This window comes from Nycticebus coucang, chromosome 21 (genome assembly GCF_027406575.1).
Source record: "Nycticebus coucang isolate mNycCou1 chromosome 21, mNycCou1.pri, whole genome shotgun sequence".
In the NCBI taxonomy this organism is placed as follows: domain Eukaryota; kingdom Metazoa; phylum Chordata; class Mammalia; order Primates; family Lorisidae; genus Nycticebus; species Nycticebus coucang.
The window spans coordinates 297,683-369,771 of NC_069800.1; the positions used below are offsets into that span (position 1 = coordinate 297,683).

General features: G+C 37.9%; 2 pseudogenes; both read left to right on the forward strand.

Moving 5' to 3' along the window:
* Positions 1–12,800: 12,800 nt before the first annotated feature.
* Positions 12,801–17,288, forward strand: LOC128574153 (fructose-1,6-bisphosphatase 1-like; annotated as a pseudogene).
* Positions 17,289–19,836: 2,548 nt separating this feature from the next.
* LOC128574154 (casein kinase I-like) lies at positions 19,837–48,508 on the forward strand (annotated as a pseudogene).
* Positions 48,509–72,089: the final 23,581 nt, after the last annotated feature.

Consider the following 72,089-nt stretch of genomic DNA (forward strand, 5'->3'; position numbering starts at 1 on the left):
ACAAACAATGGGTATAAAATCCATCCAAGTGGATGTGAGTCACCTCCCCCAAGAGAACAGCTCACAGTATACTTTCTACAAACAAGCAAGCAGAGTTCAAACATCCTCCCATTTTATACCATGGGAGAAACCCTCTAAAAACCAGACCTCCTTCCCCTACTACAGTGCCATGGCACTCTCCTGCAAGGCATAAAACTATTTAAAACTGGACATATTCTCTACCTGCAATTCTGAACTTTCAGCACTCCCCTCCACTCTTAACCCCTGGTCTGGAAGCCTGTCCCCCATGGAGTCCAGATTTGGGGGCATTTTCTCAATAGGTGTACACAGGGTGTGAACTGTTGCATGTCTGTGCTGATTCTGCAGTATGGGGGTAAGGAGAAGATGGTGGACTGAAGGAACCATATGGGAGAGGGAGAGGTGGTGCCCCACAGCAGAGAGCAACAGTGGCAGCAGTGGGAACAATAGGGCTCACACACTTGGGGATATTTTGGAGAGATACTCCCTGTCTCTCTGAGAAACCAGAGAAAGTCAGGAATATTCTCCAGTGGCAGACACTGGTGGAACAGATCTGGGACAGTAACACAGGCCCGTGAGTAAAGGGTATGCCTGAGATGGTACCTGCCTGGGTGGGGCACGGCAGGGATGGAGAATAGAAGATGTCCGTGCAGAGATAGCATACTCCCACGGTGGAGCTGAGCCAGAGGACTGCTTTAGTGAGCATAAGAAGCGCCCACCCTCAGGGGATCAAAGCTGAGACAAAGGCAGGCAGGCAGAGGCTGGAACTCAGAGCCGAATGTGAGCTCTAAAAACACCTGCCCAAACACAGACTGCAGCAGAGACAGACACACCAGCTCTGGGCAACAGCACAGACTGGGGCTGAGTGTCAGTTTCTTTGAACTCAAACAGTTCCTGGTTTGCAGAGGAATATAGCGAGGACAGAATCACAAATTCTGTGAAAATATAAGTGTCAGCAACATCAAACGGAGTGGGGATAAAACTGAGTGAACTGCCCTAGCTTCCATTAACCACCTAAGATTGTCAGCCCTCAGCTCCCCCTGCCAGATGGTGGCAGAGTGTGGAGGCCTGGCCAAGGAGACATAGATTTCCCTGTGACTCAGGCAGTTGCAAATCCCTGGAGGAACATCTGCTCATTGGAGGGAACTGGGTCACAGCCTTGCAGGGTTACCAGTGACTGGATGTAACAGAGGTGCAAGGTGGGAAAGGAGACATCAACCTTCCCAGACTAATTCATTTGCTGGGGGTGGAGGGGCTTCTGACTCCATGGAGCACCAGAACGAGTCATGTTTGAGCTGCCAGCAGGCCCCTGCTATCTAGTTGCTGGAGACCTTTTGAACTCTCCCACTTGATACCGGGTGCTGACTAGGACAATTGATTTGGATCTCTTAGACTGGACCAATCACCCGCGGACTATCCCAAGTGGTCCCCTGGGTGTGTGGTTGTGGGAAGGTTTAATTTTCCTATTCCAGTTGTTGCCCATGGAGGGCTGGGTGGCTTAATTGCTGGCATCTCCCCACTGCTGAGACTTCAACCCAGAGTAACTGATTCACTAGGGTAGGACAGAGACCAGCTGAAGACAAGACAGAGCCACTTAGCCCCACCCCACCAAGTAAGTCCCCAGTGTCTTAGGACGTAGCACTGTACAGGTCCTTTGCAAAGCTCTAGGGCAAAAAGTACAGACGCCAGGCCCAGCTCTTGGGAAACGAGCTGGTTAATCACTACTCCTAGAGTGCCCCACCCCAACTTCACCTTATCTGCTCATCTAGCCACGTAGTATAAAATAATCATGGGGTGGAATCAGTGGAAAAACTCTGGTAACATGAATAACCAGAGTTGATCAATCCCCCAAGGAACAATATGGCAGACACAACTGAAGATCCCATTCATAAATAAATAGCTGAGATGTCAGAAATCAAATTCAGAATTTGGATTTACAATAAAATTAATAGTATGGAGGTAAAGTTCAAGGAGCATTTCAAAAGTTGTCTCAAGAATTCAAAGACAAAATCACCAAAGATTTTGATACATTGAGACAAGAATTTTCAGCCCTCAAAGATAAAAGAAATACAGTAGAATCCCTCAGATTCTAACAACAGAATGGAACAAGCAGAGGAAAGAATTTCTAACATTGAAGACAAGGCTTTTGAATGCTCCCAAACACTCAAAGAGAAAGAGAAATGAGAGCAAAAAGAGCTCTGAGATAATTCAAAGAAAACTAATATTTGCCTTATAGGAATCCCTGAAGGTGATGAAGTTGCTTTGCAAGGCATAGAGGCTCTTCTTCATGAGATTATGAAGGAGAACATTCCAGACATGCCAAGAGATTCTGAAATTCAGATAGCAGACAGTTTTGGAACTGCAGCACAACTCAACCCGAATAAGACATCCCCCAGGCGCATCATAATTAACTTCACTAAAGTTAATATGAAGGGGAAAATTCTGAAGAAGCCAGATGTAAGAAAACCATAACCTAGATGGGGAAGAATATTAGAATGACTGCAGATCTTTCTGCTGAAACCTTTCTTTTTTTTTTTTTTTTTTGTAGAGACAGAGTCTCACTATACTGCCCTTGGGTAGAGTGCCGTGGCATCACACGGCTCACAGCAACCTCTAACTCCTGGGCTTACGCGATTCTCTTGCCTCAGCCTCCCAAGCAGCTGGGACTACAGGAGCCCGCCACAACGCCCGGCTATTTTTTGTTGCAGTTTGGCCAGGGCTGGGTTTGAACCCGCCACCCTCGGCATATGGGGCCGGCGCCCCACTCACTGAGCCACAGGCGCTGCCCGCTGCTGAAACCTTTCAAGCCAGAAGAGGGTGGTCATCAACTTTTAATCTCCTAAAACAAAATAACTTTCAACCCAAGATCCTGTATCCAACTAAACTGAGTTTCATTTATGATGGAGAAATTAAATACTTTAATGACATTCACATGTTGAAGAAATTTGCCATAACTAACCAGGTCTCTGGAATATTCTTAGACCTATCCTCCATAATGACCAGTGCAATCCTCCATCACAAAAGTAAATTCACTCAACATCATTTGATCAAATTCCAACGTCCACAGTTGCCAAAAGATTAAAAATGTCCACTGGACTTTCAAAAAACTCAATACCCAAAAATTTACCAGGCTTATCAATATTCTCCATTAATGTGAATGGCTTAAATTGTCCACTAAAGAGGCACAGGTTGGCTGACTGGATACAAAAACTCAAGCCATATATCTGCTGCATACAAGAGTCTCATCTTACCCTAAAAGATAAATATGAACTCAGAGTGAAGGGATGGTCATCTATATTTCACGCAAATGGAAGTCAGAAAAAAACAGGTGTCACAATTTTATTCACAGATACAATAGGCTTTAAACCAACAAAAGTAAGGAAAGATAAGAATGGGCACTTCATATTTGTTAAGGGTAAAAATCAACATGATGAGATTTCAATTATTAACATTTATGCACCCCACCAGAAGGCGACTCAATTTGTAAGAGTGACTCTAACAGACATGAGCAACTTGATTTCCTCCAGCTCCATAATAGTTGGAGATTTTAACACTCCTTTTGGCAGTGTTTGATAGATCCTCCAATAAGAAGCTAAGCAAAAAAATTTTAGGCTTAAACTTAACCATTCAACATTTTGACTTAACAGACATCTACCGAACATTTCATCCTAACAAAACTAAATACACATTCTTCTCATCAGTGCATGGAACATACTCCAAAATTGATCACATCTTAGATCACAAGTCTAAACTCAGCAAATTTAAAACAATAGAAATTATTTCTTGCATGTTCTTGGACCATCATGGAATAAAAGATGAACTCAGTAACAATAGGAATCTGCATACTCATACAAAAACATGGAATCTAAATAACCTTATGCTAAATGATCACTGGGTCATAGACGAGATTAAAAAGGAAATTACCAAATTTTTGGAACAAAATGATATTTAAGCCATGGATTATCCAAATCTCTGGGATAGTGCAAAGGCAGTCCTAAGAGGGAAATTTATAGCACTGCAAGCCTTCCTCAAGAGAACAGAAAGAGAGAAAGTTTGAAACTTTTTTTTTTTTTTATTAAATCATAGCTGTGTACATTAGTATGATCATGGGGCACCTTACACTTTGTTCATAGACTGTTTGACACATTTTCATCACACTGGATTAATGGGATTACACCTGCGGTGCATCTTACAAGGGTATATGTGAATCTTAGTAAATGTGGAATGTAAAGGTCTTAGAAAGTTTAAAACTTAATGGGACATCTCAAGCAACTGGAAAAGGAAGAACATTCCAATCCCAAACCCAGCAGAAGAAAAGAAATAACCAAAATTAGAGCAGAATTAATTGAAATTGAAAACAAAGGATTATACAACAGGTCAATAAAACAAAAAGTTGTTTTTTTGAAAAGGTCAATAAAATAGATAAACTGTTGGCTAACCTTCCCAGGGAAAAAAGAGTAAAATCTCTAATTTCATCAATCCGAAATGGTAAAGACAAAATAACAACAGACTCCTCAGAAATTTATCCTTAATGAATAGTATAAGAAACTTTATTCTCAGAAATATGAAAATCTGAAGGAAATTGACCAATACTTGGAAGCATGCCACCTCCTAAGACTTAGCCAGAATCAAGTGGAAATGTTGAACAGGCCTATATCAAATTCCTAAATAGCATCAACTATACAATATCTCCATAAAAAGAAAAGCCCTGGACCACAGGACTTCACATCAGAATTCTACAAAACCTTTAAAGAGGAACTATTACCTTTATTACTCAACATTTTCCAAAATATAGAAAAAGAAGGAATACTACCCAACACATTCTATGAAGCAAACATCACCTTCATCCCCAAACCAGGAAAACACGCAGCAAGGAAAGAAAATTATAGACCAATATCACTAATGAATACTGATGCAAAAATATTCAATAAGATCCTAACAAACAGAATCCAGCAACATGCCAAACAAATTATAAAACATGACCAACTGGTCTCAAGGCTGGTTATCCCAGGGTCTCAAGGTTGGTTCAATATACACAAATATATAAATATAATTCAGCACATAAACAAATTAAAAAACAAAGACCATATTATTCTCTCAATTGATGCAGAAAAAGCTTTTGATAATATCCAGCATCCCTTCATTATCAGAACACTTAAGAAAATTAGTATAGAAGGGACATTTCTTAAATTCATAGAGGCCATCAATAGCAAACCCACAGCCAATATCATATTGAATGGAGTTAAATTGAAATCATCTGATCACTCACATCAGCAACCAGGCAAGGTTTCCCATTGTATCCACTGCTTTTTAACATTGTAATGGAAGTCTTAGCCATGGCAATTAGGGGAGAAACGGTCATCAAGTTTATCCATATAGGGTCAGCAGAGATCAAACTTTCACTCGTTGCAGATGATATGATTGTATATCTTGACAACACCAGGGATTCTACTACAAAACTCTTAGAACTGATCAGGGAATATAGCAACATCTCAGGTTACAAAATCAACATTCATAAATCGGTAGCCTTTATATAAACCAACAATAGTCAAGCTGAAAAAATAGTCAAGGACTCTATTTCGTTCGCAGTAGTGCCAAAGAAGAAGAAATATTTGGGAGTTTATCTAACAAAGGATGTGAAAGATCTCTATAAAGGGAACTATGAAACACTAAGAAAAGAAATAGTTGAAAATGTTAAATGGAAATACATGCCATGCTCATGGCTGGGAAGAATCAACATTGTTAATGTGTCCATACTACCCAAAGCAATATACAATTTTAATGTAATCCCTATTAAAGTTCCACTGTCATACTTTAAAGACCTAGAAAAAATAATACTCCTTTTTATATGGAATCAGAAAAAAATCTCGAATAGCCAAAACATTACTCAGCAATAAAAATAAAGCAGGAGGAATCATGCTACCAGGCCTCAGACTATGTTATAAGTCAATAGTGATCAAAACAGCATGGTACTGGCACAAAAACAGAGAGGTGGATGTATGGAACAGAATAGAGAACCAAGAGATGAACCCAGCTACTTACCATTATTTGATCTTTGACAAGCCAATTAAAAACATTCAGTGGGGAAAAAATTCCCTATTTAACAAATGGTGCTGGGTGAACTGGCTGGGAACCTGTAGAAGTCTGAAACTGGACCCACACCTTTCACCATTAACTAAGATAGACTTTCATTGTCTTAAAGATTTAAACTTAAGACATAAAACTATAAAAATACTAGAAGAAAATGCAGGGAAAACTCTTGAAGAAATCTGCCTGGGTGAATATTTTATGAGGAGGACCCCCTGGGCAATTGAAGCAGCATCAAAAATACACTACTGGGATCTGATGAAACTAAAAAACTTATGCACAGCCAAGAACTGAGTAAATAAAGCAAGCAGACAGCCCTAAGAATTGCAGAAGATATTTGCAGGTTATGTCTCCAACAAAGGTTCAATAACCAGAATCCACAGAGAACTCAAACGTAGTAGCAAGAAAAGAACAAGTAATTCCATCGCAGGCTGGGCAAGGGACTTGAAGAGAAACTTCTCTGAAGAAGACAGGTGCATGGCCTACAGACATATGAAAAAATGCTCATCATCCTAAACTACTTTGAGATACCATCTAACTCCAGTAAGATTAGCCCATATCACAAAATCCCAAGACCAGAGATGTTGGCGTGGATGTGGAGAAAAGGGAACACTTCTACACTGCTGATGGGAAAGCAAACTAAAATGTTCCTCTTGGAAATATGTTTGGAGAACACTTAGAGATCTAAAAATAGACCTGCCATTTGATCCTACAATTCCTCTTCTAAGACCAAAAATCATATTATAACAAAGATATTTGTACACGAATATTTATTGCAGCCCAATTCATAGCTGCTAAGTCATGGAAGAAGCTCAAGTGCCCATCAACCCATGAATGGATTAATAAATTGTGTATATATATATATATATATATATATATATATATATATATATATATATACCATGGAATACTATGCAGCCTTAAAGAAAGATGGAGACTTTACCTCTTACATGTTTACATGGATGGAGCTGGAACATATTATTCTTAGCAAAGTACCTCAAGAATGGAAAAAAAAAGTATCCAATGTACTCAGCCCTACTTTGAAACCAATGTATAGCTTTCTTATGAAAGGTATGACCCAATTATAGCCTAAGAAGGAGGCTAAAAGGGAGAGGGATGGAAGGGGAGGGGAGAGGCGGGTGGAGGGAAGGTAATTGGTGGGACCACACCTATGGTGCATCTTACAAGGGTACATGTGAATATGTTAACCAGTTTGATGAAAATATTTCAAATTGTATATAAAACCAGCACATTGTACCTCATGATTGCATTCATGTACACAGCTATGATTTATTTAAAAAAATATTATGATTTGACAATATCAACAACATAGAAAATTATGACTTATTTATCTGTATCCATTATCCTCATCTATACCTCCAGTTCTAAGTGTTGTTTTCTCTGTTTAATGATCTTTTGGTGTGTATATAAACATATATATTCATTCATTCTGTATGTCACCTTATATCTTTCACGACAGTACAAATAAATATGACCCATGTTTCTTGCACTTTCCTCTAGCTTCCTACTTTTACTCTCTTAGTGTATATTTTGTATCTTGATATAATGTTTGCAAAGTACACATAGTGTATACTCTCTATCTTATTGCAATATTTTAAAGTTGTATTTCTGACTGGGCACAGTAGCTCACACCTGTAATCCTCTGGGAGGCTGGAGCAGAAGGATTGTTTGTGTTCAGGAGTTTGAAACCAGTCTAGCAAAGTGAGACTGCATTTTAACTAAAAATAGAAAAATTAGCTGTGCGTGGTGGTGCGTGCATTTTAATACCAGCTACTCAGGAGGCTGAAGCTAGAGCATCACTTCAGCCTAGGAGTTTGAGGTTGCTGTGAGGTAGGCGGATGCCATGGCACTCTGATCTGGGCAAAAAACTGAGACTCTGCTTCAAAAAATGAATAAAAATAAAAATAATTATTTTTAAAAGTTGTATTTTTTTTCTTTGCTTGGGGTAAATATATGGTCTGTTTTGATCCCCTTGATGGATCTTCCAACAATAACTGCCTGGTGTCCATTGGAACCATTTTTGGCAACAATAGAAAGGTAAAATGTGATGTATCAAGCACCTGGTTTTGGATCAAAGGAAAAGTTGAGGTTCAACATTCAGTCCTATTTCACTGTGGTGGAGCAGCCAGAATGTGTATCATGTGAGGCTTGAATAGATTTTGTATGTCACGTCCTGAGTTTTTGTTTTCATTTTTTTTTTTTTTTTCATAGAGACCTGGTCTTGCTGTTTGGCTCAGGCTGGAGCTCAGTGCCACAATCATAGTTCATATGACCTTGAATTCCTGGGCTCAAGAGTTATTCACAAGTAGTGAGGACTACATTCATGTACCACCACTCTCAGCTAACTTTTTTTAATTTTTGTAGAGACAGAGTCTGGTTATATTGCCCAGGCTGTTCTCAAACTCCTAGCGTCAAGGGATCCTCTTGCCTCAGCTTCTCAGTGTGCTGAGATTATAGGTATGACCCACTAGACCAGCCTGCAAGTTCTGAGTTTTTCAGGCTTAATTGCAGAATAAAGATCCATTAGGTCATTAAGAGAGAATATAACAGTGAAACATGGGTGGGAGGAGAGAAAGCCTCTTGAAACTGTGTGAGAGCTGAACCGAGTCCTGTTCAGACTTGACTCTGTCTTTTCTCTTTCTCTGCAAGTTAAAGTCTTTCCGGTCCCTGGAATGGTCTCCTCTCCTTACAGGCCCTTCCCCTGAGTCTACCCTGTTCCTCTCAGCCATTGGCTGATTTTATGCTACACTGTCATGGTTGAATAGTTATTCTAGAGACTCTATGGCCCATAAAACCTAAAACACTATCTGTCCATTGTGGGAAAAGTTTGCTGAGCCCTGCTCTGAGTCATAGAAAGCAGGAGGTGAACCTAGACCCTACCTTGGGCCTTCTCACTGCAGGAGCTGAGTTGTCTCCAGAGTTTCTCTTTCCTTTTTGTTTTTAAGTTTGTGTGTGTGTGCATGTGTGTGTGTGTGTGTATGTGTGTGTGTGTGAGAGAGAGAGAGAGAGAGAGCGCGAGCGAGCATGCTCGATTAAGAAGACAGGTGAAAAGCCAAATAAATACCTGTGAACCCATCACAAAACATAATAAATCTAAAATATGTCCTCTTAGTATCAGCTCTTATTTATTTTAGAAAGGAAACCTCACAGACTTGTGGCTAAACCTCTGTTTCTACATCTTAATAAATCAAGCAGTTAATTCAGCTGAACTCTGTTGGGAATACTACCCATAGAGACATTAACTTATTCAAGTGAAACCCCCCAAGATGGGTGGATCAGCAGAGTTCAGGAGTTGGAGACCAGCCTGAGCAAGAGCAAGATGAGACCCCTGTCTCTACTAAAAATAGAAAAGCCAGCTGCTTGTGGTACCAGGCAGGCACCTGTAGTCCCAGATACTCAGGAAGGTGAGGCAGGAGGATGGCTTGAGCCCAGGAGTTTGAGGTTGCTGTGAGCTCTCTGTTTCCAAAAAAGAGAAATGATACCCAAATTTGTATTTGATCACTAAAAGTGACTTATTGTCTAATATTGTGCATAGTTGCTTTTCAAACTCACAAAAAGTAGCATCACCGTGGCACTCTTGTATTTGGTCATCAGAGAGCATTTTTCTTTGTCTTGGGTGAGAGGCAGATCCACACCAAAATCAATTTGAGTAATAGGAGGGTTGAATGCTCTGGAAGGTGTAAGAGGGTGGATTGTTTGAGCTCAGGAGTTTGAGACTAGCCTGAGCAAGAGTGAGAGCCTGTCTCTACTAAAAATAGAAAAGTTATCCAGGCATTGTGGTGGGCTCCTGCAGTCCCAGCTATTCAAGAGGTTGAGGCAGTTAGATTGCTCGAACCCAGGAGTCTGAGGTTGCTGTGAGCTATGACATGATGCCAGGGCAACAGAGTGAAACTCAATCTTAAAAAAAAAAAAATTGAAATTTTCATGTCATAAAGCCAAGGGCAACGATTCATCTCTTTTCCAAGACATGCCAAGAAACATACCATTCCTGTTATAGACATGGAGGAAATCATTTTTCTTTCAAAGTACCAAATCTGTAGTATAGCAAGAAAGGTGTATAGCAAAATTCATTCCTATGGAAGAAAACCTCTCTCCAGGGGCCCTCAGCTCTGGCTGAGATAGTCAGAAGGAGCATGTTCTCCTGAGATGCTGGGAGACCATCAGGTTTTGTCCATAGGTGGAGTGCAAATCCCATTATTGCTCACTTAGTCTTTAGAACATCAGACAATAAGATCCTTTTACATGTTTGGGCACAGCTTTCTTGCCCCCCACCCCTAGTTCCTTCTTTGAGCTGAACATTTTTCATGGGAGATGACTTTCAGACTTCTCTCTAGCTTGGTCACCCCCTACCAGACATGTGCTAATTTGAGATATTCTTTAAAAATATCCCATCCCCACAACTAAAAGCAGAGTTTCAAAAGGAGTGTTTGGTTGCCTCTGTGAGGAAAGCTTGTGGGTGACATGAGTGTTTGCTCATGGGCCCTAGGCCTACTTTCTCTTCCAAAACCTCAAGCCTCCGGAACCCCCTGTATCTTCCCTGTATTTCCTATGGGGTGAAATAAAACAGAGATACCTATAGCAGGTAATATAGAAAGGTAGGGTCCAGAGACTTTCTAATGTTGCCAAATGCTTTGTGCTCATTGATCCCTGGACTTGTGCAAAAGAATGAAATAGATTCCCCTGCAGGAAAAGCATCATTGCTTAGGGTTTAGAAGAAGGACTTCATACAATTAGAAAGGGGGCTTGGCTAGAGAAGAATTCCTCCAAATCCACGACTCAGTGAAATTACTTTCTGTTTATATTTTTTGTTTTGAGACAGAGTACTCTGTCGCCACAGTAGAGTGGTGTCATCATAGCTCATTGCAACTTCAAATTCCTGGGCTCGAGCAATCCTGCCACCTCAACCTCCCATGTATAGCTGGGACTACAGGTGTGCATCACCCTGCTCAGTTAATATTTTCTATTTTTCGTAGAGATGGGATCTCACTCTTATTCAGATTGGTCTCAAATTCCTGATCTCAAGCGATCCTCCTTCCTCGGCCTCTCAGAGTGCCAGGATTACAGGCACGAGCCACTGCATCTTGGCATATTTTCTCTTTCTTCTGCATGTGTGGGTTATAGACAGTGTTACTATTTCTTATTCCCATACGAGGGAGTGTAACAACATTTTGTGACTTCATTTCATGGAAAGGCTGTTTACTTTTGCACCTTCAAAAGTAAACTTTGGTTGGGAAAATCTTGGACACTTTTCTTGGTGGAGAATTGGTTACCCAAAGCCTGCAGTAGGGAGAGAGGATAGTTAGATGCCCAGTGGGAAAGATAATAGTTATTGAAATGACCCTTGGACAAGTGGTTCATACATTAATTTTATTTTTTCAAGACTGTGCATTGGCAAATTTAGGGTTAGGGAAAACAACTCAAAGTTTTGATCTTGCGTGAGTCTATTTAGCTGCACTGCACTAACTGATGAGTACAAACCAAACTAAATCAAATGACTCAACTCTCAACCCAACCAGTTAAGTAATCAACCACCCAGATGAAAACCATGAGGAGAAGGAATGAGCAGTGGGAGAGGAGAGAAGTAGCTTTTGTGATTCTTTTACATGAGTAAAAAGTTCCTTTTTTTTTTTTTTTGTCATCCTCAATAGAGTACTGTCACTTCACAGCTCATAGCAACCCACCATTGAAACACAGACTTAAGAGAATAGTCTTTAATACATTGGCACTTTCATTATATGTTTTGGGGGAAATGAATTAGATTTATGCCCTTTTTTATATTTTAGCAGTATTGTCAGGTGGCATTAATGTGGCACCCTATGCATATGGTGCTTCTGGCTGACAAACTGAGAACAAGGTGCAGCCAGTGTGACCCCTGTGGGTGATGGGCTGCTTTGGTAAGGCCTGGGTGTGAGCAGCAGGTGGGGCAGGTCAAAGGTGGCACACAGGCGACCTTAGTCCCAGGCACTGTTACCCAGCTGGATGCTCCCCTGCCTGGAAGCCTGGGGCGCTCAATAAATAAAACCAGGGTAGAGTCAGAGCACCAGTTAAAGTCTCCAAATAGGGCACCCTTAGGGGAAATGAAGGCAGATCCAGAGCAAAGGTTCATCTGAGGCCAGGACGCAGGTTCAGGCACCTCTTTTGTTTGCTGATTTGTGCCTCACCAGGCGTTTCCTGCCACCCCAGACATTCTTCTGGTGCTTTCTCTGCTACCTTTACTTGATGAATGTGTGGGGAAAATGAAATCTCTTCTCGTTTGCCAATTGCAGACAGTATCTTGGAGTAAGTTTCCATGTGTTTGGTGGTCTTTTCCCTCGGAGAGCAGTGCAGGCCTGCTGGGGTCCCACGGGCACCCCCTGCTCGCTGCTGCTGGGAGAGGCAAGGCTCTCCCAGGAGAGGCCAAGCGCTTCTACTTCCTTTGGGCTGCAAGGACATGCTGATGGTTTCTGCTGAAACTACCACCACCCCTCTGCTTGCTTTAGTCTCTACAGGGCTTTAACATGCCAAGAGCAGTTACTTCTTGGCTCCATAAGCAGGGGCTTCTCTCCTTCACACCTGGGACTTTGGTCTGGGTACCGGGACCGCACATCTGGACAGCTCCCCGGGCTCTGCACCAGCCCTGGTTGTGAGATGGCTACTTTCTGGTTTTGGCATATGGGCAGGAACTAGCCTGGGCCATGGGAATAAATGGCCAGGGGAGGTTTGGCTGGGTCCCCCTTTCCTCTCAGCTCTCACACTACGGAGCCCCGCTGGACCTCTTACCAGTAACACACAGGGGCCCACGAGAATCCTTAGTCCAGTCCACCCGGGAACTGTGGGAGACATCATTTCAGAAGTTTACATATCACCCCTGTAGCAAAAACACATGGACTCTGAAATCTACTGACATGGCAAAGAACAGTCCTTAATCCAGACGAGCAGCAGTCATGTAGCATTTTTTTCCAAATCTAAACTTCTAACTCAGACCCCAACAACACAAGCTGAGCGCTGGGGCTCCGTGGGGGGAGGAGGCGCACCGAGGAAACTGCTGGTCACTGAGGGTAGGTCTGAAGCTAAACGTGCTGGGACCCAAACTCTGGGTTCTTCTTTGTTCTTTGGAAATGCACAGAGGGGAATCCTTGCCTCAGGATAGAAATGTAAAGCTGAGAACAGCCCTAGGCGCCCGTGTCACTTGGAGGCTGGTCCTCTCTCCCACAGCCACCTGCTGTCCGGCCCAACTCGCAGCCTATTTTCGTACCGGCTGTCACATCCTCCATCGCTCTGGGCACACAGGCCTTATTGTCGCGGCTTTTGCTGTTTCGCACTCCCTATTTCTGCGTGGTTTCTTTCTCGATTTACTGAACTCACTTGCAAAGTCAAAGTCTCTTTAATCACCCTATGGCTTCTGCAGCATCCTCTCCCTCCCCCCCTCCATTTCCTTGTCACTTGTTCTCATCACTTTCTCTCCCCCTCCCTCATTTGCAATTCTTGGAGAATTGGCAGAAGTCACTTGTAACCGAGGGTGAGGTGAGGCCACTTCCCTAGCCTAGAACAGTGAAATGCACATGTGTCCACGCCTGGGGGAGACAGGTGGTCATCTCCTGACCTTCCTTCTGTGTCTCTGAAGGCCATCAGAGAGTTCAATTTGGTGGACAAGGGTGTGAAGATCAAAAGGAATGGTAACATCTATAGCCTTAACGAAGGCTACGCCAAGGACTTTGACCCTGCTTTCCCTGAGTATGTCAAGAAGAAAAAGTTACCCCCAGTAAGTGAGGGGTCTGGGGTGGGGCTGAGGCAGTGTCCAGACATCTGGCATCAGGGGCAGCTCTGGAGGGAGGAGGTGTCCTCTGAGGAGAGAAGGGATCCTGGGATTAAGGGCCTTAGACCTCATTTGGGCTTCTTGAGTTTTGTGGAAATCTACTGATTCATGATTGACCTTTGAGGTGAAAGAAAAGAGGGATGGAAGTCGGTTGGATTTTCATCTGCACCAAGCCTGTGATTAAGTTCTCATCTCCGCACTGGGGACTGAAATTTTTGTGCTGACATCTCAAAATGGGACAGTCTGTGTCAGCTCTTGCAACTTTCTCTTGGCAGAATAAAATCTGAATGATAAACTCACCCAGATGAATGAGTGTATAGCAATGAGGCATTTTCCTCTCCACAGGTTCCTGGTCCCAGATGGTTCAAAGTGTGGTTCTCCCACCCCGGCACCAGCCATGCAGTATGTGTCCATCTTGGCCTAGATGGCTTTTACCAGTCTTCTCAGGAATGAGAATGTCTATCTTAGTATCTGCCTAAGGAGGGTACAAACTAGTGACTCTAAAGAGGAGAAATGGCTGATTAAAGAGCTGGCTCTGCATGGGAATAGCTGATGTCATACCCTTTGTTTAATTTTTTTTTTTGTTTTATTCTTTGGGATTCATTGAAGGTACAAAAATTTAGGTTACACTGATTGCATTTTTGAGATAAAGTCCTGTAATACCCTTTCTTCAAATGCACAGGCACCTACTGTTTTCCTGTTGTTCCCATGGTGTTGGAAGTCCTGAGAGCTGGCCCCAGGCTCTTCCTCCAGCTGAATCAGCTCCTTTAACTTTCCCTCCCCCACCCTGCATACACTCTCACTAGTCCTGCAGGCTCCTCTGCCAGGTCTGGTGACAACAGCACTCCCCTCTCCTTGTTGCTAAGCCTTGACTTGAGCAGTGTCTGCTCCCTAGGTTGGCAGAAATCCTTCTTGACCTTTACAGTGCTACTAAATGGCACAATTCTTGTGAGGCTTTCCCCGACCCCAGAGATAGAGTCAACCACACTCTCCTTGGGGCTTCTGTGGGTGATGTGACCTCTTGTGAGCTGTTTTCATTGTTCTACTTTGTGCTTCACACATCGGAAGGTGCCCAGTGAATGGCTGTGGAATCAAACACACACAGGGGACACAAAGGGAACTCACTTCCTTTATTTTCTACAACCCTGGTCATTGCTGTTCTTAACCTTGCAGGATAACTCAGTTCCCTATGGTGGGCTCCATGGTTCCCATGTTTAACGCACTCTGGTCTATGGTGGGATCTTTCTGTACCCCGCTAACAAGAAGAACCCCAGTGGAAAGGTAAGCACATGCCCTGGAGAGTGACTTACAAGCAGTAGATTGCATTTCCAGCCTGAGGGATTTGATTTAGGAAGATAGAAAGGTTATGGTAGCTGTTATCCTCTAGTAAGTTGCTAAGGATGTCGGTGATATACTCTTTTCTAGATTACAAGTAAAGCCACGCGATACTAAACATAAAAACGGTCTCCTGGAGAGACCTTCCAGTGTTTTGGGAAAGAGAATTAATGCTCAGGAGGGAGACTAAGCATCCAGAGAGTTTCCAGTGGGTATGTGGTTTGGCTTGGGCAAGGTGAATTCTATTCATAAAGGGAAATGAAACATCCCAGGCTCATTTCCAAGGCAGCAAGTCCAATACGTATCCCAAATAGGAGTCTTCTTTGGTTGCTTTCAAAAAGCATAAAATAGAAATGACTAATGAGCTGATATTTGCTACTTGGGAAATGCTACCTTTTAGGGAAGTAACGAATCTTTGGGTAAACCTATAGCTTTCAGGTGAGCTGTTACCACTGACCACATAGCCCCAAGGCTCACAGGGTCCCCAGGGTGGGCTGTGCTGTCTCACACTGGGTAAGAAGCACCTGCTTTCCTTCCCCCAGGGTGGCAGTGTGCCCCCTCCATACAGTGTCTAGTTTATTTTCACCTTTGCTTTTTTTTTTTTTTAAACATGAGAGAAGCAAATTCCTCATTGCCATTCAATCATTCGTCTGATTGACTTTATCATTTGGATTTTCTTCTGCCAAGAAAAAGTGGCAAGAGCTGACAAACACAGTCCCATACTCTCCTTAAGATAGTTAGACTTCTATATATTTGGATGTAGTGAGAGCTGTTTGCTGTGAATGGGGTGCAGTCTGCTGAAGGCACCCTTATCTACCTAGAATGCCATTTCTGCCGCAGCACCTCACACACCCCAGCCTATCAGATTAGCCTGCCTTACAGTACTTTTCTCAATGCCTCCAAAAACTGTTCCTGAACACACATATTAAGGCTCCTCCTTTATTCCCCCCAGATTTTCCAATCTGGCCATGACACCTACATGAAAATAGAGTTAGGAAACACCTGCAATGTCGCTCAGTAGGCAGGCTGCATGAAAATGCATAACGATAAAAAGTTAATATTTAACATAACTGCCAAGATGTATAACATACAAAATTCCAGCCCTCGGGCCTTAGGGGAATTGTAAAGGGAATTCATACAGGGTTGCAAACAATATTATACTGTTGGGAGGAGCCAGTCTGCTCTCCAGATGTCTGCAGCCAGACACTACCATGGATTTTTCTGATGCTTTTAGAATAGCCTAAGCTCCATCCAAAACACACACACACACACACACACACACACACACACACACACACACACAGTCACTCATTAAGTCCAGTTTCCATGTTATAAAGAGAAGGGACTCATCAGTTCTGCCAAAATGTCATTCTGCATCCAGGTGGTCTGTCTCGAATTTGCATCAGGTAATCTACTGTGGGTTCTGGCCTGTGGGTTCAGGCTAACCGTTTCCTTTCAGATGTAACCTGGGCTGGGAGGGAACTTTCACAACCTCATAGTAGGAAAGAGGGACTATCGGTTACTCCCACCAGCTCTGCACTACTTTGCTACAGAACAAATCCCCTCTCTATGTAATACCTCCCGTATGAGGCGGCTGCTCTGGTCTAGTTTTCCAGCTGAGGCTGCTGTATGAGTGTAACCCCATGGCTTACATCAGAGAGAAGGCGGGGAGCGTGGCTACCACTGGGAAGGAGGCTGTCCTAGACATCCTTCCCACTGACATCCACCAGAGGGCGCCATTCATCTCGTGGTCCCCGGACGACGTGCAGGAGTTCCTGGAGGTTTACAAGCAGCACTCTGCCAAGTGAGGGGCTGGCCGCGCCCACTCCGGAAGGAGTGTCTTCCACATGGACCTTTGTCTCTCATTGTGCTCCCCTGTTCTGGCGGTGCGTCCTACGTCCCTAGACAGCAGAAATAAAAAGTGTGGCTGCTTTCCCCCTCAAATGCTGTGTAATGCCTGGTGCTACATAGCAAAATGCTGTCTCCGTGATGTTACTGGTGGGCAAGATGTATGTTGAGCGGATGGAGGAGAAATAAACATGTTCTTCCTTTTAGGGAAAGGTCTTCAATTTTTTGTGTCAAATGATGATGGTGACGATAACAGCTCACGTATCTAACCTTTGGTAGCTTGTGTGATCCTCACAACAATCTTATGGATTAGATACTGTGAAGAACCCATTTTCTAGATGATGAGACGGGGGACCAAGAGGAGAAGCAATGGGCTCCAGGCCTCCAGTCAACGACTGGCAGAGCTCTGTTTTTTTTTTTTTTTTTTTTTTTTTTTTGCAGTTTTTGGCTGGGGCTGGATTTGAACACACCACCTCTGCATATGGGGCCGGCACCCTACTCCTTTAGCCACAGGCACAGCCCTCACAGAGCTGTGGTTTGACTCGAGGCCATGTGATCCTGAGCTAATGTGTTGCTTCTCTCACTTGTTGTCCCATTCCAGTCTTGCTGGGCAGAGCTAACCTGCCCAGGCTGTCGGTGTCCCCCTAGAAACGGGAGCGCTAGTAGCTCAGCCATGGCCCCTGTGCATAACCATCTGAGTCACAAATGAAGGTTTACATTGGTACCCAATGGCGAGTTTCCTATAAAAGCACAACACTGTATTGAACTCATAAAACCTAATAATTTTTGAGATCTAGTTACCATAAGGGAAAGGATTCATCAAAAGAACAGGATTTAAAAAAATAATAATTTGTCACAATCCAGTGTGTTTCTCACTAAGCTCTCTATATAAACAGTTTCTCCCTTAGCTAACTCTGGTTCTTTGTGGACCAGAGTTCAAGATCATGGCAAGTTTTATATCAGACGTAGACATTGATAGAAAATGTGGCCTATTATGAGCTCTAGATTTTAAAATGTATCTAACTATGTATTTCCACTTGGGAACTGAAAATAGGTGTCTCTGTAAATCCTGCCTCTTTCCCTGCAAATGTTCCTCATTCATTCTATGTTTTCCCAGAAGGAAACACTTTAATCTTGATCACTGGATCTGCTTTTGTCCACCAATCAGACCCAAAGCCAGTATCTCCCCAAGTCCAGCTGTGGAAGGCCCTGTCTGGAAAGTCCTCTGACTCACAGCATACCCTTTGATTCTTAACCTTCCTGTTGCTCAATTGGCCTTGGACTCTGAAAGTGCTGAGAGAGACATGGCAGGGGTCTGGGATCCTTTTCCTATCACTGAGATCACTGGAGGGAAAATAACACCCATTCTGGTGCCATGATGAAACCGGGCAAAATAACAAAGACCCATTTCCTCTGCCTTTGTGTGTTCTGTGTGGTGCCTTTGGATTGAGCTGTTGGTTCATTTAACACAGTGCTTTCAACTACTGCTTGTCTGCATTCTTCTGACGCGTGCAAGTCTTTCTCTTTCTCTGAGAGACACACAGACCCAGAGAACAGCAGCAGTGTCAGCAATTCTCCTTGGATGGTCCTTAGAATCTCAGTTTGACTTGACCTTGGAGTGTCTTGGCTGCCACCGATGGACAGATGAATGTGAGGACAGATGAAAGTGAGGGCATCACATGCACTGAGAGTCATAGTGGGATGGCAGGAATGAAGCAGGAATGGGGGCCTGACATTGTCACACTGCTCCTAAAAGGTGGGAGGCCCTTCCTACTTTGGATCAAATCACAGAGGAGAGCAGTGTGCTCTGGCCAAGCCAGGGTTGGCTGGTGGAATTTTGTTAGTTTTTCATCACCACTATGAGCTGGATTTGTGAAGCAGCACCATGCTCATCTCCCCCACTTGCAGGTGTGTTTTTTGCTCTTAGGGGCTCCATACTCCTCACCTTCCAAGTTAAGAACTTGGAAGTCTGCAGAAGAGCTTCAAATCAAATTCTAAGTATTTTGTGGATTTTTTTTTTTGAGACAGTGTCTCATTTTGTCACCCTTGGTAAAGTGCCATGGTGTCACAGCTCACAGCAACCTCAAACTCATTGGACTCAAGTGACCCTCTTGCCTCAGCTTTATGAGTAGCTGGGACTACCGGTGCCCACCATGATGCCCGGCTAGTTTTTCTATTTTAGTAAAGACAGTTTTTGCTCTTGTTCAGGCTGGTCTTGAACTCTGAGCTCAAGCAATCCACTGATCTCGGTCTCCCAGAGTGCTAGGATTACAGGCATGAGTCACTGTGCCCAGCCCAAATTCTAAGTATTTCAAAGCCAGGAAGCAGAGGAGTTTCTCCCCAGTAGTGTGTTGCTGCTGGGTGCCCTTCCAGTGTGACTTGAAGAGACCAGCAGCCCTGGCTCTGACCCATGTGCAAGGGAGGCACAGCTCATGCCTTCATTTAAGCACCATCGGCATCCAAGTGTCCAGAGTGACTGGGCCCTGGTCCTTACCTTCAGAATTTGGAATAATTTCAAGATGCCCATAGGGGGTTGAATGGTATCCCCTGAAAGGACATGTCCACATCCAGGTCCCTGGGGCCTATGAATGTGACATGATTTGGAAAAGGGATCTTTGTAGATATAACTGCTGTAGGGAGTAGAGATGAAATCATTCTAGATTACCTAGGTTAGGGTGGGTCCTAAATCCAATGACACGTCCTCATAAGACACACACAGAGCAGAAGGGGACATGAAGAAAGAGGGAGAGACCATAGTGATGTGGCTACAAGCCAAGGAAACCAAGGAGTGCCACCAGCTCCTGGAAGAGGCCAGGAAGGACTCTTTGCTAGAGCCTCCAGAGGGAATGTGGCCATACTGGTACCTTTATTTTGAACTTTTAGCCTCTGATGTCTGGAGTCCTGTCCCCCAGGAGTCCAGATTCTTGGGTGATTTCCTGAGGGGTGTGGACAGTGCCTAAACTGCAGCTGGTCAGTGCTGACTCTGGGGCATGGGAGTGAGGAGAGGACGGTCGGCTAAGAGAGAACCAGACCAGAGCAGCTGTGCCCTGAGGTGGAGAGCAGCAGCTGTCTTTTAGCAAAATAGGGCTCACTCCCAGATATTCTGAAGCCACACCACCTGTCTCCCTGAGCAACCAGAGGAGGCTGGGCATCTACTCAGGTGGCAACCACCATGGAACAGATCTGGGATGCAAATGCAGGCCCTGTGAGTAAAGGGTTTGCCTGAGGTGGTACCGACCTGGGTGGAGCTCAGGGACTAGAAATGCACTCGCAGACCCAGGAAGTTCCCAGGGTGGGGCTGATCCAAAGGACTGCTTTACTGAGCCTAAGACGCACCCAGCCCTCAGGAGATGGTCAGCCTATAGACAAAGGAAGACAGGAGGCTGGAACTGACAGGTAACCAAATACAAACCTGCAGGAGCAAAGACAGGGCCTGAGGTGCAGCCTCTGGGAACTCAAAACAGCTTCTCTTCTACAGGGGAATTTATCAGGGACAGAAACAAATTCCCACAAAGTTGTTCTGTTCTGTCAGTAACATCAATCAGGGGCGGGGCTGGAACTGAGTGAACACCCCCCAGCCTCCATCAAGCGCCTGAGGTTGTCAGGCCTCACCTCCCCATGCTAGATAGAGGCAGAGCACAATGGCTTGGCTGAGCAGAAATAGATTTCCTTGTGATTTAGGCAGGTGCAACCCCCTGGAGTATCTGTTCACTACAGGCAACTGGGTCAGCCAATTGCGGGGCTATCAGTGACTGGGTGTGACAGAGGTACAGGTTGGGAAGGAGGCAGCAAGCTTCCCAGACTGATCTATTTGCTGGGTGGCTCCTCCTGACTCCACACAGCACTGAAGCAAGCCATATCAGAGTAGTCACCAGACCCCTGTGATCCAGTTGCCAGAGACCTTTGAAACTCCCACACCTGATACAGGTGCTGACTGAGAGGTCCCCTGGATGTGTGGTTGTAAGAAGATTTAATTTTCCTTTTCCAATTGTTGCCTGCAGGGGGTGGGGTCACTTAATTGCTGGTATTTCTCCACAGCTGAGACTTCAACCCAGAGTAACTGTTTCAGTAGGGTCGAACAGAGACCAGCTGAAAACAAGACAGAACCACTTAGCTCCACCACACCAAATAGGGCTCCAGTTTCTCAGGCCAAAGCACTGTACAGGTCCTCAACAAAGCTCCAGGGTAAAAATCAAATGGTATAAAACAATCATGGAGCAGAATCAGTGGAAAAACTCTGGTAACATGAATAACCAGAATAGATCAACACCCCCAAGGAAAGATATGGCAGATGAAACTGAACATCCCATTCATAAACACCTGGCTGAGATGTCAGAAATCAAATTCAGAATTGGGATTGCAAATAAGATTAATAAAATGGAGGAAAATTTGGAATTAGAACTTCAAGCAACAATTCAAAAGTCGGAATTAGAAATTCAAGGAGAAATTCAAAAGTTGTCTCAATAATTTAATGAATTTAAAGACAAAACCACCAAAGATTTTGACGCACTGAAGCAAAAATTTGCAGCCCTAGGAGAATTGCTTGAGCTTAGGCGTTTAAGACCAGCCTGAGCAAGAGCCAGACCCTCATCTCTACTAAAAACAGAAAAATTAGCTGGGCATTGTGGTGGGCAACTGTGGTCCAAGCTACTTAAGAAATGGGAGCAGGAGGATCATCTGAACCCAGGAATTTGAGGTTGTCATGAGCTAGGCTGATGCCTTGGCACTCTAAAGAAAAGGATGCATCTAGAATGAATGAGGCAGGGCTTTAATTTATCCTTGCCTTTCAATCATTCTAGGCCTCCTTCTTTGGTATGGGAGAGGAAGTTGAGCAAGGGAATTCCACAAGGCTTAGGTCTTAATAAGACCAGGACTTGTAGAAAATAATATAATGACACAAGATCTGAATTAGATCAAAGAGAAAGCATATTTCCCAAAGCAAGATTTTCTTTGTATTTTTCCTATATTTTATGCATAAAAATTTAATTTTAATGTTGATTAATTAGTTTTAAAAGAGGCAATTAAACTCAGAGAAATTTACATGTGACATTAGATTCATAGTCACAAATTATAACATAATTATTAAATATTAATATCAAGATTACACAAAATAAAAAAAATAATTAAATGACCCTAAACCAGTAGAAGTTTAGTATGAAAAAGTATGGAGAAAAGCTTTACTTTAAGCTATTTTTGGTAGATTTATTTAGTAGGCTCTTTCTGTGATCTAGACATAGATTGAAACTCAAAGGTTCTAACATTCCATTATTTTAGAATTATAGCTTTGAAGATTGAACTTTTACACTTACAAAGCTCAGAAGTGACTACATAAATGATACTAAGTGCTAACCATTCTCCTTCCTTCTCTCTGATTATGAAAGGACTATAGTATCAAAGGCTATATTTAATTCTAAAGGTTCACAAAAATTTCAGAGAAAGTTTCTTTGCAAATCTAAACTTCTAAGAATTTAGAACTCTTTCCTTCTACTCACTAGGAATTAGTAATAATCTTTTTTGCTTCTTCACAGCTGTGTGGAAAGTAGCCATGTAATATGAAAAATAGTATTAACAATGGCTGAATACTTTCTGGACATTCTCATATATATTAAGTTCTTTCATATTTGCCTATAGAGTCTATGGGAAAACACAGAAAACACATGTGGCTTTATGTCTGGAATTCTTCTAGAGGCTTGGAATATTGAATTGGAACATTGTGATTATATATTCATTAATTTCAATTTTTCAGTAAAGCTTTGTTTATTGATATCTGTACTGCCCAATATGGTAGTCATTAGCCAAAGATGCCTTTTAAATACTTGAAATGCATCTAGTACAAATGGAGATGTGCTGTAGTGCAAAACACATACCAGATTTCATAGACTTAGTATAAATAAAGTAATATAGAAAAATCTTATCAATTATTTTTATGTTGATACTATACTAGGTTAAATAACATTTATAATTGAAATTAATTTCACTCTTTTAAAATCTCTCTTAAAGTGACTGTAAGAAAACTTAAAATTACATATATCATTTCCATTTGTGGCTTACATTTATATTAAACAGTAATGATCTAGAGCCATTGTGCAGTGAAGTATTTTATGTGTTTATATTTTCCAGATACATTTAGACATTAAAATGTTCACTAGAAAAAAAAAAAAAAGAATTTGCAGACCTCAAAGATCTGAAAAATACAGTAGAAACCCTCAGTAACAGAGTGGAGAAAGCAGACGAAAGGATTTCTGACACTGAAGACAAAACATTTGAACGCTCCAAAACTCTCAAAGAGGAAGAGAAATGGAGAGCGAAAATGGATCATTCTCTCAGAGAGCTCTGGGATAATTCGAAGAAGGCTAATATCCACTTCATTGGAATTCGTGAAAGTGATGAAGTGGCCTCGCTGGGCACAGAGGCCCTTCTCCATGAAATTATGAAAGAGAATTTTCCAGACAGGCCAAGAGATTCTGAAATGCAGATAGCGGACAGTTTCAGAACTCCAGCATGACTCAATCCAAGGAAGACATCCCTCAGGCATTACATAATTAACTTCACTAAAGTTAATATGAAGGAGAAAATTCTGAAAGCAGCCAGAAATAACAAATCCAGTACCTACAATAGGAAGAATATTAGAATGACTGCAGATCTCTCTGCTGAAACTTTTCAAGCCCAGAAGAGGGTGGTCATCGACTTTTAATCTCCTAAAGCAAAATAAATTTCAACCCCAGATCCTGTATCCAGCCAAACTGAGTTTCATTTATGATGGAGAAATTAAATACTTTAATGACATTCATATATTGAAGAAATTTGCCATGCCCAAACCAGCTCTTTACGATATTCTCAGACCTATCCTCCATAATGAACAGCCCAATCTTCTACCACAAAATTAAACTCACTCAGAAAATTTAGATCAAACTCCAACTTCCACAGTGGCAAAAGGATTAAAAATGTCCACTGGACTTTTGAAAAACTCGATACCCAAAATGTTACCTGACTTATCAATATTCTCCATTAATGTGAACGGCTTAAACTGTCCTCTACGGAGGCATAGTTTAGCTGACTGGATAAAAAAACTCAGGCCAGATATTTGTTGCATACGAGAGTCACATCTTACCTAAAAAGACAAATATAGACTCAGGGTGAAAGGATGGTCATCCATATTTCAGGCAAATGGTAATCAGAAAAAAGCAGGTGTTGCAATTTTATTTGCAGACACAATAGGCTTTAAACCAACAAAAATAAGGAAGGATAAGAATGGCCACTTCATATTTGTTAAGGGTAATACTCAATATGATTAGATTTCAATTATTAATATCTATGCACCCAACCAGAATGCCCCTCAATTTATAAGAGAAACTCTAACAGACATGAGCAACTTGATTTCCTCCAGCTCCATAATAGTTGGAGATTTCAACACTCCTTTGGCAGTGTTGGATGGATCCTCCAATAAGAAGCTGAGGAAAGAAATTTTAGATTTAAACCTAACCATCCAACATTTGGCTTTAGCAGACATCTACAGAACATTTCATCCCAACAAAACTGAATACACATACTTGTCATCAGCCCACGGAACTTAATGCAAAATCGACCGCATCTTAGGTCACAAGTCTAACCTCAGTAAATTTAAAGGAATAGAAATTATTCCTTGCATCTTCTCAGACCACCATAGAATAAAAGTTGAGCTGAGTAACAATAGGAATCTGCATACTCATACAAAAACATGGAAGTTAAATAAGCTTATGCTGAATGATAGCTGGGTCAGAGATGGGATTAAGAAAGAAATCGCCAATTTTTTGGAACAAAACGACAATGAAGACACGAATTATCAGAACCTTTGGGATACCACAAAGGCAGTCCTAAGAGGGAAATTTATAGCACTGCAAGCCTTCCTCAAGAGAATGGAGAGAGAGGAAGTTAACAACTTAATGGGACATCTCAAGCAACTGGAAAAGGAAAAACATTCCAACCCCTAACCCAGTAGAAGAAAAGAAATAACCAAAATTAGAGCAGAATTAAATGAAATAAAAAACAAAATAATTATACAACAGATCAATAAATCAAAAAGTTGGTTTTTTGAAAAGGTCACTAAAATAGATAAACCTTTGGCCAACCTAATCAGGAAAAAAGAGTAAAATCTCTACTCTCATCAATCAGAAATGACAAAGACGGAATAACAACAGACTCCTCAGAAATTCAAAATGTCCTGAATGAATATTACAAGAAACTTTATTATCAGAAATATGAAAATCTGAAGGAAATTGACCAATACTTGGAAGCACGTCACCTTCCAAGACTTAGCCAGAATCGAGTGGAAATGTTGAACAGGCCCATATCAAGTTCAGAAATAACATCAACCATACAAAACCTCCCTAAAAAGAAAAACCCGGGACCAGATGGTTTCACGTCAGAATTCTACCAAACCTTTAAAGAGGAATTAGTACCTATATAACTCAACCTGTTCCAAAAGGTAGAAAAAGAAGGAAGACTACCCAACACGTTCTATGAAGCAAACATCACCCTGATCCCCAAACCAGGAAAAGACCCAACAAGAAAAGAAAATTATAGACCAATATCACTAATGAATATTGATGCAAAAATATTCAACAAGATCCTAACAAAAAGAATCCAGCAACACATCAAACAAATTATACATCATGACCAAGTCGGTTTTATCCCAGGGTCTCAAGGCTGGTTCAATATACATAAATCTATAAGTATAATTCAGCACATAAACAAATTAAAAAACAAAGACCATATGATTCTCTCAATGTATGCAGAGAAAGCTTTTTATAATACCCAGCATCCCTTCATGTTCAGAACACTTAAGAAAATTGGTATAGAAGGGACATTTCTTATACTGATAGAGGCCATCTACAGCAAACCCACAGCCAATATCATATTTAATGGAGTTAAATTGAAATCATTTCCACTCAGATCAAGAACCAGACATGGCTGCCCATTGTCTCCATTGCTCTTTAACATTGTAATGGAAGTTTTAGCCACTGCAATTAGGGAAGAAATGGTGATCAAGGGTGTCCATATAGGGTCAGAAGAGATCAAACTGTCGCTCTTCACAGATGATATGGTTGTATATCTGGACAACACCAGAGATTCTCCTACAAAACTCTTAGAAGTGGTCAAGGAATACAGCAGCGTCTCAGGTTACAAAATCAACATTCATAAATCGGTAGCCTTTATATATACCAATAATAGTCAAGTTGAAAAAACAGTTAAGGACTCTATCCCATTCACAGTAGTGCCAAAGAAGATGAAATAATTGGGAGTTTATCTAACAAAGGACGTGAAAGATCTCTATAAAGAGAACTATGAAAACTCTAAGAAAATAAATAGCTAAAAATGTTAACAAATGAAAAAAAAAACATACCATGCTCATAGCTGGGAAGAATCAACATTGTTAAAATGTCCATACTACCCAAAACAATATATAATGTTAATGCAATCCTTATTAAAGTTCAACCGTCATACCTTAAAGATCTTGAAAAAACAATATGGAATCAGAAAAAACCTCGAATAGCCAAGACATTACTCAGAAATAAAAACAAAGCAGGAGGCTTCCAGGGTGGGGCCGACCCAGAGAGGTGATCGGACACAAACCTCCAGTAGCAAAGAGGACACAAACCTCCAGCAGCAAAGACGTTTGAACTCAGAACAGCCCGTCTTCTGTAGGTGATTTCGGCAGGAACAGAGACAGAACCCCTCAAAGTTGTCTGTTCTGTTCTGTTCTGTTAGCAGCATCCATCAGAGACGGGGCTAAGCCTGAGTGAACACCTCCTTCCCATCACCTGCATCAAGCACTCAAAGATGTCAGGCTCCATCTCCTCCTACTAGATAGCGGCAGTCTGCAGGGGCCTGGCAGACTTCCTTGCAAGGCAAGTGCAAACCCCTGGAGTGTCTGTTCACTGCAAGCAACTGGGTTAGCCATCTGCAGAGATACCAGTGACTGGGTCCGACAAAGGGGCAAAGTGGGGAAGGAGACGTCAACCTTCTCAGACCGCTCTGTTTGCTGGGTGGCTCCTCCTGACTCCACACTGCACTGGGGTGAGCAGTGTCAGAGGAGTCATCAGGCCCCTGTGATTTAGTTCCCAGAGACCTCTTGAACTCTCCCACCCGAGACAGGTGCCAATTGAGACAGTTGATTTGGACCTTTTGAACTGGGCTAATAGACTAAGGACTTTTCAGGCGGTGCCCTGGGTGTGCGGTTGTAGGAAGGTTTGATTCTCCTTTTCCAACTGCGCCCAGAGGTGGGCAGGCGGGGTGACTTAATTGCTGATTTTTCCACACAGCTGAGACTTCAAGCCAGAGTAGAAGTTGCAATAGGATCGAACAGAAACCAGCTGAAAACAAGACAGAACCACTTTGCTCCACCACACCAGACAGGGCCCCAGTTTCTCAGGCCACAACACTGTACGGCCCCTCGATAAAGCCCCAGGGGAAAAACCAAAGGGAGTAAAATAACCATGGGGCGGAATCAGCGGAAAAACTCTGGTAACATGAATAACCAGAATAGATCAACCCCCCCAAGAAAAGATACGGCAGATGTGATTGAAGATCCCATTCATAAACAACTGGCTGAGATGTCAGAAATTGAATTCAGAATTTGGATTGCAGACAAGATTAATAAAATGGAATTAGGAATTTGATGAGAAATTCAAAAGTTGTCTCAAGAACTTAACGAATTTAAAGACAAAACCACCAAAGACTTAGACACACTGAAGCAAGAATTTACAGCCCTCAAAGATATGAAAAATACAGTAGAATCCCTCAGCAACAGAATGGAGCAAGCAGAAGAAAGGATTTCTGACATTGAAGATAAAGTCTTCAAATGCTCCCAATCTCTCAAAGAGGAAGAGAAATGGAGAGCAAAAACGGATCACTCACTCAGAGAACTCTCAGATAATTCGAAAAAAAGCAATATAAGAATTATAGGGATTTCTGAGAACGATGAAGTGGCCTCCAAGGGCGCAGAGGCCCTTCTGCATGAAATTATGAAAGAAAATTTTCCAGACATGCCTAGAGAATCTGAAATTCAGATAGCAGACAGCTTCAGAACCCCAGCACGATTCAACCCCAATAAGTCATCCCCCAGACATATCATAATTAGCTTCACTAAAGTTAACATGAAAGAAAAGATTTTCAAAGCAGTCCGGCGAAAGAAAACTATTACGTACAAAGGTAAGAATATTAGAATAACTGCAGATCTCTCTGCTGAAACTTTTCAAGCCAGAAGAGGGTGGTCATCAACTTTTAATCTCCTAAAGCAAAATAACTTTCAACCCAGGATCTTGTATCCAGCTAAACTGAGTTTCATTTATGATAGAGAAATTAAATACTTTAATGACATTCATATGTTGAAAAAATTTGCCATACGTAAACCAGCTCTTCAGGATATTCTCAGACCTATCCTCCACAATGACCAACCCAATCCTATACCACAAAAGTAAACTCACTCAGAAACTTCGGATCAAACTCCAACTTCCACACTGGCGAAAGGATTAAAAATGTCCACTGGACCTTTGAAAAACTCGATACCCAAAATTCCACCAGACTTATCCTTACTCTCCATCAATGTGAATGGCTTAAACTGTCCACTAAAGAGGCATATGTTAGCTGACTGGATACAAAAACTCAAGCCAGATATTTGTTGCATACAAGAGTCACATCTCAACTTAAAAGACAAATACAGACTCAGGGTGAAAGGATGGTCAATTTCAGGCAAATTGTAATCAGAAAAAAGCAGGTGTTGCAATTTTATTTGTTGATACAGCAGGCTTTAAACGATCAAAAGTAAGGAAGGACAAGAATGGTCACTTCATATTTGTTAAGGGTAATACTCAATATGATGAGATCTCAATTATTAATATCTATGCACCCAACCAGAATGCACCTCAATTTATAAGAGAAACTCTAACAGACATGAGTAACTTGATTTCCTCCAGCTCCATAATCGTCGGAGATTTCAACACTCCTTTGGCAGTGTTGGATCGATCCTCCAGCAAGAAGCTGAGCAAAGAAATCTTAGATTTAAACCTAACCATCCAATATTTAGATTTAGCAGACATCTACAGAACATTTCATCCCAACAAAACTGAATACACATACTTCTCACCAGCAGACGGAACTTACTACAAAATTGACCACATTTTAGGTCACAAGTCTAACCTCAGTAAATTTAAAGGAATAGAAATTATTCCATGCATCTTCTCGGACCACCATGGAATAAAACTTGAATTGAGTAACAACAGGAATCTGCATACTCATACAAAAACATGGAAGTTAAATAATCTTATGCTGAATGATAGCTGGGTCAGAGATGAGATTAAGAAAGAAATCGCCAATTTTTTGGAACAAAACGACAATGAAGACACAAACTATCAGAACTTCTGGGACACCACAAAGGCAGTTCTAAGAGGGAAATTTATAGCACTGCAAGCCTTCCTCAAGAGAACGGAAAGAGAGGAAGTTAACAACTTAATGGGACATGTCAAGCAACTGGAAAAGGAAGAACATTCCAACCCCAAACCCAGTAGAAGAAAAGAAATAACCAAAATTAGAGCAGAATCAAATGAAATTGAAAACAAAAGAATAATGCAACAGATCAATAAATCAAAAAGTTGGTTTGTTGAAAAGATCAATAAAATAAATAAACCTCTGGCCAACCTAATCAGGAAAAAAAGGGTAAAATCTCTAATCTCATCAATCAGAAACAAGAAAGACGAAATAATAACAGAAATCTAAAAAATCCTTAATGAATATTACAAGAAACTTTATTCTCAGAAATATGAAAATCTGAAGGAAATTGACCGATACTTGGAAGCACGCCACCTTCCAAGACTTAACCAGAATCAAGTGGAAATGTTGAACAGACCCATATCAAGTTCAGAAATAGCATCAACTATACAAAACCTCCCTAAAAAGAAAAACCCGGGACCAGATGGTTTCACGTCAGAATTCTACCAAACCTTTAAAGAGGAATTAGTACCTATATTACTCAACCTGTTCCAAAATGTAGAAAAAGAAGGAAGACTACCCAACACGTTCTATGAAGCAAACATCACCCTGATCCCCAAACCAGGAAAAGACCCAACAAGAAAAGAAAATTATAGACCAATATCACTAATGAATATAGATGCAAAAATATTCAACAAGATCCTAACAAACAGAATCCAGCAACACATCAAACAAATTATACACCATGACCAAGTTGGTTTTATCCCAGGGTGTCAAGGCTGGTTCAATATACATAAATCTATAAATGTAATTCAGCACATAAACAAATTAAAAAACAAAGACCATATGATTCTCTCGATTGATGCAGAAAAAGCTTTTGATAATATCCAGCATCCCTTCATGATCAGAACACTCAAGAAAATTGGTCTAGAAGGGACTTTTCTTAAACTGATAGAGGCCATCTACAGCAAACCCACAGCCAATATCATATTGAATGGAGTTAAATTTGAATCATTTCCACTCAGATCAGAAACCAGACAAGGCTGCCCATTGTCTCCATTGCTTTTCAACATTGTAATGGAAGTTTTAGCCACCGCAATTAGGGAAGAAAAGGTGATCAAGGGTATCCATAAAGGGTCAGAAGAGATCAAACTTTCGCTCTTCGCAGATGATATGATTGTGTATCTGGAAAACACTACGGACTCTACTGCAAAAGTCCTAGAAGTGATCAAGGAATACAGCAGCGTCTCAGGTTACAAAATCAACATCCATAAATCGGTAGCCTTTATATACACCAACAACAGTCAAGTTGAAAAAGCAGTTAAGGACTCTATCCCATTCACAGTAGTGCCAAAGAAGATGAAATATTTGGGAATTTACCTAACAAAAGACGTGAAAGATCTCTATAAAGGGAACTATGAAACTCTAAGAAAAGTAATAGCTGAAAATGTTAACAAATGGAAAAACATACCATGCTCATGGCTAGGAAGAATCAACATTATCAAAATGTCCATACTACCCAAAGCAATATATAATTTCAACGCACTCCCTATTAAAGCTCCACTGTCATATTTTAAAGATCTTGAAAAAACATTACTTCGTTTTATATGGAATCAGAAGAAACTTCGAATAGCCAAGACATTACTCAGAAATAAAAACAAAACAGGAGGAATCACACTACCAGACCTCAGACTTTACTACAAATCGATAGTGATCAAAATAGCATGGTATTGGCACAAAAACAGAGAAGTAGATATCTGGAACAGAATAGAGAACCAAGAGATGAATCCAGCTACTTACCGCTATTTGATGTTTGACCAGCCAATTAAAAACATTCAGTGGGGAAAAGATTCCCTATTTAACAAATGGTGCTGGATGAACTTGCTGGCAACCTGCAGAAGACTGAAATTGGACCCACACCTTTCACCATTAACTAAGACAGACTCTCATTGGATTAAATATTTAAACTTAAAACATGAAACTATAAAAATACTAGAGGAGAGTGCAGGGAAAACCCTTGAAGAAATTGGTCTGGTCGAGTATTTCATGAGGAGAACCCCCCGGGCAATTGAAGCAGCTTCAAAAATACACTACTGGGACTTGATCAAACTAAAAAGCTTCTGCACAGCTAAGAACACAGTAAACAAAGCAAGCAGACAGCCCTCAGAATGGGAGAAGATATTTGCAGGGTATATCTCTGACAAAGGTTTAATAACCAGAATCCACAGAGAACTCAAACGCATCAGGAAGAAAAAAACAAGGGATCCCATCGCAGGCTGGGCAAGGGATTTGAAGAGAAACTTCTCTGAAGAAGACAGGTGCATGGCCTTCAGACATATGAAAAAATGCTCATCATCTTTAATCATCAGAGAAATGCAAATCAAAACTACTTTGAGATATCATCTAACTCCACTGAGACTAGCCTATATCACAAAATCTCAAGACCAGAGATGTTGGCGTGGATGTGGAGAAAAGGTAACACTTCTGCACTGCTGGTGGGAATGCAAATTAATACATTCCTTTTGGAAAGATATACGGAGAACACTCAGAGATCTAAAAATAGATCTGCCATTCAATCCTGTAATTCCTCTGCTGGGCATATACCCAGAAGACCAAAATTCACAACATAACAAAGATATTTGTACCAGAATGTTTATTGCAGCCCAATTCATAATTGCTAAGTCATGGAAAAAGCCCAAGTGCCCATCGATCCATGAATGGATTAATAAATTGTGGTATATGTATACCATGGAATACTATGCAGCCTTAAAGAAAGATGGAGACTTTACCTCTTTCATGTTTACATGGTTGGAGTTGGAACATATTCTTCTTAGTAAAGTATCTCAAGAATGGAAGAAAAAGTACCCAATGTACTCAGCCCTACTATGGAACTAATTTGGGGCTCTCACATGAAAGCTATAACCCAGTTACAACTTAACAATAGGGGGAAGTTAATAGGGGATCAGTGGGATCACACCTGTTGTGCATCTTACAGGGGTATTTGCGAAACTTGGTAAATGTAGAATGTAAAGGTTTTGGCACAGTAACTGAGATAACACCAGAAAGGCTATGTTAACCACTGTGATAAAAATGTGTCAAGTGGTATATGAAGCGAGTGTATGATGCCCCATGATCATATCAATGTATACAGTTATGATTTAATAAAAATAAATAAATAAATAAATAAATAAAACAAACAAACAAAGAAAAAAAAGCAGGAGGAATCACGCTACCAGACCTCAGACTATACTACAAATCAATGGTGATCAAAACAGCATGGTATTGGCACAAAAACAGAGAAGTAGATGTCTGGAACAGAATAGAGAACCAAGAGATGAATCCAGCTACTTACTGTTATTTAATCTTTGACAAGCCAATTAAAAACATTTAGTGGGGAAAAGATTCCCTATTTAACAAATGGTGCTGGGTGAACTGGCTGGCAATGTGCAGACGACTGAAACTGGACCCATACCTTTCACCATTAACTAAGATAGACTCTCACTGGATTAAAGATTTAAACTTAAGACATGAAACTATAAAAATAGTAGAAGAGAGTGCAGGGAAAACCCTTGAAGATATCGGTGTGGGCAAGGATATTATGAGGAGGACCCCCCGCCCCCGGCAATTGAGCAGCTTCAAAAATGCACTGCTGGGACCTGATCAAACTAAAAAGCTTCTGCACAGCCCAAAACACAGTAAGTAAAGCAAGCAAACAGCCCTCAGAATAGGAGAAGATATTTGCAGGTTATGTCTCCGACAAAAGTTTAATAACAAGAATCCACAGAGAACTCAAATGTATAAGCAAGAAAAGAACAAGTGATCCCATCGCAGGCTGGGCAAGGGATTTGAAGAGAAACTTCTCTGAAGAAAATAGGCGTGCGGCCTACAGACATATGAAAAAATGCTCATCATCTTTAATCATCAGAGAAATGCAAATCAAATATACTTTGAGATATCATCTAACTCCAGTAAGATTAGCCTCTAAGTTCCCCTCTCTGCATTTCCCCCTTAGGACATTGTGGTTTGTACCTATTTTTTAAGGAAGAAAAACCACTAATCGTTCTCATGATCATAGCATTATGTAAAATGATTAACTGCCCTACACTCGTGATTCCCCCTACCCTTTTAAGTGCTATTTTTGCTTGTATAATAATGCTTTCCCCCTGGAAAAGTTTTGTCCTATAAAAACCAGAGCCACAGACAACTTGGGGCTGCTCTCAAAAACCCCATGTTGGGACACTGAGGCAGTCACTGGCTGGCTCTCCAAAGAAGGACTGCCCTGCAATTTTTACTTGTTTGGCTGTGTGGTCTCTGGGGGAACTCCTGGGCATAACAATCACTCTGAGATGCTTGTTTTAGCTGAGATCTTCTGAGAAGCATGAATAATTCCTCCAAAAGGTATTTGTTTTTCAGTTAGCTCTTATTTTCCATTAGTGAGGATTGCTTCTGAATGATAATGTTGATATATTACTGGGGCTCTCCTATGGCTACAGTGGTACAGTGTATAGGAGGAGCCCCAGGGATGGAAATGAAGGGACAGTGTGCTCATGAAGCAAGGTCCTGTCAGCCTGAACTGAGTTGTGGCCTGTGAAGTCTGCCTTGTACCAGCTACCAAAGGCTTGAATGGGATCAGAAAGAAGACCAAGTTGCTGTGACTTAGGCAACCAATATTTATGTTGTCCAGGGGCTCACAAATCAACTATTTAAATATTTCATCAAAAGTTTTGTCCTGATATCAAAATCTGACATATAGTTGTAGCTTTCATAATTTACTCCCTCATTGTCTTTAAAGAAAATTTTATTTGGGCAGCGCCTGTGGCTCAAAGGAGTAGGGTGCTGGCCCCATATGCCAGAGGTGGCGGGTTCAAACCCAGCCCCCGACAAAAACTGCAAAAAAAAAAATAATATATATATATATAAATATATATATACACATATATATATTATTTTTTATAGCTCAGTCATTTTGTAACTCAGTCATTTTACATGATCATAGTAAGATTTTAATAAATATTATAGAAAAAACAAGGGAGAGATAAGCTATAATCTTCACATTAAAGAATAAAAATCTTGGGCGGCACCTGTGGCTCAAGGAGCAGGGCGCTGGTCCCATATGCCAGAGGTGGCAGGTTCAAACCTAGCCCTGGCCAAAATAAAAAAAAAAAAAAAAAAAAAAAAGAATAAAAATCTTTCAGGTGTTAGCCGGGTCATGAGTAGCAATTTTCAGATCCTTGGTTCCATAGGTAGATGTTATGGTTTGAATAGATACCCCCAAAACAAGTGCTGGGAACATTCCCCAGTGCAACTGTGTTGGGAGGTGGTACCTCATGAGAGGTGTTTACATCATGAGGACTCTACCCTCATGAACAGATTCATGCTTATTATTAAAGAGCTTGAGGCTGCTCTCCTTTTGTTCTCTTGCTATCTTCTGCTCTTTGTGCCCTTCTGCCGTGGGATGATAAAGCAAGAAGACCTCACCAGGTGCTGAACTTTTGATTTTAGACTTATCAGCCTCCAGAACCACAAGTTAATAAATTATGCTTTGTATAAATTACCCAGTTTCAGGTCTTCTGTTATAGCAGCACAAAATAGACTAAGACAGTAGACTTTTTGAAATTGATGGAACTGATCATCCATATACTAGTCCTTGATTTCTAACTCTTCTTTCACAGTTGTTTTTTTCCTATTTTCAGAAACAAAGAATGATATAATGTATTGTTACAAGTAGGAAGCTCTCCGGGTTCCAAACAAAGGCAGGAATGCTCTGTCCCTGACAGTAAGATCCACTGAAGTAAGACATGAGTGATTTAGTAAGACGTTCAGTAGGTGGGGGAGGAGGTAGCTTGGCACTTTATTTATTTATATGTTATGTTTCAACGTTAGGCTTAAGAAGTGAGGACATGCTCTTATTGATATTTATTAGACAATTTACTTGAATTAAAAAATAACACTAGGTTGATCTTAGAGAAATTACTTCTGATTCGGTTGATTGGCTTGATGGAATTAATGAGCCTCATCTGCACAGCTGTATGTCAAATACTTTTCAGAAATGAAATGAACTAAATCTCCAGCTTTAAGATTTAGTGAATATATATTTAATGAAATGTGTATCTCATATAATACCTTGGGATAAGCTTTGAAACTATTCAAAATTATGTTAAAATTCTGTACTTCAATGTTTAAATATGCAGGGTGGCCCTAAAGTTCATGTGTGATTTAAAATAGTTTACTATTTTTAATTTTAATTTTTAAAAGGGGGCAAGAAATTTTGATTATAACTAAAATTAGAAAAGGATTATTGATTGTTATGTTTAATAGAGTATTAACAGTAACTACCTTAGTAAAACTGGAGGAAATACCTCCCAAATTATTAAGCGTTGGTAGAAATGACATGTATGCAAGTATCAGACTTATAGGGAGTGAATTGAATTTGAAGTCTTTCTTCATTTTTTAAAATAACTCAGGAAAAATGGCCACAGATCAAAGTAAGTAACTTATTGATTGATAATGTTCTCTTTCCTCCATGAAGGAACAGATGGTTGAGGCTAAGCATGTATACTCATCAGCAGCTTTGTTGGTACTTGATACCATTGTGCTCAATTTTACTTGAATGCTTAGGGTAGCAATTAGACCCTGGCTTGGATTTCTCTGTTTCATTGTATCTTATCCACAGGAAACAACAGCTCTTTTCTTTTTACTTTGGTCTCTTCTGTGTCACCTTGCAAGATTGTGGAACTCTATAGCTATCCAGGTGATTTTATAATCATGTGTTTGAAAGCAAAGTTGCTGAATCTATACAGACATTTTAAGTTCATTAAGTTTGCTATACAGATCTTTCTCTCCCTGTCTGTTGCTAAGATATATTTGAAAAATCACATAAAAAGAGCAGAGAATATTATCGATCCCGTTTTTAAGTAAAATAAAAGGAATTTGTTCTTTTATAAGGTTTTGTAAAAACCATGCCAAATAGCAACTTAATGGCCTTTGAAGCCAGACACAGGCCTCAAAGCAACACAAAACAAACAAACAAACAAAAATTGAGACTATTAAGAAAATAAGTTTGGACAGGTGCTTCTGATGATGTTTCCATTATTCTCTTACAAGTATTTGATTTTGTAAGCTAATGTGCATATATGGGCATCTTTGGATGCATACATCAAATAAATAAGAATTGTGATATATTAAAATATAATTTATTGGTATATAGGTGGAAGTAAGTGAATATATATTTTTTTACAAATTTTGAAAGTAGATGTTTAATGGAATACTAATCGATAACATTAAGAATGACTTCCTATAATATAGCTCTTAGCATCTGTTAAGCTCCATGATAAGCACTCTGTGCATATTATATTTATCCTACAATGACCTTACAAGGCAAGCTGTATTACAAATATTTTGCACATGTAGAAACTGAGGATATTAGATTAAATTATGTCTGCATATTTTATAATAAGAGAGAGAAGCAAATTAAAGGGTCCTAAGAAGAGAATGAATTTGGTTTGAGAAGCAATTAAGACCAGTAGTGGCTGAAATAAGTAAGTTACAGAGAGGTTGGAGTTATGGAAGGTGAGAAAGCGGGAGAAGTTAAGGTCAGAGAGGTGGGCATGGCTTAGTACATGTAGTACTTGTTAAATTATTGTTAAATTAAATAATTGTTAAATTATTACAATTTTATTATCAAAGTATTAAAAGGGCAACATATGGTATTTAGTATTAGGCAGTAGGCTTTCACTTATCTTTTTAAAATATTGCGTGGTGGTTGTGAGGAAAATAAACTCTTGAGAATAGAGAATGGAAAGATTGCCATAGATTGTCCAAAAATTATGATGATGGACCAGGAGAGGTGGCTCATGCCTATAATCCTAGCACTCTGGGACGCTGAGGCAGGTGGATGCCTGAGCTCATAGGTTTGAGACCAGCTTGAGCAAGAGCGAGACACCATCTCCAAAAATAGCCAGGCCTTACAGCAGGCACCTGTACTCCCAGCTACTGGGTAGGCTAAGGCAAGAGAATTGCTTGAGCCCAAAAGTTTAAGGTTGCTGTGAGCTATGATGCCATAGCATCCTACTGAGAGTGATTGAGTGAGACTCTGTCTAAATAAATAAATAAATAATCATGATGATGGCTCAGACTAGTGAGTCTTTGAAAAAGGAGGAAGATTAGGGATATGAATCTAAAGGTAGAATTGATGGGTGTAGGGAGGGGAAAAAGGTGTATGAGGGAAAAAGAACAACTTGCAAAATTATTGTACTAAATCTTTAAAACATGAGGGACCTCCCAAATTTGGTTTAGATGACCAGATTGATGATGCCAGATACACTAAGAGGTTATGTAAAATGTTCTTTTTTACATAAATGGGAATCTCTGAAGAGACAATGGATGTCCTCTCAAATAAGTCCACAATAATTTGAGAAAACAGTAATGGAGGCTGGCTCAGGACTTTATTGTGGTGAGGTGTGGGGCTGGGGTGAGTTTCATTTAAGGTGTGATTCTCCCACGTGCATCAAAGGAAGAGAACCAGGGTTTCTGCAGCTTGCCAAGAGTTGAGGCATGAAGTAAAAGAGGGGAGTTTTAAAATTGTCATTAATTAAACATCAGAAATGGAATCAGACCCTCTATTACACAGTTCTGGGTCTGCACAACTGAGCAAACAGTAGTGCTATTTCAAGAGGAAGCAAATTTGAGGAACAAGCCTGGAGTCCACTGTTTGCTTATTACATCTGAGATATCTATTAGCTTTATCACTTACCTCTTCCTGTCTGCTTTCGTTCCTGCCACATTTCTCCTCTATCTGTCATAATTAAAGGCATTACTGGCTATAATTAAAGATATTCAGGAGAAATATGTCATATGCTTAATAACGTCATGGTCAAGTGTGGTAGACACATATGTAATCCAATAAAGGAAATGATGGGTAATGCCATGCAAGCAGCATTTATGGGATTCCAGAGGGGCCCAGACAATTGGAACTTAATGTCACTTGGAGGAATAGGGGAAAAAAAAATGTGGGGGAAGTAACAGCGGAATCGTGAAGGAATAAGACACTTGAAGATGATGGAAGCTGGGTTAAACAGTTATGGACAGAACAAACAGCATCTGCAAAGATGTACAGGTATTTAAAATTGCTTAAGTATGAGAATTTGTTTAAGTATGATATATATAGTGTGTGTCCTGTTAGAAAGTACAGTTTTATCTCTATTCTGTTATAAATAATAAATATTTTTAACACTAATTTGGAGAACAGTGGGTGACAATACATCAGATCTTTTTAAAATTTTACAGTTCAGGACAAGGGGGAAATTCTAGCATACATTGTACAAAAATGTCAAAATAAATGAACCTCGGATATTTGCACACCAGGATCTCTCTGCTTATCTGTGCATTCATTGCTTCTGAACACAATAATTAGCATTAAAAAAAAAGGCTTTGCTATTTTGATATTACATCCTATTTCTGGTTTGATAATCCTTGTACTGTATTGATTTAAACCAGTTGTTTTATTTTCTGTTTTTCATCTGGGAACTGTTCAGACAATTAAATTAGTTTCAACTTACTTTGAACTACATTGATCAAAAGTTGCTCAAGAAGTTGGCCTGAGAAGCATCTTGAGTTGATAAAAAAGGTTTTGACCAACTAGAAATGCCTGCCATAGTGAAAACCTGGGGTTGCAGTGTTATCTTTGTCCCATATTTAAATAATTAAATAATTAAACAAAATTCCTCATTTCCCTTTGTTCTTCTATTTCAGTATTTCTAGTCCATTTTCCCCATGCCAGGTACCTAACGCAGTACTCTTTATCTCTGCCCATTACCTATTCTGTATCAAATATTGTCATGAGCTGACTGTAAGTAAAATAACTGTAAAGATCTCAAGATTTTAAGATTGTAGGGTACCATCTCCAGGAGAGTATTTGCCTTGCAGATAAGTTTTACAATTTCAGAAATAACTTTATATGTTGTTTAAATAAAGAAATTTTAAAATATCTATACTGGTGTTTGGCATAGTGACTCCTCATCATTCTCTTTAATCGTCTGGTAGAGCCCATGAGTTTCTTCTTTCTTTCTTTCTTTCCTTATTTATTTTTTATTAAATCATAGCTGTGTACATTAATGTGATCATGGGACACCATACACTAGTTTCATAGACCGTTTGACACATTTTCATCACACTGGTTAACATAGCCTTCCTGGCATTTTCTTAGTTATTGTGCTAAGACATTTACATTCCACATTTACTAAGTTTCACATATTGGGATTACACCTGCGGTGCATGAGTTTCTTCTTAAGGTTCTCTGTTTCTCCTTGGACTTGTTTTAGAATTCAAAGTTGTCTGATGCCAGGCTTGGTTACTTAGAATTCCCAAAATTCTGTTTTAATGCTCCAGATTCTAGCTTTTATAGATCTTTTCCAGCTTTCACAATTCTATTGAAAATTGTATCTGTGAATGCTATACAGTAATTAGTTCAGTCCCTGGATCAATATGGATGCCTAGTCAATATCTGTTAGTAAACCAGTAAGAGTTAACACACTGAGGAGTGTAGGAGAGTTCACATTACCATGCAAATTTGACTGCCCAGACAGGATCACTCCATTTGAAATCTGTTGTTAAATAGTTGGTACAATTAGTGTTCATTGCAAAGCATCAAAAACATTCCTTAACAGTCAATAATAGAAAGAAATGGCTCTAATCCATAGTACAATTTATTTTTATAGTTACTATGGAAGTAAATTCCTTTGGCATCAAAGCAAATGTTAAAAGCACTATCTTAGATAATGAGTGCACGGTGCCATTGTGTTACCTTTTTTCCTTCAAGTGGTCTTCATTTTGTTTTGAAATTAAACTAAGTGAATTGACTTAAAAATAGTGTTTATTCTGAAGAGTAATGGCTTATCTAAAATCTTTTTAAAACATCAAATTTGTTAATAAAATCTACAGAAATATCCTAGCTAAATAAGAGACTGTTCTGTTGTCACTGAATGAAAGAAAAGAGGCCTTGAAAGCAGGACTGGTTGGGTGAAGGTTTAAAACAGGTCATTCTGAATGAAAGAAGACTGAAGGTGGAGATGAGGTGAAAATCACAGACATAGCCTCAGAAGCTAACTTACTTTAATTTCATTCTGATATTTATTTTTAAATTAAATCCTATCTCTGCTAAACACAGATTTATAAGAATTAGTTCCCTTCCGTACACTGACATTACTATAAACTAAAATTTTAAGGAATTTTCGTAAAGATAGTGTAGATACTCAGAATAATGATTTTGCCTGGCTTCATGCAAAGTTAAGAAACTTCATTTCTGTTGAGTGATGTTATTCGGAAGAACAGAACAACTTTTTAACTTAAAAATTTTTCCTGGAGCATATTTTTGGTATTAACTTTTGATTGGCCCATCAGAACCTTTCCCAAGGTTACATTCTAACAGTTGCAAATTTTGTGAAAACCTCGTTTAAAGAAACAACCAAGGATATATTGGTTTTATGATCTGGTAATAGAATGTCTAGTTTTACATGTTCAATTTTAATGAAAATGTGGTGAATGTATAAAGCTTTTCAAACTGTCACCGTGTATGTCAAACACATACAGTCACTGTTTGTATATTAAAATCCTTTCTAGCCTGACAGCATGTCCACACATTTTGCTTTTCAATTACAGTATCTACATCTCTCACTCTTTCTCTTTTTATATCAAGAAGTGAAAACTCTCTTAGTTACCATTAGCTCTAAAAAGCTGTGGATACTACAAATTCCTCTGAATTATCTATTATCAGCAAGATGTTTTCACAGATAGTTTTTCTTGCTCTTTTTCCAACTCAGTTGCACGTCCCATACAGAAGTAACAGGAAGGGCATTATCATCTATGTTCAGTATAATCCTGGAATCATGAGACATGGATAGAAGCAGCTGCTGCTTTCCTAATTATTAGAAAAGCAGAGGAAATAAAGAGGAGAGTAGTGAGGGAGAGTTTTTAAGGGTCCCATTTCCCACGTCAAGCACAGAGCATCTGGGCTGAGATTACTGTGCAAGCAATTTGTGATTTCTAACGGCAACATTAAGAACCAAAAAAATAATAATAATAAAGAAAATCTATATAAAAACTAGAGGAAGAAACTGATACATAAAATTTGCTTTTTTAAGGTTTAAGTACTGAAGATCATTCAATAGGTTTGGAAACGTTAAATTTGCTATTGTCTAGAGACAATTACATGTTTCTTAGTATCAAATTCATATTATTTGATGGTTCCTTTAACTCTCAGAGTAAAAACAATGATTGAAATTTTAAAAATAAGCATATTGGTGTATTGTGAAAATTAGATCTAATGCAGGAAAATGAGTGGGCATCTTTTGGCTGCAAATCACAGTCATCAATTCAACTAGCTTCTTCTCTAGAGACAATTTTTTTCTAATTTAATAATTGGTTGATTTAAACAAAAATTTGAAAAGAACATGGATACAGAAAGATTGAATTCATGTGCTTTTTCTTCTGTGTATTATTAATGAACTTCCTGAAAGCTAGATTAGCATTTTATATGGAAATTTTAAAATTAAAGAAAATAAATGCAGTCATCAAAGATTATGGGATGTTTTGAAGTATACCAAGGAAAATTAGATGAATTAAATTTCAAATTTATTGTGTCTAAATTAGTAAGTCAATGAAAAAACTTACCTAAAAACACACATCCAAAATATTATTTTTTTACAGTTTTTGGCCGGGGCTGTTTTAAACCCACCACTTCTGGCATATGGGGCCAGCGCCCTTCTTCTTTGAACCACAGGTGCCGCCCAAAAATATTTTTCAGAATGACAAGAGTAGAGGATGGGTAAGAAAGCCTAAATACCACATGAGTTTAAAATAGAACATGAAACCCAGAATTTAAATGCTTGTGATGTCTTCAATGCTCTGATTTAATCATTGCACATCCATGCATATAACAATATATCACATGCACTCTCTATATATGTACAAATATCACATATCAATTCAAACATTCAGTAAGAGATGGCATTATGGGGCAGATACAAGAAGTCATGTTTACAAAGAACACTTGCTGATATTAAGAGAGGACATTTTCTGCATTTGTTAAAAAAATAAAAAGAAAAAAGAAGAAATGCTCTTTTTATGTTACTATTTAAAAATAAAACATTTAACTAAAGAATATGTTTTATTTAAAAATATTTGCATTACAAAATCTGAAAGGGAATATAATAACAAGTCAACAGTGTTCATTCTTCTCGATTGTTTGTAGAATAATGTTAAAAAAATTCTGAGACATTTACATGCTTGAATATAAAATAATAGCACTGTGCGCCTAAATAAATATTTTCTCCATTTTAAATATCTGCAACCAGTATTCACCTTTCTTCATTGTCTCAGAAAATAATCCTGGATGGAGTGGCAAATTCATTGAGACTTGATCTTTATTGAAGAAAGAGTTATTATACTACCTAAGGTGGTTTTTATGTAATTGATACTTTCAAAATGTGTTAAATATGACTTTTAGAGTAATTATTTTCCTAAGCCAGGTAGAGAACTATGTATCTGTGATAAGAAATGGAAAGCTGAAAAGATTTTTTTCTATGATTCATAAAGATTAACCTTATTTTGATGTTTTTAATAAATAATTTTACCTAAAGCTTTAAGGTTAAAATGTTTTATTTTGAATTACATTTTTTTTTTCTTTTGAGACAGTGTCTCAAAGTGTCACCCTGGATAGAGTGCTGTGGCATCAGAGCTCACAGCAACCTCCAACTCTTGAGCTCAAATGATCCTCCTGCCTCAGTTTTTCTATTTTTAGTAGAGACCCTGTCTCTACTAAATTTACTTAGGCTGGTCTCAAACTTGTCAGCTCAAGCTATCCACCCACCTCAGCCTCCCAGAGGGCTGGGGTTACAGGCATGAGCCACCATGCCTGGCCCAATGACATTATTTTTATGTGTACTGAAAATGAATAGGCTAAATGTCATCATACAACATTTAAAAATGTGCATGGTTAAGGCCACCACCTTTTGAATGATCACTCATGTGAGGATACTTGGTGGTCTCTTAGATTATTGACTTTTCATGGTATAGACCCATCCACATTAAAAATTGATATAAATCAGATATGAAGGGTATGATTATTTTTATTTATCCACAGCTCCATTCACTGTATGCCATTAACAAATTTTGTACTTTAGGATAGTGTCCATCTATCCATTCATTAATTCAATGAATTTTCCTGAAAGGCTTTGTGTGCCTGGGTTGGTGTTCTGTAAGGCAGATAATTGCAGACATTTTTTTTTCTTTACTACCTAATATTAAACTAGCTTTAGGTATAGAAATACATTCCCACCAGACAACTCTAATATCCATGAAGGAAACATATGTGTATGTACATTTTGACACTAATATTCTTTAGTGTCTTGCCAATTTTGGAGAAAGTTTATTTACTGAATTACATTAAATGTGAATATGTATTCCAAGTGAAGGCACCAAACATTTTGTTAAAGAGATGCGGCTATGCTCTAATGGGGATGTGATTAGTATTTATCATAGATTTGTGTGCTTTGCAGAGTTTATGGATAATGTCCACATTAGAAATAAATATAGCCTATAATGTTCTAAAATTTCAATGAGGCCATTTCTTAATTGATTGTTAATCTTGAGCTCTGTGTTCACTTCTGATAAATACAGGGTGTCCAAAAGGTCACCTATAAAGTTGGCATGCATAGAGAAAGTGGGAAATTGAATCTAGATGCTTTAATTTACAAAATATTCATCACAAAACTGCCCAAAATACTTATAAAATGTTTTCTGTGTTGGCCACCTCTTTGCAAATATTCATACACTCAGTATGATCTACCCAACTAGATTACAGTGGCAGAATAAAGGCTCAGAATTCTTTTGTTTTCCCATAACTTTTAGATCTTTGTTTTGCACACAGTTTTCAGAAAATTTTGTTTATGAATAGATTTTCCACAATTTAAAATAATGTGGTGTTTTAGACATGAGATTTCCCATTCCTATATAGATGGTAGACCATTCAACTCATTCTGTTCTACTTGGTTATTTTCCTAGAACTCCATAGTTGCCTTTTGTTTAGTCTATTAAAAATCTTATATCCTTAAATAGGCACACAATTTGTGATGTTTCAGAGAATCATATCAATTTACAAATCCCGTTGCAGTAAGAAATTTTTACTGTCAACTTACACCTAGTCCAGACAACCACATTTCCCCTCAAGAAGGAAAAAAAATAAAGTAAAACTTGGGGAGCTTACTCGAGGCGTACAGGAAAGGAATCAATCTATTAAGCCAAAAAACGACATCCAAGTTTTTATGATCTACTTGTCAAAGAACACTAGAAGAGACAAGAGAGAATGCCTCTGAAAATTTTCAAAATTATTCTAATGTAACAGAGTGTGCTTTTGTTGTAATGCCATAAGTTAATTCCTCTTACAAAATTTGAACACTTTTGAACAAATATGAGAGAATTAATTCAGCAAACATGATTTTAGGAAAGGTAGATAACTGATTTTAAAGAGTTTGTCTTCAGTATAAAAACTTCCATAATTAAATCTTCCATAAGCTTTATAAAACAGAATAAAAAAAGAAGTATTTTTAAGAATGAAGGAATGTCTGGCAGCATTGACAATGATTTTCCTAATGTTTCTAGTTTTAACAGTACCCAATAGAAGCAGAGAAAAATGACAGAGCATTACATGAAGAACATTAATTAATAAACGAAAAAGTCAACTGTAAACTAAATTTTGATTTTCTTCACTTGCTTAAGAAGCATCATCTTCAGGGCAGCACCTGTGGTGGGTTCAAGCCCAGCCCCAGACAAAAACCACAAATAAATAAATAAAATAAAATAAATAAAGCATCATCTTCAGTGATTCCTCTCCAATTAAAAATAATATTTGGAACCTTAATTTCTATTATTATTTACTCATTCTTAGGATAGTTAAGCTATGTTATGATTAGGAAAAATCATTTAAGTATAGCATTTATTAAGGAATTAGAATACAGCCATCATTTCATGGACAGAAAAGTCAAAGTCTGTCAAAAACCTCAGAAAAGATAAAACTTCATCTTACCTTGCATGTCTTTTTTGTGACATTTCTCTACCATAGGGTCAACACCTGAAGTATAAAGAACTAAGAATTCTGAGAACTGTGTCCATGCTGAAAACTACCTCTCGACTCTTGTTATCTAACACTACTGATGTTAATGGGACAAACTTTATTGAAAGTATTTGAGAAAGTGGTTATCCAGCAACCTGAAGGTCCAAAGGGATCAAAGTTAATTATTATAATACTCTTAAAGACCAAATGAATATTTACTTTTATATTTGAATAACAAGCATTCATCAAGAGGTTATCTAGGAGGGTAATTAATCTAAGTTGGTTTTTTGACATCAATCACCAAACTTGGTTTTTGATCTCAATAAAAAAAAAGTCAGATATGTTCATTGAACATAATATATATACATAACCCTTTAGGACAAAATATAGGCATCAAAAATATTAATGGTATTGGATTGTAGAAATGATCAGAAGTGGTTACTCTACTGGATTGTGAGGACATCATACAACATACAACATGTGATATCTATAGGAAATCATGATAAGAAGCATACTAGCAAAATAAAGATTTAACGGCAGTACCTAGATGGCTATGATACAGGACAAGTGGCATCCCAGCCAGCTCGTGGAGCTGGGGGTGCGGACCAGCTAGCCTTAGCCTTGGTGCAGTGGCAGCTAGCAGCTGAACCAGCAGTGCGGACCAGCTAGCCTTAGCCTTGGTGCAGTGGCAGCTAGCAGTTGAACCAGCAGGTTGGAGGGTGGGGGTGGGGGCATTTCCTAGGCCTGGGAATGAAAGGGATTATAGCCATTCATTTGTGACCCAGACACAACCCAGACATGTCCCAGACACATTGTCCTAGACACCACCCAGACATGTCCCAGACATGATGTCCCAGATAAGCTAAATGTAACTACCAAGACATGCTAAATGTAACTACTGAGGGCCCCATGGGACAATATATATATATACCCCTAGACAAAGAGCCCGGAAACAGACCAACCAAGGGAAGAGCTTTTCTCTCCCAACTTGGGTTTTCTCTCTGTCAGGAGCTCTGGCGCTTCTGTATTCTTTTCTGTAAGTAAATCCTGCCTTACCGTTGATATGTGGTCCTCGGATTCATTCTTTGAACCACGGAGACCAAGAACCTACTGAAGAGGGAAATTCCAGGATCAGCTTGACCTAGTAAAGCTTTCTGGGCAGAAGTAGCATACAAGGCTAGCTGTGGAATGTTGGGACAGGACATCTGTCCTTCATGTCAGACTAAATAGACTTTCTTGAATTGGTTCCCTTCACGTAGCAGGATCTCACAAAATGCTACATTAATTATAATCATAAATAAAGTCACTGCAGGTAAAAATCAGAATGTTATTGGAATTTCCCGTTTCACTATTTTTGAACACAAAAGGAGACGCTTACTTAAGATAGGAGGTATATGCTGGAGAGTGCTGTGCACTGGGGAAGAAGCGGCTTCCAGGAGCGGGGGGCATTATGTGGTGACTGGAGCTGGAGTAACAGGCGGCATCTTCATGGCGGAGTGACTTGGGTCCTTCCAGCAGAAGCCAGGGCAGTGGTGCCAGCGATGTCGCCGCTTTAGTTCACTGTGCCTCTTCTTCAGCCTGCAACGAGGAAGCTGCGGCCGTCTGGAAACAAGTGGACCAGCCGGATAACCGCGAGAACACCTCAAAACTGCGGCCTGGCAAAAAGAAGCCCACTGAGCGGTCGCGGTCAGGTCACGTCAGGTTCCCTTTGACCGATTCTGGGCCTTGTAGCGCCCGGAAGGCCTCTGTGTACCATTTCCTGCCGCCCTTCTCTGCGGCCTTACCCAGGGAAGAGCCCCAGAGGCCTCAGTAGTCCTCTCAGAAGTGTTGGGCTTGGCCCCACCATCCGTCTTCCTCTTTCAGGCTGGCAAGCAAAGCCGAGTTCATTGTTGGAGGGAAATATAAACTGGTATGGAAGATAGGGTCCTTCCGGGACATTTATCTGGCGATCAACATCACCAACAGTGGGGAAGTGGCAGTGAAGCTAGAATCTCAGAAGGCCAGGCATCCCCAGTTGCTGTATGAGAGCAAACTCTGCAAGATTCTTCATGATGGGGTTGGCATACCTCAAGTATGGTGGTATGGTCAGGAAAAAAGACTATAATGTACTGGGACCCAGCCTTGAAGACTTCTTCAATTACTGTTCAAGAAGATTCACAATGAAAACTGTACTTGTTTTAGCTGACCAGATGACCAGCTGACCAGAAAACTGTACTTGTTTTAGACTCAAATACGTGCACTAGAAGAATTTTATACACAGAGACATTAAACCAGATAACTTCCTAATGGGTGTTGGGCATCACTGTAATAAGTTATTACTCACTGATTTTGGTTTGGCAAAAAAGTACAGAGACAACAGGGCAAGGCAACACATACCACACAGAGAAGATAAAACCTCCCTGGCACAGCTGGGTATGCTAGCTAGCATCAATGCACATCTCCATGTTTGAGCAGAATGGCAGATTATATGGAATCATTAGGATAGTTTTGATGTATTTTAATGGAACCAGCCTGCCATGGTAAGGACAAAAGGCTGCAACAAAGAAACAAAAATATGAAAAGATTAGTGAAAAGATGTCCCATCCTGTTGAAGTTTTATGTAAGGGGTTTGCTGCAGAATTTGCCATGTATTTAAACTAGTGTCGTGGACTGTGCTTTGAAGAAGCCCCAGATTTCATGTACCTGAAGCAACTATTCCACATTCTTTTCAGGATCCTGAACCGCTGATATATTTGATTGGAGAATGTTAGAGCAAAATGCACCACAGCAGGCAACCTCTCCCAGAGCAGGCCCAAACTCCCACAGGCCAGGAAACTGACAAAACCAAGAGTTAAAGTGAGAGATTTGTAAGCAGGAATTGAGGAATATTAGAAGCAGAGCAGATGATTAGAGAAGCATTTGTTTCTCTACAAATCTAGAAAATTTTATTTCATATGTACACCAGCCAGTGATTGTGGACAATTTACTTGGTGTAAAGAGCTTAATTTCAGTATAAACTGACTCCGGGCAGCCTTGGTGATGCTGTATGCTGAGTTGTAGCCTTTGTCATTGGGAATATTAACTGAGATAGTGAAACATGGAAAAAAAAGTATGTTCTGTTAAAGCAGTTTTAACTGTATTTTTTTTAACTGTCATATTGCACCCTGTTAACATACTTTTAAAAAATGTAAAACATCTAGAGAAGCTGTGCCTATAATTCAAATTAAAACACTTGGCAGCCTTGTTAAATCTCATTTATTCATTTAATATCCTGTAGGGCATATCTGAGTAGGCTTTGTTTAAAGTTAATTAGAAAAATTGACACCTAATGTTGATAATTTTAGGATGTTAGTCTTGATGTTTCAATGAAATGTTCCTCTTCTTGAATTAAGCCTTTCATTAAATTATGAATCTTTTATAGGCTCACTGTGCTAAAAGACTTTTTTAAAATATTCCTTTTTTAAAGTGGATAAAAAAATGTAAGTGCCTAAAGGAAAAACAATTAGGCAACTGTATTAAGAGTGCAAAGTTTTCGAAGGATAAAGGCCTTTCTGTATCAGATTGCTTTCTGGGTGATGACAAGGGTGAACTGGTGTGAGAGTCACCTGGAAGATAAATAGATGACTATGATTTGATACCAGTTTCAATATAGAGGGATTAAAGAGCCATAAGATGCTTCAGAAGTGTGAAGTTGAGATGACTGAAAACAAATTATTCCTACAAATGGCAATGTCAGAGTAGGGTGCTATTTTGGCCAGGCACAGCAGCATATCTGATAGTTTTTAAGCTCCTAGGGCTGCTTGATTGGGAGCAGCGATCTTGATTTCAGATTTCCAGTAAAAACCAATGAGACACATCAGTTTTCCAGCAGTACCAAATTGGTATAGTTTCTTGAAACACATGCATAATGGAATACTACAAAGCACTGTCATCTAATGAGTAATGAATGTCTTAGAACTCTTGGGCTCATTTTTGGAGTGCTGAGTATAAGTATACAGCCGCAGCCTAGGACACCTAAATCCAGGACATCCCCAATTTTAAAACAATTATATACATATGTAATTTATATATTTGGTAAACAAAAATCATATTAAATGAAACTTGAAAATATAAAAGCTGTCTGCACAGTAAAATCTCAAATTTGTACTTAAACATTATGAGATATCAATGCTGATTATATCTAATTATCGAATGAAAAGTTGATTTTAATTATTCTTTATGCTTCTATTTCCAATTTTATATGATGACATACAAATAATAAACACGTTAACACTTGTAGTCAATCTTTCCAACTTATTTTTTTTTTACTTTTAATTATGAGTACATAATATTTTTATGTGTGTATATTTCTGTAGAACATGTGATATTTTGTTACAGGCATACAATGTGAATTAAAACAGGACAATTGGGGTACCTATCTCTTTAAGCATTTATCATTTCTTTATGTTAGGAACATTCCAGTTCCTCACTTTAAAAGCATACCCTAACTTGTTGCTGACTACAGTCACTTGGTTATGTTATCCAATACTGTTCGTTCTAACTATCTAACTATATTTTTGTGCCCATTAACTACCCCTACTTTTTCCCTCCCCACTACCTTTCTCAGCCTCTGGTAACCATCATCCTGCTGTCTGCCTCCTTGAGATCACTTGTTTTAATATTTAGCAACCACATATGAGTGAGAAGCGGAGAAATCTGTCTTTTCACACTTGGCTTATTTCACTAACTGCAGTGTTCTCATTTCTATCCATGTTGCAAATGACAGGATTTCGTTCTTTTAGGGCCATGTAATATCCTACTGTGTATGTGTACCACATTCACCCACTGATGCACTGATTCCAAAACTTGGCTATGGTGAATAGCCACAGTAAACAGGGGAGCATAGATGTCTTTTCAATATATTGAATTCTCCCTGTTTGGATTTATAAACCCAGTAGTAGGATTGCTTTGTCATATAGTAGTTATATTTTTAGTGTTTTGAGCAACCTCTGTACCATTTTCCATAGTGATGGCATTAATTTACATTCCAAGAAACAAGATAGGAGGGTTGCCCTTTTTCAACATCTATCCCAGCATTCATTATTGCCTATCTTTTTTATAAAAGCCATTTTAACTGGGGTGAGATGATAATTCATTGTAGTTTTGATTTGCATTTCTCTGATGACTGAAGATCTTGAAACTTTTTTTCATATACTCATTGGCTGTTTATATATCTGTTGCTTTTTTTTTTTAGGAATATCTGTTCAGATCTTTCCCCAAAATCTTATTGTATTATTTAATTATTTCTTACTGAATTGTTTAAGTTTCTTGTATGTTCCAGCCATTAATCCCTTGTTATATGAATACTATGCAAATATTGATCCCATTCTGTGGTTTGTCTCTTCACTTTGTTAAGTGTTTCCTTTTCTGTGCTGAAGCTTTTTAGCTTGATGTGATCCCATTTGTCTAATTTTGCTGTGGTTTCCTATGCTTTGGGGGAATTACTTAAGAAATCATTGCTCAGATCAATGCCCTGCAATGTTTCTCTAATGTTTTATTTTAGTAGTTTCATAGTTTTCAAGTCTAAGATTTAAGACTTTAACATATTTTTATTTTATTTTTGTATACAGCAAGAGGTAAAGATCTAGTTTCATTTCTTTGCATATGGATATTCAGTTTCCCTAGCACTGTCCTTTCCCCAATGTATGCTTTTGGCAGCTTTGTTTACTTAGGTTAGTGGGTTTTTTGGTGGGTTCTCTATGGTATTCCTTTGGTGTGCGTGTCTCTTTTTATGCTAGTTCTACAATATTTTTCTTTACTAAAGTTCAGTAAAAATCTAATTTCAAATGAGGTAATATGATTCCTCCAGTTTTATTCTTTTTGCTTAGTAAGGTTTTAGTTATTCTGGGTCTTTTGTGTTTCCTTATTAATTTTTACATTTTTTTTCTATTGCTGTAAAGAATTTCATTGGTATTGTGATGGGAATGTCATTAAAGCTGTCAATAGCTTCGGGTAGTATGGCTATTTTAACAATATTAATTTTTCCAAACCAAAGCATTGAATATTTTTCCATTTTTTTTAAATATCCTCTTCAATTAGTTTCATAAATGTTTATAGTTTTCATTGTAGAAATCTTCCACTTCTTTGGTTATGTTTACTCTTATTATTTGGTGTGTGTGTGTGTGTGTAAATATTGAAATGAAATTGAATTCTTGGGGTTGCTTTTTCAGATTTCTTACTGTTGACATATAGAAATCCTATGGAGTGTTGAATGGTTATTGTGTGTCCTGTGATTTTTGCCAGTTCATTTATCAGCTAAAAGTATTTTGTGGAGTTTTTAAGTTGCTCTAGATATATCTAGATCACATCATCTATAAACAAGGATGTGACTTCTTCCTTTCCATTTAGAATGCCAGTTATTTTTTTTTCTTTTGTCTAATTGCTGTAGCTATGACTTCCAGTATCCATTGAATAACACTAGTGGGAGTGGGCATCTTTGTCTTGTTCCAGCCCCTAGAGGAAATGCTTTCAGTTTTTCCCCATTCAGTGTGATACTACCTGTTGGTCTGTCATAAATGGCTTCTATCATGTTGAGGTATATTACTTCTAAGCCCAGTCTTGTGAAGTTTTTATTATAAAGAGATGTTGAATATTACGGAATGAGTTTTCAGGATCAAGTGAAGTGATCATAAGCTTTTATCCTCCGTTCTGTTGATATATCACATTGGTTGATTTGTTTATGTTGAAGCATCCTTGCCTCTGTGGGATGAAACCCACCTGATCATGATTAATAATAATGTATTATTGAATTCAGTTTTTTAATACTTTACTGAGGATTTTTACATCTATATGCTTTTTTCCTTTAATCCAGTAGTTTATGTAAGATTGATAATAACTCTGTTCTGAATATTTGGTAGAATTTAGCCAATTTTTTTTGGATGGGAGACTTTTCACACTCCTTTTTTCTTATTACTTATCATTGGTTTATTCATGTTTTAGATTCTTCCTAGTTCAATCCTGATATATTGTGTGTTTCTAGGAATTTTTTCCACTTCTTTGAGGTTGTATAAGTCATTGGCATATAGTTGCTCATGATATTCTCTAAAGATCCTTTAAATTTCTTCAGGATCAATTGTAAGGTCTCCTTTTTCATCTCTGATTTTATTTGTGTCTTCTCTCTCATTTTCTTTTCTTTCTTTCTTTTTTTTTTTTTTTTTTGAGACAAAGTCTCACTATGTCTCCTCAGTAGAGTGCTATGACATCACAGCTCACAGCAACCTCAAATTCCTGGGCTCAAGTGATTCTCTTGCCTCAGCCTCCTAAGTAGCTGGGACTACAGGCACCTCCCAAAATGCCTGGCTGTTTTTTTGTTGTAGTTGTCATTGTTGTTTGGCAGGCATGGGCTGGGTTCAAACCTGCCAGCTGAGGTGTATGTGGCCGGCACCCTAGCCATTGAGCTATAAGGCACTGAACTCTGTCTCATTTTCTTTCTTTCTTTCTTTCTTTTGGGTGTGAGTGTATGTGTTTATTAGACTTCCACTTTTGCCTTCACAGAATTAAAAAGGCTTAAAATTTAATAACAATAACAATGTTTAAGATAAGGACTAGAAACCAAAACCTCGTAAAGGACAAACGACAATAAATACATTCAGAAAAGAAATAAGATGATTACTGCATTGAACTATTAAGCAATAATAATAATAATAATAATGCAAAGAAACTAACATTCACATTGTCATATAAGAGTATGTCTATTATAGAATGCTTTGACTCTTAGGTTCAGTATGGACTCATCATTTTCTTATTTAATCTGGTAAAGTTTTTTTAATTTTGTTTATCTTTCTAGGAACCAATTTTTCATTTTGTTGATTTTTTTATACTTTTATTTCTGCTCTGATTTTTATTATTTTCTTACAATCTACTAATCTACAATTTCCTTAATTTACTAATTTTGATTTTATCTTGTTTTTCTAGTTCTTTGAAATGCATTGTTAAGTTAATATATCAATTGACCTTCTGATCATTCAGGAGCATATTGTTTAATTTCCTTGTGTTTGAACAGTTTCCAGTATTCCTCTTGTGGTTAATCTCTAGTTTTATTCCATTGGGGTCAGAGAAAATAATATGATTTCACTTTTTCTTTGGTAATTTTTTAAATTTATTTTGAGGCCTAACATATGGACTATCCTTGAGAATGATCCAGGAGCTAAGGAGAAGAATATATTTGCTGCATCTGTTGACTGACATAATCTGTAAATATCTATAAGGTCCATTTTGTGTACAGTGCAGATTAAGTCCAATGTTTCTTTGCTGATTTTGTGTCTGGATGATTTTTCCAATGCTAGATGTAGGTTTTTGAGGACTCTAATGATTATTGTAGGGATCTATCTCTCCCTTTAGCTGTGATAATATTTGCTTTATCCAATTGCTCCAGTGTTTGGTGCATATATATTTAGAATTCAGAATTGTTATATTGTTACTGGAATTTCTTTCTTCACTATGTTCTTGGTCTCTGCAATTTGAAGAATGAACCCATGGACCAGAGATTAGTGGTAAGATAGGATTTTTTAGACAGAAAGGAATACAAAAGGAGTGAAAAGCACCAGAGCTCTGGCAAAGGGAAAGACCCAACTCAGAAATCTCCGCCTGGGTCCTTTGTCTAGGGCAGAGGTCCTCAAACATTTTCAACAGGGGGCCAGTTCACTGTCCCTCAGACCGTTGGAGGGCTGGACTATAGTTTAAAAAAAAATAGGAACAAATTCCTATGCACGCTGCACATATCTTATTTTGAAGTAAAAAAACAAAACAGGAACAAATACAATCACACCGCCTCATGTGGAGTTTGAGGACTCCTGGTAGGGGATATATATAGCCTCGAGAGTTAAATTTGGCCAGGGCTTGGTAGGTGGAAAAACAGTTTTTCAACAGATACAGACCCTTCTGCTGGGGATAAGGTAAATGAATGGATTAATTAATGAATGGATTCAGTCCCTTTCCCTTGTGGCAAGGTGAATGTCAGGCTCAGGAAACAAGGGTCCCTTGTCCAGCCTTTAATGGGGGAACCTTTTATCAATGTTATTTTGGTGAATTGATCCTTTTATCATTATATAAAGACCTTTTTTGTTTTTTGTTAAGGCTTTTGTATAAATCTATTTTATGTGATAGAAGTATAGCTACTCCTCTTTTTTTCTATTCTATTTGCATAGAATTTTTTTTTCCAGCCTTTTATTTTTCAGTCTTTGTAGGTGAAGTGAGTTTCTTGTGGAGAGGATATGTTGGGTCTTCGTGTTTTATCCATTTTGCCACTCTATCTCTTTTGAATGGAGCGTTTAGTCTATTCACATTCAATATTACTATTGATAGGCATGAATTTCTATTGCCATGTTGTCTGATTTCTGGTTGTTTTGTGGTCCTCTCTTCCATCCTTCCTGTTGTTCCTTGTTAAAAGTGACTTTCTCTGCTATGGTGATTTAATTTCATGCTTTTTATCTCTTGAATATCTGTTGTAGGTTCCTTAATTTAAAGTTTTTCATTTGCAATAAACATTTTAGAATCAAGTACTTTAAACAGATGACAACTTTACTTACAGAAAACAAATAAAACATACATGTACAAACAACAAAAAGAAATCTAAAAGAAACTTTACACCAACTTCACTCTCCACTTTTGACGATTGGTTCTTTCCATCTATATCTTTTTTTCTTAATTCTTAGAAAATTGTTATAGACTGGGTGGCGCCTGTGGCTCAAGGAGTAGGGCGCCGGTCCCATATGCCGGAGGTGGCTGGTTCAAACCCAGCCCCGGCCAAAAAAAAAAGAAAAGTGTTATAGACATTATTTTTGATGGGTCTGTCTGTCTTTTGGTCTTTCTACTGAAAATAATTGGTTTACATACCACAGTTAGAGCAATAGCATATTCTGTATTTTTGTATTTACTGTTTCCAGTGAGTTGTATCCCTTCAGATGATTTTTTTTATTGTTCATTAATGTTCTTTTCTCTTATATTTAAGAACTCCTTTTAGCCTTTTTCATAGGACAAGTCTGGTGTTAATGAACTCCCTCAGCTTTTGTTTGTCTGGGAACAGCTTTACTCTTCTTCATGTTGAAAGATATTTGTTGTGGTAGATTTGTATTTATGTACAGCTTTTTTTCCCACCAAGGGGAGCGAACATAAAGAGCTAAGATAAAGAAGAAAAGATAATACTTCCATGTGGAAACGGCTAGAGTGGTTGCCAGAGAAACGTTTTCTTTTAAGAGCAGGTGTTGGCAACTTGAGGACCAGAATGTAGACAGTTAAGGAGGCCTTGACCATGAAAAAGGTGAGGAAAAGATCTGAGGCCTTGGATGAAAGAGGAAACCAGGTGAATACTTAAGCCCATGAAATCTGTGTGGATAAGAAGGTATGACTAGAGAGCAATTTCTACTTCAGAAGACTAAAGAGCATGATAGCATTTTTACCATTGTCATCAGATAGCTGAGAGAGCAGTTCAGGAATTTTCTAGGTACATAAGTGTAGTGACCATTCCTTGAATGCTTCATATCCAGCTGTGGATGGTATGGGGATTATTGCTATTTAATTCATTTGCAGTGGGATCATTATAAGTTTTTTAAAAGTAAAAAAATCAGGATACTAAATGATAAATAAGTGTTTCTCTGAGCTCAACTACTACCACTTTTACCTTTTCCCTGAGGACTCTGCTTTGGCACAGTGTCCATTCTGACAATTTGTTCTCATGTTGTGGGTATTACTCTTGGAAGGCCCAAAAGAAAGGGGATGGTTTGTAGAATAGCTCCAAATCTACAAAACAGATATCTCATTCCTTTTCAAAGTGCACTGTTTAATATAGTTCACTATGCTTTCTTATTAACTCTCATTATTGCTAAGTCCTTCTGTCCCTCAGACTCTGGTAGTCATGTTTGCCTACATTTAGTTCCAGTAACCTTGTCCTGGCCTTTACATATCCAAAGCTCTGATTTTTCTCCTTTACTACTAGCAAATTGTACAGATCTAATCTTAAATTTGTGAAAATGCCAGACATAAAAGCAATTACAAATTTTAGAAAGAGCTATGCACACATAAACTATTCATGTGGCATTTCAAACTTACTGAAACCTACACACATCTGATGTGAGTAGATATTTTAAAGAGTAATAAACTAATCTAACGTGAATAATTTTTTGAAATACAGTATCTGGTTTTCTATGTAAATCATATTTGAGGCAGGGGAAGAAGGCATAACATGTTTTTACTGCAATAAACCTTTATGAACCTCAAGATTTCTAAATTGCTGAAAGTTAATACAACTTGATCCTGTCTGTAGATAAGATAGGGTAATTATAAGACAAAGTCAATTTGGTGGGTTGTCTGTAAATAGGAGCATTTAATATAGCAGCCTGAGTGTCTATTGTCATCACCCAGAACCTCAGCTTCTCTGTCATTGGGACTGCTTCTAGAATATTTTCATTTTAATGATTTTTTTTTCCTCAAACAAAGTTAGATTTCTGCTTTCAAATTATGTAGGGAAACATTCTTAGCCACTGTTTCTTTAAGTAAAGTTCTTACAGCTTGTCAGTTGTGTCTGCTTAGTGTGTTTTAATCTGTGTTCATCCTTTTCATAGGGAAAGTTTTCATTGGTAGTTGTAATAATGGTCTCTAGCTCTGTCTTAGGGGAAAGTCCAAGAGACCAAATGAAATGGATGGAAACACTATGGATGGATAGTTAAATTTTTCAGCTTAATGGGACTTCCTTCCACCTATTTTGTTAAATGGCAAACACCCATGAGCCACTTCTTTCATCTATTAGAGACTGACTATAGTAACCAAATGATTGTATAAATACTTTCTTGAAGAAAACTGAAGAGCTAAGAGTAATCTGGCCCTATATTTAGTATATCGACACTGTGTCTTGTTAGCTCTGAGACAGCTGTTTTTAAAAGACTGGTGGCAAATCTTCCACTGAAATTGGAGTCTTCATTTGCTCGATGTCTCAATTCACTAGCAATGCAGAATGTAACTCTGTTAAGCCATCTTGCCAAATGGCAAATAAAATTCCAGAGGCCACGGCTTGCTGAGAAAAACACTTCTGTTTCACTCCAACTCCTTGTAGCTCAATAAAACAACTAAAAGCCCGGTAGAGCAAATTTTTAAATATTGTGTTTTTTCCAGGACAAACCATCTGGCTTCCACCTTAATCAAGTCAGACACTTAGAATACAGATTGAATTCCAGCTTTGCTAATACTGGTCACTCCCTCCAGTATTTACTTTGGACCATGTAGTAAAATGCCTCTATTCTCAGCATTCAAAATCATCTCCATGCTTTTTCTGCTTAGCTTCAACTATCATATTGTCTGTTTACTCATTAATCACTAACTGATGAAAATTTTATATTAATCAGCTTTTCTCTATTTGTGTGGTTTATTCTAACTTAAAAAGTAAAATTTGTCTGCACCTTTTTCTCTCAAGCAACTTGCAATGATAATCCCAGAAAAAAACTTTTCAAGTTAACTCACTGATTTTTATAGATTTGGAGGATGATTATGTTTTGTACCCAAACTGTACATGAGCCCTTTCACTTTATATTCTTTAAGAGCTCTGCTGCCTTTGATGTTAGTGTTTATATTCAAAGGCAGTAATCATTTGCTCTTCAGCTTTTAACAAAACTACAAGAACAATTGTCAGGAAGAGAGTTGTATCCATTCAGTTATAAGTAGCATGACACTTCTTTTTTGCCTTTTCTGTCTAAAAAGCTTAGAGATTTTTTATTCTAATTTCTATATTAAAAGGAAAACCCTTAAAGAAAGGTGATTACTTATACTGGTTACACTCTTCATGTTTTCTAGAATTCTGTTTTGTTTTGTTTTTTTTACTTTATACACATTTGTAAATTAATTAAAGTAAATCTACTAAGTAGCTACATTATATATGTAATTTCCAGCTCTAAGTTCTTCTTGTGTAATTGTTATGGAAAGCAAAGCCCCTCCCTTCCAATCAGCTAGGCCACTTTTGCTTATTCAAGAAGCCTCAGAAAGGTTTTCAGGGCCTAAATTCTAAAAAAAAAAAGCTATAGGTCCTATTCTAAATTTAAGGCATACTTTTTAAAAAATCATCGTGTAAGAGGATATGACATAAACAGAGTCTCTCCTGCAAGATTAGCAAGGAGAGGAATAAGAAAAGGCATAAAATTACATGTGGTTATATCTCATATAAGACCCAAAGACAAATCTGGTATATAGTTTTAGGCTTGTAAAAAATTATAATTTGTAGTTTGTTCTCAATTATCCCTTACATTTTTGTTTTTAGAATCTTTTATCTTCCTGGGAAACAATAGTGTATACTATGGACGTGGCTCTGTGGTAAATATTTAAAATATAATATTTTACTTACCTTTATGTGATTCTATGGGTATCTCTTATAATTGTATATATTTTACATGTAAGAACTTTGGAAATCTTTTTAAAGTAACCTGGTAGTAAGTGGTAGAGCCAGGATCTTGAGCCAATCAGTTGGCTACAAAGTAATTCTATTAATTATTAATTACATGTCTTCTGCCTTGTTTTTGGCTCACAAATATTCCCAGCAGAATTATAATTATTTGTCAACTAAAATAATTGAAAATGCTTTTACGAAGTTATAATCATAAAAGGTTCTATCAAAAGAGAGAGAGAACACTAATGTATGTATTCAAAAGTATTTGGGAATAAAGAATATGAAACGTCAACAATGAGATGATTGAAGAGAGAATAAAGTACAGAAAAAGTGATGTGTAAAGGTAGACTGCAACCCACTAGCAAATGCCAGGTCCGCCTAGATGTGAACTCTTATTCGCGGGTAGAATTGGGCAAGCCCATAACTCTAAATTTGGTTCATGAATAAATCAACATCTAGGGCAGGATAGCTTGCGTTGGCATTTACTACACAATCTATTTACAAACTAGATCAACAGACTATTTTTCAGGATAAAAGAGTGAATGGATGAATGAGCAGCATTTTTATTTCTGGTATATTTCCAAGTTTCTATTAACATATATGGCTTCACCTACTATAAATCTTCCTGCTGTTCCCTAAAAACGAAATGCCACATTGGTTATGAGACTATTGGTGGATAAACATAGTAAAGTTAAAAGGAAAAAAAAAAGTTATTGCACAGTTTCAGATAGTATTTAGTTTAAATGGCTTTGCTGGGGCATTTCTTCTGAAAGAATACATTTCTTTTCAATTGTTAATTGTTAATTGATTATAACATTTTACTATCGTATGAAAAAGGTGTAATAAATGATTTAAAAACCCTATCATACAAATGATGATGTCATTTGACAAGATATAAATTGATTTTAATAATTTTGAAATGTGAAAATTTCATAACAGGAGTAAAATAATTGCTTTTAGATTTTATTATATCTGTGTTATATGCATATCTGTGTATCATATCTGTGTTATATGTATATCTGTGTATTATATCTGTGTTATAACTGAAAAAGAGACTGCTTACCTAATATACTGGGCAATTATAAAGTCACCTGTAACTAAACACTGGAGCACAGTCTCAGGGTCTAATTATCTGATTTAGTATTTGCAATCTTTTTTTGTACTGTAATGATAGGTGAAAGACTACAGAAAAATTGTGAAGGATTAGATTGCAAAAAATACCATGCTTTTAACTTCTGATGGTAAGTACTGACTATCCTCTCTTTTGAGATTAAAAAATTAACTAAGGGCCGGGTGTGGCTCATGCTTGTAATCCTAGCACTCTGGGACTCTGAGGTGGGGGATCCCTTGAGCTCTGGAGTTGGAAACCAGCAGGAGTAAGAGCAAGACCCTATCGCTATTAAAAACAGAAAAATTATCTGGGTGTGTTATGGCCAGTGCCTATAGTCCAAGCTACTTGGGAGGTTGAGGCAAAAGATCTCTTGAACCCAAGAGTTTGAGGTTGCTATGACCTAGGCTGATGCCATGGCACTCGGCAACAAAGTAGGGCATTGTCTTAAAAAAAAAAAAATAACTTAGCTATGTACTTTATTTGGCATGTGCCTAAACTCTGGATGTCATTCAGCTAATGACAGTGTATAGAGAGGAATCATCATACATGTACTTATCTTACTATTTGCTCATGTTGTACATACAAGCAAGTTATAGTTTCTTCTAACAGGATTGATATTCACTAAGAGTTTGATTCACTCTGATGTCCTGGAATACATAGTTTTTTACACTGTATGATAGAAATGCTTTTCAATGGTATTGTGAGCTCCTTTGGAAGGAATTAACCCATTGACAGAATTTGAGATAGGGTAATTTGGCCCTTAAATTATGTTACAATTGTCTGAGTGTAAGATTCTGTAGAAGGTTAAAGAAACCACATGTTTTCTAGATACCAACATTTTATGCACTTTATTTGGTCTCTTTTTTACCTTGATGAAAAATGCCCTTTGATAAAGATGTAATACTACAGCGACAAAATAATTCTGAAGTCCATGGAAACATTCTGGTACTATTAATATATAGCCCATAGTTTAAATTATTTATAAAGCCACTAAGAATTTATTTAGAGCAGAGGTAATTGATTTTATAGGGTGGCCTGTTTAAATGTTATCATTTGTAAACCTCAGGCAACATTTCACACTGGTAATGTACCATGCCTTTAGGCTAGCGACATTGCTTTTAATACCATCTAATAATAAAACCTAGGTACATGTAGACTTTTGTCAGGGAACAGGATCCTGTATATGAAGTCCTGATTATTAATTTTAATAATGTCACTTTTATAAAACCTAATTATAAATGACCTTTTATTTAGGAATTAATTATCTTATGCTTTGGCATTTTTGTATTTGTTTTTATTTGCCTCTGCTACTACTAAATGTTGATGGCTGCCTGCATTGGTTCAATATTCTTGTAAGAATGTGAGAACAGCCTCGTACAAAGCTGAATGGCATATAAGTATCCCAATGAGAATAAGCAGCACATTGGCTAAGGGCTAGGGAACAACAGGATTCTTTGTGATTCTGCCACTTAGAATACATGAACTATAGTGAAACAGGGACATCTGGTGTAGAACAATGATGCAAACCTTAGAGCAGAAACAAGAAAACTAAAATGTCTTAAATTATATTTAGATTTGCTTACATTTTGTGCATATTGATGCACACAAATTTTACTCTCTCCAAAACATGAAACTCAAACTAATGCATGTATTCTAAAGTATTTGGGGATAAAATATAGAAAAAATGTTAAAAATGAGATGATTGAAGGATAAATACAAATATATATATATAATAATAAATTAACAATTGTAGAAAAAGTAGTATTTTTTAGTGCATTAACTATTGATTCTTTTTTTTTATTTTCTGTATGTTTAGAAGTTTTCATAGTAAAATATTTGAAAGAAAATGAGACATAATGAATATACTTAAGACTAAAGTGAACTGCAGTTGGGAACACAGATAGTCAGGAATACCAGTACTAAACATAACTCCCATACAGAGGAAATGCTTCTTTAAAAATCAAATGATTGCTTATTTGCCACACCCTCGGCACCATGCCGCAGCGAGGTGGCGCTGTCCGCGTTGTAAAACGACGGAAAGGAGGTCTGTGCTCCCCGGAGCGAAGCCCCCAGCACCCCCAGTGTGCACAGCAACAGAAATGTTGCCTAGCATGCTGTTTTTGTCGCAAAAACTCAAAGGGTATGGCTTCTTGTGAAAGAATACTTACTTGTTATGTTGAATGCCTGTTTGTCCTGTCAAAGTAATCAATAAGATTGAAAGAATGAACACAATGATAGCTGATCCAGAAACAGCACAAAAAGTGTGACTGTGCCAGACTCAATGGCTCCAAGGAAGCCTGCACAACAGCACGTTCCCACCATAAATGTCAGTGAACTAAGACAATGCAGGCACAGCAAACAAGACGTTTAAACAAGATGTTCCAACACAACATGCACCATCACCACCTGCAGTAAAACTTTACTTAGAAAAACATCTTGCTTCACTAATTTTCATATGTAATACAAATCAATAGAGTAGTTTAATGTTTGACAAACAATTAATTATGAATCAAAGTATAGTTACTAATAAGAGTAAAAATATATAGAAAATATATATAAAAGTAGTCAAGCATTATACATAAAAGAATATATCAAGCTGTTTTAAAAAGATTATAAGAAACTGAAAAGAGTTACAGGACTGAGAAGAGTTGTAAGCCTTGACATTCCTAAAGAGGGAGTGAGCAGGTGTTACTGATAAACCACCTCCCTCCGGAGAGCAAAACCTTGAGAACATGTAATGCATGATAAACCGCATATGCAGACACAAAGATAATTTGCAAGCATAAGCAGAATGAAGATTACATTGTTTGAACCTTGGAAAGAAAATGTATAAATACCAACCTCTAAACTCAGTAAAGTACAGCTGCATACTTCACCAAGTGCTGTGTGTCAGACTGTCATTCCTGCGTCGACCTTTCAACCAACCTGACTCCGTTTCCCTGCTTTCCCTCGGACTGAAGCCCACCGACAGGGTGGTCCGTGGCACTTATTAATTTGCCTGTTCATTTGTATATGATGTTTCTGTCTTAGCTGTTATTGTGTCTTCTGACATCACTTGGTAAACTAAGCTCATACTATTAAGTACTTTTCTGCCCTCAATAGCCTTTATATTTTTCCTCAGTAATAGCTAGAATGAATCCAAAACATAGGTGAAACAGTTGTATTTTTTTGCCTCTACGAGGAAAATATACCTAAGTTTGAGATTCTTTTGAGACTTTAGAATCTTCAATATTTTATAATTACTTAAGTTATCCTACATCGTGTCTAAGTAAATTCTTAGAATTATAAATGCCTGGAACATCAAAGAATGGCTTAATAACAATTATTGTGGATATATGCAATATGTGAAAAATATTTATTTCAAAGCATATGTATGCTGCAGAAAGCTTAACATTTATTAAAATGTAATGTAATCTCTAATGTTATATTTTTCCCCAAATTTTGGGGAACTTCCTGTTCTCCAAAACTGTGAGCAATAAATGTACATTTTTTATAAATTATCCATCAAAGGTATTTTTTATAGCAGGCAGAATAGACTAAGATAATATATAAATTGTATTTAAATGTTTTATTTTTATTAATTTTTAATTAAAATCATAACTGTATACATTTATCCATATACAGTTGATTGATATAAATGCGGGATGCTTAAATCAAACTGACTAACATCACTATCACCTCACTTATTTATTTTTGTGGTAATCCATTTAGAATTTACTCTTAGTTATTTTGAAATATACCCTTATATTGTACACATTAAGTGAGATCCCACCAAATGCCCTTCCTCCAAGAAATAACAAATATTGAGAGGACGTAGAGAAAAGGGATGCTTTATACATTGTTGGTGGGAATAGTATGTAATTTGATACAGGCATTACAGTAAGAAGTATGGAAGTCCCTCAAAGATTGAAATTGAAACTACTCTGTGATTTAGCAATCCCACTTCTGGCTATATGACCAAAGGAAATAACACTCTGTGTTCACAGCAGCACTGTCCACAACAGCCATGTTTGAAAACAACCTAAGTGACTATTAATGGATGAATTATTAAAGAAAATGTGAAATATACTCATATATGTTTCTCTCTATAAAAAAATCCAGATATAAAAAAACAGGAAATCCTGTTAAAAAGATTTAACCTAGAAGACATTAGGTTAAGAAAAATAAGCCAGGTATAGGAAAACAAATACCGTATTATCTCACTTATGTGAGGAATCTAAAAATGTTGTACTTACAGATACAGATTGTAGAATGGTGGTTGCCAGGGTTTGGGGGAAAGGGGAGATTCTGGTCAATGGATAAAAACTTTTAGTTATGAAATGGATGAGTTCTGGGATCTAATGTACAACCCAGTGATGGTTATAATGTACGATACGCTATAATTAATAATACTGTATTTTTTACTTGAAGTTTTATAGGAGAGATTTCAAGTGTCTTCATGCCTTTCCCTCACACACACAAATGGCAACTATGGGTGATGATGAATGTGTTAATTAGACTATGGTAATCAGTACATTGTGTATATGTACATCAAATCACCACATCATACATTTGGAATACATATAAATCTTCATCAAGAAAATCTTTTAAAGTTTAAAGAAATAAAGTAAATTTTGTTTATTCAACATGGACATATGAATCCATGAATCTAAATGAGGGCAATAATCAAGTAATTGTTATACAATTTATAAAAGTTATAGTATGGTAAGTCTAGAAAGCAAGAATCATAAATGTATCAACCAATATGTAGAGAGACAATTTATATAGTCAATTTGATTTAAAAAAAATGTATCCCTGAGGAAATCAGGAAGACTGTAAAGTGTGGAAATGTACTGGGTAGAAGTACGCTCAGCTCTTTTGTTAATGGTGAGAACATTTACAGCTAAAGTAAAAGCCCATGCTAGGAAGAGGAAGTGTACGAAGAGGAAGTCTACAAGGGCTTGACTGGCATTTACAAACTTCATTAAATATTATTTTTGGAACACATACATTGAAAATGTCATTATGTTTGTGTCGAGATATATTATAGGCATGGGTATTTCCCCTAATTTTTATAAAATTCAGTGCAATTGAATAGACAAGCAGGATTTTAAAATAATTCTGGTAAACTCATTCTCAAATTAGTATGTAATAATAAAAGTTATTGAATTGATAAAATTTTTTTGTGAAAATTTTTCCATGGGGTGGGGATGAAGGAAGGAAGCATATTGTACCAGATATTTGAGAATTATTATAAAGGTATAGTGATTAAAGTGTGCAGTACTGATTCGGGGAGAGAGAGCCATATGGTAGTGGAAGGCACTGCGAGGTCACATGACACCGGCCTGGGTATAGAATTCTATTACAGAGAGGAGTTATGGATTGTGTACAGTAATTTAACATTTCACACTGATGATGTCATACTCTACACCCTCCATTCAACATAAATGCACTGGGAGAACATGTAGGATGGAATGTCTGTCATACATCATATAATCATTTCATTTCCCTCAAAGCCTGTGACAAAGACTTAAGTGAAATTGATTTGCTTGAGAAATGATCTGAGAAATGTGGAGAAAATGAGTGGGGAAAGTATAACAGACAGAAAGGACAAAGAAGCAAAGTGTTGCATGGAGCTCGCTAGCTCTGTGAACAACTACAGCTGAATTCTATTAATATTAGTGTCCACCTGAGGAAGCAGGGAGAGCTGCTTCAGAATTGCTCCCTGCAGACTTGGCTTGGGTCATTCAGTCCGTTCTCTATTTCCTGTGGGTAATTCCTGAGTGTTAACTCCCACATTTTCTGACTAAGCAAGCTTCTTTTGCTTCCCTGAAGCAGAAAACACACACAAAATTTATTTTCTAGCTGTGGAATGTCTCCTATGTACATGGGAACAGGTGGCCTTATGAATAATCATGAGAAAGAAAAAGCTTTGACCACCCATTGCTTATGATAGTCGTATATTGAATATACCTCTTAGTTTTCCATTCATATTAGAATGTAAAAGCAAAATAGATTGTATAAATATAATCTTCTTTAGCAATTCTAAAAAAAGAACAAACACTGTATTTAGGAATCTAAGACTAAAAAATATTGAATCAGAAATGACAACACAATCAACATTTGTTGTTGTTGTTTTTTGGAGACCCCATTCCTCCATTGCCCAGGCAGAAGTACAGGTGCCTCGCCACAACTAACTGCAGCCGCAAACTCCTGAGCTCAGGAGATCTTCCTGCCTCAGTATCTTGAGTCGCTGGGACGGCAGGGGTATACCAACGTGCCCAACTAATTGTTCTATTTACAATCAACATTTTGTTTGAAGGGCTCGTATAATTTGCCTCCAAATAGGAAACCATGTATATTAATGTATACATATATATTACTTAGACATAAATTTAATAAATCTATGAGACTGTAAAGGAAGAGGAATAAAATCAGAGCTATAAATAAAGGGCAGGAGCTTTACAACAGCAGCAGTCCACAGGATACTGTTAACAATGTCCAATGAATGTGGTAGAGGTAACAAGTCCATGGGTCTGAGATTCCTGCACTTGAGATTTCTCCAAATAGATAGGTAGATTAGATTCTTGCCCTCAGAAAGACACTGTTTGGTGGGAACGTTGACACCAATTTACTATAATGTAAATCAAAGTATCAAAATTGTTCCCACAAGTTACTTTTCAAAAACAGTATACCTTTAATAAATCATTTAGTTGCCATGTAGTGTTTGGCAGTATTCATCATTTTTTCTTTGTAAATTATTAAATCAATTAAAAGGGTAAACCTAGGATAAAGTGTTTAACTTACAATGGGGTTGGGTGGTGCCTGTGGCTCAGTGAGTAGGGCGCCGAACCCATGTGCCCAGGGTGGTGGGTTCAAACCCAGCCCCCGCTGAACTGCAACAGAAAAATAGCCTGGCATTGTGGCGGGTGCCTGTGATCCCAGCTGCTCAGGAGGCTGAGGCAGGAGAATTGCGCAACCCCAAGAGCTGGAGGTTGCTGTGAGTCCTGTGACGTCATGGCACTTGACTCATGAAGTCAAGGGCGTCATACCGGTATGAGTAGAGGACTCATACCTCCAGGGCGGTAAAGTGAGACTGTCTCTACAAAGAAAAAAAAAAAAAAAACTTACAGTAAGGTTACTGTTTTAATTATTATTTTTCAATTTTAAATAGAATATTGGAAAATATTAGCATGTTCTTTTAGAATTATGTATATGTTCAATAGAACATTGGAAAACGTTATCCTGTTATTTCTGAATTTGTATATGTCAATATACAAAAGGGTCTTTAAGATTCCAGTCCCATATGGGTGGCGCCTGTGGCTCAGTGAGTAGGGCGCTGGCCCCATATGCTGAGGGTGGCGGGTTCAAACCCAGCCCTGGCCAAACTGCAACAGAAAAATAGCCGGGCGTTGTGGCGGGCGCCTGTAGTCCCAGCTGCTCGGGAGGCTGAGGCAAGAGAATCGCGTAAGCCCAAGAGTTAGAGGTTGCTGTGAGCCGTGTGACGCCACGGCACTCTACCCGAGGGCGGTACAGTGAGACTCTGTCTCTACAAAAAAAAAAAAAAAAAAAAGATTCCAGTTCAATAGATTTTAGTATTTTAGGACTAAAGCAAGCCTTAAGAACAGAACATATGGATATGCATTCTGTCCTTGACATTTTCATGGCCTAGAGTGCTCTTTCAGATATTACAGAGCATATTTTAATATTATTCTTGATTATATGACCTGGCAGAAGAAACATAATCTGTTTATATTTTCTTCATTTTAAAGGATTTAAAGACTGGAGCCTTCATATGAGTAACCCCAGGGTTACTCTTGAAATATTCCAGTTCTAATTGTGATATTTTGTCTTTTAATGTAGCAGCTCTTCATTCTATCTTATATAGAACACCAGGGTATTCCATGTTCTAAAAGCATTTTATAAACAGTGATATGCTTCAGGTAACATCCAAACACATCTGACTATAATAATCACAATTAACTTTAGAATCATCCAATGAGTATTAAAACTCACCAGCAAATACTAATTTCACTTTGTTTTTCAAGGACCCACAAAGAAAATGTCAGAAATGACCTCAACACCATCTTTATTATAAAATTTACTGCTATTGTTTCAGATACTATGAAAGTCTCATAATGATTTTTCCATACCTGAAAATATTTAATTTTGTGCTCTGAAAATTCTATTCTTGGTGGGCAATTGTGTAATATTAAGTGCTTAAAGATTTTATCTAGTAATATGTAAAGACTACATTTGAGGAAGAGTTTCCTCTTATGAAAGTTCTGCAAAGCTGCACATACACACACACACTCTCATATGCTTTAAACGTATATTTAATGAATGTACAAAATATATCTCACTCTCTGGGAATCCATTTTTCACATCCATTTAGAATGTGAAGAGTGAGGTAGGGTCAAAGGGAGAACAATTTAATAGGTCAAAGTTCTGAGAAGTTAGAGGCTATTGAAAAAAAACCATAATAATAGAATAATTTTCACCATTTTCAGCAGGCTGTAGTTCACAATTCATCAATTTTATACACTTCTATAAGTGTTTTTTGTTTTATGAGAGAAGTCTTGAGGGAAGAGTTGGTTATCAATTCATGTCAATTACTAAATATTTAAGGATCTTTGTTAAAGCAAAAACAATTATTTTTATCTACAAATTATTTTTTAAAAAGGTAATATTCTCATACTAACACAAAATATATTTAATTTAAATTGTATGGAATTGGGATTCAATAATTATTATTTGAATAGTTTGAAGAATACTATGTTTTGCTTTTTCTTTGCTTGTTTTGTTTTTCTTTTTAAAATTAATATTGGGGATTCATTGAGGGTACCAAGAGCCAAGTTACAGTGATTGCATTTATTAGATAAGGACCCTCTTATATTTGTGTTCTGCATCCAAAAGGTGTGCCACACCCCTTGACCCCCCACTGCCTCCCTCCTTCCCTTTCTTAGCTCTCCCCATCTCTCACCTCCCACCGTGTACTCCGACCTTAATTATCCTCATATCATAATTGAGTACACAGGATTCTTATTTCTCCATTCTTGTGATGCTTTACTAAGAATAATGTCTTCCACTTCCATCCAGGTTAATACAAAGGATGTAAAGTCTCCATCTTTTCTAATGGCCAAATAGTATTCCATGGTATACATATACCACAGTTTGTTAATCCATTCCTGGGTTGTTGGGCATTTAGATTGTTTCCACATTTTGGCGATTGTAAATTGAGCTGTGCCAAACAGTCCAGTGCAAGTGTCCTTGTGGTAAAAGGATTTTTTCTCTTGTGGGTAGATGCCCAGTAATGGGATTGCAGGATCAAATGAGAGGTCTAGTTTGAGTTCTTTGAGGGTTTTCCATACTTCCTTTTAAAAAAGTTGTATTAGTTTGAAGTTGAACCAGCAGTGTAAAAGTGTTCCCTTCTCTCACATCTATGCCAGCATCTGCAGTTTTGAGATTTTGTGATGTTGGCCATTCTCACTGGATTTAGATAATATCTCAAGGTGGTTTTGATTTGCATTTCTCTGATAATTAGGGATGATGACATTTTTTCATGTTAGCCATTCGTCTGTCTTCTTTAGAGAAGATTCTATTCATCTGTCCTGCGCAGTGATTTAAGGGATTGTTGGCGCTTTTTATGTTGATTAATTTGAGTTCTCTGTACATCCTAGTTATCAAACTTTTGTCTGATTCAAAATATGCAAATATCCTTTCCTTTGAATAGTTTGAAGAATACTGTGTTTTTAAATATTGGGAGAAAATGGATATGAAAATTAACCCAAATGAAGTTTCCTTAGCACAAGTTTTTTAAAAAGCCTATAAGAAAATGTATACTGATAATTACATTAATAATTTTACAAAGTAATATAAATTAAAATACAAGAGAACTTTGGAGAGTAGAGCAGTGGTTCTCAAAGTGTGGTTTTCAGAACTCCAATACCAGCAGTACTAACATACATGTACAATGTTCAATGTTCAAGTGACAGGAATAATAAAGCCCAGATCTCTCTGTAACGCAACATATCCATATAGCAAAATTGCCTTTCTACTCTCTGAATATATTGACATAAAAAATAAATTAATCCACAGAGAACTCAAATATATTAGCAAGAAAAGAACGAGTGATCCCATCGCAGGCTGAGCAAGGGACTTGAAGAGAGACTTCTCTGAAGAAGACAGGCACACGGCCTACAGACATATGAAAAAATGCTCATCATCCTTAATCATCAGAGAAATGCAAATGAAAACCTCTTTGAGATATCATCTAACTCCAGTAAGATTAGCCCACATCGCAAAATCCCAAGACCAGAGATGTTGGTGTGGATGTGGAGAAAAGGGAACACTTCTACACTGCTGGTGGAAATGCAAATTAATACATTCCTTTTGGAAAGATGTTTGGAGAACACTTAGAGATCTAAAAATAGACCTGCCATTCAATCCTATAATTCCTCTACTACACATATACCCAGAAGACCAAAAATCACATCATAACAAAGATATTTGTACCAGAATGTTTATTGCAGCCCAATTCATAATTACTAAGTCATGGAAAAAGCCCAAGTGCCCATCAATCCACAAATGGATTAATAAATTGTGGTATATGTACACCATGGAATATTATGTAGCCTTAAAGAAAGATGGAGTCTTTACCTCTTTCATGTTTACATGGATGGAGCTGGAACATATTCTTCTTAGTAAAGTATCTCAAGAATGGAAGAAAAAGTATCCGGTGTACTTAGCCCTACTATGAAACTAATTCATGGCTTTCATATGAAAGCTATAACCCAGTTATAACCTAAGAATAAGGTGAAGGGAGAGAGGGAGGGTGATTGGTGGGATTACACCTGCAGTGCATCTTAAAAGGGTACATGTGAAACTTAGTAAATGTAGAATATAAATGTCTTAACACAATAACTAAGAAAATTCCAGGAAGGCTATGTTAACCAGTATGATGAAAATGTGTCAAATGGTCTATAAAACCAGTGTATGGTGCCTCATGATCGCATTAATGTACACAGCTATGATTTAATAAAAAAAAAGAAAAAGAAATAAATTATTAAAAAAGAAATGCTAATTATTCAAGCCCATTATATATTTATTACGACTAAAATTCTAGGGTTAGGGTCAGTAATTTGGTTTTAACATTCTGATGCAACTAATGTTTGAAAATCACTAAAGTGGAACTAACAGGGTAGTCTCATGATAAATCTAATGTCCTTGCGAAATAAGAAAGATCAGATGGTATTTTAATGACTTTATTTATCTATCTTCATTTGCTTAACTAGAGAAATTCTATGTGCTATGGCACAATTTAAAAGATATTCTTTCCTCTTGATATTTTAGGAGAAGCATAGTGAGAAATATAAACATTATTTCACCAACCAACTATTCAAATATCTCTGCTTTTTTGCATAGAATTTTCAGGCTGATTTGAGGTGCTATAGTTATTCTAAATAGTGGGCCCATTATGATATAATTACATAGTGTATTATGATATTACTATGAATAATTTAAAGTCATCTGTTATAAAGGGAACTTTGTTTCTTCATGAACTATGAGAGTAATATCTAATTTATTACTTTTATAAAAGGAAATAATTTATAGCCTGAGATGAAATAACCAGTATTATCTTTAGTCCACCAAAGAAAACATGTTTTAACAAGCACAGCAATTCATAAACAAACATTCTTAAGATATTATGTCTTAAAAAAATGAGACAGGACAGACGAAAAAAGAACATTAGACTATGGATTGGACACCTTGAGGTACAATTTAAACTTTGTATTCATTATTTAATGACTTTAAGAAATTTGCTTTACCTTCAAGTTGTTTTGGGGTATTCTTAAAATGATAAGGAATTTCTAGGTTCTTTCTATGATTTGGATTATAAAGGATTGGAAAACAGGACTTCCATTATTGGAGTTCACTATAA